Source organism: Phragmites australis, chromosome 4 (assembly GCF_958298935.1).
Source record: "Phragmites australis chromosome 4, lpPhrAust1.1, whole genome shotgun sequence".
NCBI classification, from domain to species: Eukaryota; Viridiplantae; Streptophyta; class Magnoliopsida; order Poales; family Poaceae; genus Phragmites; species Phragmites australis.
Genome location: NC_084924.1, coordinates 8,332,376 through 8,403,616, shown reverse-complemented (window position 1 = coordinate 8,403,616; position 71,241 = coordinate 8,332,376). Strand labels below are relative to the sequence as shown.

At 43.5% G+C, this 71,241-nt stretch overlaps 5 protein-coding genes and 1 non-coding gene across 12 annotated transcripts in view; 1 reads left to right on the top strand and 5 right to left on the bottom strand.

Annotated features, from left to right (window-relative positions):
- Positions 1–24,222: 24,222 nt before the first annotated feature.
- LOC133914569 (probable UDP-glucosyl transferase 73B6) lies at positions 24,223–25,635 on the bottom strand. The gene has a single exon (XM_062357654.1). It carries the CDS (start codon positions 25,633–25,635, stop codon positions 24,223–24,225), a length of 1,413 nt encoding a protein of 470 aa, XP_062213638.1.
- Positions 25,636–26,997: 1,362 nt separating this feature from the next.
- LOC133915552 (phosphatidylinositol transfer protein PDR17-like) lies at positions 26,998–31,356 on the top strand. 5 transcript variants are annotated; one of them, XM_062358757.1, is made up of 6 exons: positions 26,998–27,215; positions 28,627–28,719; positions 29,839–30,015; positions 30,123–30,221; positions 30,336–30,581; positions 30,729–31,356. In XM_062358757.1, exons 2-6 carry the CDS (start codon positions 28,657–28,659, stop codon positions 31,035–31,037), a joined length of 894 nt encoding a protein of 297 aa, XP_062214741.1. In that variant the 5' UTR covers positions 26,998–27,215; positions 28,627–28,656; the 3' UTR covers positions 31,038–31,356. The 5 variants fall into 5 exon arrangements, with proteins under 5 accessions (XP_062214741.1, XP_062214742.1, XP_062214743.1 ...); XM_062358758.1 differs by having other exon boundaries at positions 26,998–27,383; XM_062358759.1 differs by lacking the exon at positions 26,998–27,215 and adding an exon at positions 29,662–29,766.
- A 1,132-nt stretch (positions 31,357–32,488) lies between these two features.
- On the bottom strand, positions 32,489–32,561 carry TRNAR-CCU (transfer RNA arginine (anticodon CCU)). The gene has a single exon. It is a non-coding gene; the product is annotated as a tRNA-Arg (tRNA).
- A 318-nt stretch (positions 32,562–32,879) lies between these two features.
- On the bottom strand, positions 32,880–37,911 carry LOC133915551 (probable LRR receptor-like serine/threonine-protein kinase At2g16250). The gene is made up of 4 exons (XM_062358756.1): positions 35,564–37,911; positions 34,652–34,780; positions 34,050–34,072; positions 32,880–33,859 (listed from the first exon to the last, which is right to left on the bottom strand). Exons 1-4 carry the CDS (start codon positions 37,186–37,188, stop codon positions 33,285–33,287), a joined length of 2,352 nt encoding a protein of 783 aa, XP_062214740.1. The 5' UTR covers positions 37,189–37,911; the 3' UTR covers positions 32,880–33,284.
- Positions 37,912–68,751: 30,840 nt separating this feature from the next.
- Positions 68,752–70,525, bottom strand: LOC133915550 (uncharacterized). Of its 2 annotated transcripts, XM_062358755.1 has the most exons (4): positions 70,306–70,525; positions 69,601–69,724; positions 69,154–69,342; positions 68,752–69,053 (listed from the first exon to the last, which is right to left on the bottom strand). In XM_062358755.1, the coding sequence occupies exons 3-4, from the start codon at positions 69,340–69,342 to the stop codon at positions 68,955–68,957; spliced, it is 288 nt and encodes a 95-aa protein (XP_062214739.1). In that variant the 5' UTR covers positions 69,601–69,724; positions 70,306–70,525; the 3' UTR covers positions 68,752–68,954. The 2 variants fall into 2 exon arrangements, with proteins under 2 accessions (XP_062214739.1, XP_062214738.1); XM_062358754.1 differs by lacking the exon at positions 69,601–69,724 and having other exon boundaries at positions 70,306–70,523.
- A 522-nt stretch (positions 70,526–71,047) lies between these two features.
- LOC133915549 (uncharacterized) overlaps positions 71,048–71,241 on the bottom strand; it is a 1,835-nt gene continuing 1,641 nt past the window's right edge. For both annotated transcript variants that reach the window (XM_062358752.1, XM_062358753.1), the window contains exon 2: positions 71,048–71,241. This exon is cut by the window's right edge. In XM_062358752.1, the coding sequence (XP_062214736.1) occupies positions 71,219–71,241 (23 nt within the window). In that variant the 3' untranslated portion in view covers positions 71,048–71,218.

Sequence of the window (71,241 nt, the reverse complement as noted above, 5' to 3'; positions counted from 1 at the left end):
CGCCGCCCCGTCCGTGGATTTTGACGGCACTCGAACCGAAGGCGCAAATTGCAAATTTGTATTCTTGCTACAACTCCTAAATCCTCATTGCAAAGATAAAATCTCCTAGACCTTCACGTTCAGCAATGATCTTGGTAGGAGCATCAATCATCACGGTCATTTGCGTCGGTAGGATTAGCATTGTCGGTATTATAAGCTCTAAATTCAGTCAAATCCTGATACAACTATCTAGAGTAGGTGACCAATGTACCGAGTAGAGATCTGGAACTACAGCTATAGTTTCCTTCAAGATATTATATGCAGCGATGATATTTTGACGAAAATTGCTAATCCGCGTTCGTTTGTAGGAAATTTATCCTGTGGATGTTCCCATCCACCGTTCATCTAAGTATTGTTTGCTCACCACATCACTGTACATATATTTTGTGTGCTCACGACAATCACTATATATGGTGCCAATAAATAGTGTGGCCTATACATACATACATATATGTATATATATAGACATATATACATATATATATATATAAAAAAAAAACAATGGCTGGTGTATATATATCGTGGCCCACACTATTTATTGGCACTATATATAGTGTTTGTTCACGCCGCTGCCTTTCTTTAAAAAGTAGTTGAAAGTCGGATTCTAGTGGAGAGATTTTGATGTGCCATTGTTATTTAAAAAGTTGGTCTTGTGCCACTGTTCTATTCCATAAAGTTGTCCAGAAAATGTTACTAGTTTGAGAAAGTTATCTTAGCAATGCCACTAAAATCCACTATGTGAGCGCAAAAACAATTGTGCGAGACAAATTTGCTACTCCCTCCCTTCAAAAATACAAGACATATTTTAGTTTGCAAAAAAATCAAACTTTATATATTTTTAGCAAGAATCAGTTAAATTATAAGTATGTTTGTTAGAGTATTGAGTAAGGGGACTGTTGGAGTATTAAATAGGGGGTGTCCTAATTAACGGATCCTACGAGGGATACACCAACCAATGGAGGATATTTTCTAAACTCTAGCTTATCGTGCGATTAGATCCAAATTCGCACGACCAGCGTAAGGCTTACGCGACCAACCTCATTACGATATTATGAGATCTCGTGACAAGTCCTTACTGATCGCGGGGTCGGTCCTTACCTAACCCATCTAATCATATTTATTGCTATCTACTCAAGTGTTTTCCTTTCCAGACACCCTATCTAGTGAACAAAGTCATGGCCAGCGTGGTTGGGCACTGCCCCGTCCCGTAGCATTAAATGCTACGGATGGGGCCTTATAGGCCAACGCAGCATCGCATAGCTGACGAAATAGGGTCTGTAGAACGACCAGGCAAGTGGATGGTTTTGCAGGTAGACTCACATAGGCATAGTGATAGGATGGCTTGGCAGACGATCTTACGGCGTACGGTGATGGAACAGACCGGGTGGCCAGGGGAGGCAGGTGTGGAGGCGTTTCACAGTTGGGACAGACACTCAAATCTCTTAGGGAAAGTTGAGCTCACCCGATTCTCCAAGATACGATCCAAGAGTAGAATATCTAGTTAGGCATGGGTCTGCTAATCGGGACTCACTTGTAAGTTCTCCCTCTCTCTGGTATATAAAGAGAGGATGACCCAGTTTGTAAAAAGAGGATAGGTAACCGATTCATAAACACTCATAATAAAATACACAAGACGTAGGGTTATTATCCTTCTGGAGGTCTGAACCTGAATAACCCCGATGTTCTTGAGTTCGACACACACCAACGAACGCACACCTTAAGCGTTGTTCACGCGCCCTTCGACTGGTACACCCCAAAATCATTGTCAAGGATTAATCCTCGACAGTTGGTGCACCATGTAAGGGGCATGTTTCCACATTTTGGTAGGTGTTAGAGATCAGATTGGGCGACCCATGGCCGGATCTATGGCAACCACTGAGTCCCGTTTCGAGGACTCCGGTCACCATGATGTATTCATCATGGGGTATGACCCAGATGAGCCCGGTGTGCTCTAGGAATAGGACACCGAACCGGAGTCCGAAGGCTCCGAGGCTCAACGAGAGGTTTGCAAGACAGTTCATGCAACGAGGGGCAGCAGAGGCTCCCATGTTCCGGGTGCTGGCGAAGATCCCCAGGCCACGCGCCTAGAGGGGAACCAGATCGGAGCCGGACATAAGGACGCTTTGGCACAGCCCAAACCACAACGTCGCCGAGAGGAGCTACCACAGAGGACGTGGTCTTTGGCGGCATCATCACAAGGCCGTCACGCCACACAAATGTCAGGGACTCCCCCTTGAGATATGTTGCCACTCTGCGCTCGGTAGCTCATCTATGAGGCCATGACACCTGCACAGAATATGCAGACTGTGCGAATGCTTCTTAGCCAGATGCCTCGTGTAGTGATGGCAATGGGCACATTTTACCCACATGCCCACAGGTAAAAACCCTAACGGGTGCGAGTTTGGGTTTTAATTTTTACCCATGGGTATGGGTGCTGGCTTAAAGTTAAACCCAACAGGTATAGAGAGACGGGTATGCAATAAGTCTACTTATGCCCACTTTGCCCGTACACCCGATCCACACATGTGACATGTGGGCCAATTTTATTTTTAATATATAAAGTCCACACTTCCTTAGGATTTATATTTATTTCTTCTCCTCTCCTTCACTTGTTATGAAGAATACCTACATTATGTGTGGTTTCATAAACATGTATAGAATATGAATAATATGTTTAATATGTTGTAAGTTCATGATATGTTTGCATGTTTGATCTTACAATGTGTGTTTACTATATTCACGGGTATACATGCGTGCCCGCAGGTGGTGGGTACGGGTTTCAAATTTTACCCGTGGCGGGTAATGGGTGCGAATACGGGTTTGAAAATTAGCTCATGGGTACAGATTTATATAAATTCTACTCACGGGTATTATACCCGTTGCCATCCCTAGCCTCGCGCTGCTAAACCACTCAAAATTTTGATGAGGCTTATTGGTCTACAAGCGTCCCTGCAGCATTTAAGCCCCTAATTTATGTTTTGATAATTAATTACATTTTGTATTTATGGACTAACATGTTTAATTAAGGAATGTGAGAGGTTAGTCCCAGAAATGATGAAAGAACTAGAAGATGCATGTGTGGACGACATGTGACGATGGCTAGCCCAAGGCAAAGATATAAAATAGGATATTTTCTTTCGACCGGTCAAATGGTGTTTAAAGAAGAGAATGGCTGGATTATTAATAATAGATGTTGTGCTATTAAGAGAGGCCGATGTTCATCTACTTGAGGTATCTATAGTTCCCCTTTGCTCAAACTTGCATTGCATACTAGACAAAATATTAGTTTGAGAGAGTGCGTAAAACTTTGCCCTAGAAATGTTTTAAGTGCTGAGTGATTTCGGTCTAACCGCTATGGGTGGTGGTCTAACTATCATCTACATAGGAAGGGTAAAGTCTCTGGGAGAGCTCGCGGAGTGACCACTAGTGTGACAGTCTGACTCCTGATAGTTGAAAAGGTCTTGTGGTATAACCATCAGAGGAGTGATCTAATCGCTAGAGCAGATCGAGAGCAAAACCTCTCTGGAACGGCTTGTGGTCTAACCGAGGGGTCTCACAGTTTGACCGTCAACAAGTGTGAAAGTCAAAATTAGCCATTGGATTGGCAGCAGTTTGACCACCATGTGAATTTCGGTCTAACCGTCAAGGACTCAGAAGTCGTGAATTCCTGTATAATGGCTACAATTTGAAGTGTAGCCTAAAGATAGACCTCAACTAGGTGCAAGGACTATCTCTTGGATATCTAGATTGAACACTTGAACACTTTGTGTCCTTTTCTCTTTCACATTGCTTAGTTGTGCATTTTTTTTTTTTGTAAGAGTGGGAGCATTATAGTGCATAGTTTCGATTGATTGAGCTTTGTGGCACTAGTGATCTTTCAAGCAAGCGTCATCAACTTGTTACTCTTGGAGCTTGTCGATCCTAGATGGCTTGGAGGTGGTGAAATCGGTGAGCCCTTCAAGAAGGTTGTGAAGGAGCCCCAGTGGTGATTGTGAGAGGTCTTGTGCACACCTCCTCGGAATGGTAAAGTGCAACTCTAGTGAAATCGAGGTTGTAAGTGGTTTCATTGGACTAATCCAGCTCAAGATCAAGTCCTTCTCTTTGTGAAAATAGGTGACTTGATAGAGGAGCGGTTAGAGGCTTGAACCAACCTCAACATGGATTAGAGGTGATCGACAAGTCATCGATACCATAGGATAAAATTCGTGTCTTCTTGTGCGGTATCTCTTAATGCTCAATTTATATTTGTGTAAATTTATATTCTTGGAGATTGAATTGTTGTATATCACCCTAGGATTGTAAAACTCCTATTGTGCCAACTTAGGTTGAATCATATTTATCTTGCTTAGTGATCAATTTAATGAAATTCCACAACTAGATTTGATTGGTAGGTAATTAGTTTTAAAACCGTCTATTCACCCCCTCTAGTCGGTATCTTAGATCCTACAGTGCAGACCTAGGGCTTGCGAATGGGAGGGAGCTTTTTCCATCCTCTTGCGAGGCTTTTGTTTCCAAGTTGTTGTTCTCATTGGAAAAAAGGTGTTTCCAGGTTACCATCTTTAGTGGATCCAAAGATGGTTGCGTTGGATTGTTTTTTCCTCAACCACATCCAATAGTTGTCACATCCCAATTTTTGTTTTACATGTCATTGAGCACTCATAAGCATCATGGGCATCATGTTTAAATTTGTTAGCATTGTTGATTGAATTCAAAATCAAAATCAAATTGTTGAATTAAACGATAAATGATGCATTATGAAGCAACTCAAAAATTTGCTATACAACTTAGGTTGAAAATATTTTTTAGAAATTATTCCATTAATTAATAATAATATAAATAAATTTTCCAGATTTTAAGAAATTAAATTTGATCCTTAAAAATTCATGCAAATTTCAAAATCTATTAAATTTGAAGAATTTTAATTAAAACTTGGATCAAGATTTTTTGTTAGTCAAACTAATTAAAATGGATTCATTATAAATTGTATAATCGATATACAAATTGGTAGAATTTTTGGAGATCTCTAGGTGCCTCAAACAAGCAGAGAAAGAGAGGGAGGGAATTCAATTTTGGATATCACTATTTTGGTGGGCCACGTGTGTCATCATGTCTCTCCTCTCGCCCGACCAAGCTCAGGCATCAGTCTCCATGTGGTTCCAGCTACCTGCCTATGCTTGAAGTCATTCGTACGCCGTCAACCGGCCGTCAAGAACCGCGACCTTATCCCTCCACCCGAAGCAAATTCTATAGGACCTTTCTACGGAAGACCTCTGTGAGATCCTGATCCAGCCATACATTCTCTGATCCAACGGCTAGGCTAAAGAGGAGAAAGAGGGAGGAGACACATGTCATCACAGGAATGAGGTCTTTTGTAGGACCCGATCCTATAGAATTTACTTCCCCCCTTCCATTTCCTTCTCCCCAACCAAGCACACAAACAGTGCACCAATCCCCCGTCGTGATGCCCGGCCTCCTCCCCACATCTCCAACCGTAGCTCGCTCAGAGCTCCTCCACACTATTGATGAGCTACTCTCTTCTCATCCCAAGCCGTGGAGCTCGAGCTTCGGGGCTTGTCTTCACTAGCTCCAGTGGCCAACCCTGAGCAGCTTCACCGATGACCCCATGTAGACCGAGGCGCTCCATGACGGTTCCTCGCATCTACAGCAACAACACGAGCCCGTGAAGCCAATGACAACCTCGACCTCTTCTTCCTCAATGACCCTAACCGGAATCCAAGGTTTTCCCTACGCTAAGATCCGTCGCATGCCGCTCCTTCGACCTCACTAACAAAACCCTAACTCTAGCCCTCCTTCCAAAAGACAAACACTATCAGCGTCTTCCCTACACCGAGGAGATGCTTCACCATTTCCTAGTCCTTCCCAAGCTCTGCTTCGCTGTTCTTGTAGTAGTCGTGGCATCACCGTTGTCTGAGCTCATCGCCAGCATAGCTCTGGTTGTCTCAAGCGAGTGCATATTACCTGGGATGACTCTCCATCGCACAGTGTGTCCTCTGGTGCTGCCCGTTGGCCAAGCCACCACGCCATTTGCCACCAACGAGCTCACTGAATGCCATCGGCCATGGTGCCCAGCCAATATGACCTTGGTCAAGGTCTTGGCCTGGGTCAATGAGGGGCCAAGCCCACCTCCATCTCAGTGGCTGGATCCATCTGGGTGTAAAAAGTATTTAGAGTTTTTAGGAATTTCAGAAAATCCAGGGAAAAGGAGAAATAGATTAATGTTGTATTGATGGTTTGGCAAATATTGTATAAATCATAAAAAATTATTTTTGCTCCAAAAATTATGAACCCAATTTATAAAATTTTCTATACCATGCTCTACATGTTAAAAATACTAAGACTAGCTACTGAAATGCTTGTACTTGATCAAATGTGTTTAAACTTCAATGAATCATAATTAACTCATGCCATGTCTAAAATTGATGAAACCATTTTTGTTAGTATTGTTCTAATTCATGATATCTAGGAAAGATACTTGTTCACATGTTATAACTGTTTAATATACCTTTAATTGTTATGATTAATTAGGCTTGTTTAACTTGTGACATTCATACATAAATAAATAAAAAATCCAATCAAGTTGAAACCACCTCTAAAAAATTTCTTTATTCATGCTATACATAGGAAAAATACTGGTTAGGATGAAAAGGTTGTCCCTAATATCACTAAAATTTGAATTTACAATTTTTAAAGCACTAAAGGAAGCAAGCTGTCCTTTTTGGACAGAGCTGTACTAAAATGTTTATACCATGAGCATTCTCCAAATCGAGTCATTCTTATTGCATTGTATTAATAATATTATTCATTACATCTGCACCAAAATTCATGCCACTTGGAAAATTTCTTGTAGCACTTCATTCATGTACATTGCGATGCACCCTTTTATTCCTTAGAGAATGAAGAACCGAATAGCGATGTGGGTGTGTCCGAGGTTGAACCTGAGGTTGTGATTGGGAGTGAAGCACCTAAGACTCAAATCAAGCATCCATGCATGTTGCTCCTTTATTTTGTGAATGATCTTATGGATAAAAATGCTATTATTTATGTATATCTTAGTTGCATGTCTATATTGAAGTTAGCGAGTTGTCGATGGGTAGAACCTACTTGAGTTCATGATCAATCATTGGTTAATTGCTTACTTATTTCTTGTAACCTAAGAATTATGAGTAGAAGCCATGGAATTGTTCTATCAACATATGTTTAGCCATGCTTTAGGTTATCGGTATAAGTCAAGCGGTGGAATGTTACCATCGTTTGGGAGATGTAGGACTTATACTACATCATGTATGTGTTCAATTATTGAGCATGGATGGCTGTCGAATTACGAGACTTGGACGAAGGATAGGAGAGTTCGAGAAAGGAGTATTTGAATACTATATGTCGGTGTAATAGGTAAGAGGGTGCCCCACGAGATGGGTCCTGCACTGCCAAATGTTAGCCGGTAGTAGGTATTGTCAAGACCACGACCTCATCGTATGGCCAGGGTGAGGCTCGTGCAACCTGCCCCCTAATCGCAAAGCAAAATTCTGCGATCAATTCTTGCTTGTCATAGAGTAGGTACTCACATAACTGGTCAAGTCTCATTTAATGTTGTCCACTCAAGTATTCTCCTTCCCCAGGTGCTCGCTTTTAGTGAGGCATGGTCGTGGGGCGGTGTGGTGTTGCAGTGACCCGTCCCATAGCATTTAATATAACGGGATGGTCTAACGAGTGAGCGTGACAGTGTTCAATGAGGATACATGGCGTGCAGGATGACCAGAGTGGGGTGGGCGTGCTTACCCAGCATCATGATGAGTTAGGAATAGCTAGGCTTTGTCAGATGTAGGTCTGTCACTAGTTTTGACATGGTCCGTTTGTATGAACATCTTTCTTAGTATATAAAGGGGTGAAGATCCTGCTTGTACGGACAAGAGAACACACTTTATAACAAGTTCACCCAACTCATAAGATAATATGCAGGATGTAGGGATATTATCTCACGGGAGGCCTTAACTTGGATAAATCCGTGTGTTCTTGGGCCCAGTTCAATATACATCCACTAGAAATGTAGATCAAAACGCGTCCATCGTTCGGTATACCCCACGAGCGCTTGGGCACCTCTGCAGAAGAGATGTGAGAGGTCGCACATCGATACAAAAAAAGTGACACCAGTGAAGCAGTGGCGGGGTTACCTGTGCCACTCTCCTAGGTGGCATCGCTCAACCAGGAGTATAGAAATGTTAGATGTACTCGCCTCCAAAGGGGACACAATCAGTGCTTAATGAAGTTGCGGAAGATGTATGACTCCGTCAGCCCAGCTTCTCAAAGATGGCCAACCCACTAGTCTAGGGTCAGTAGCTTTGGGGTAGTCACAGGCGAATTATCCTAGTTGTATGTAACCTACACTGACATGCTTGGCATAGGGAGGTTGTCCAAGGAACTGGCGGTCGCGAGGTATAACCAATCCTCCCTCCAACCCGATCGCAATGACTTGAGGCCAATCTTAATGTAGGAGTCAACAGCGTCGTTGCGAAGGCAGAACCCGCAGCTTCTGGTGGGTGGCTGTCACGCCCGGTTTTTCAAAAGAATAATCAGGTGCATTCCACATGTATGTCAAGATCAATTTCATCATACATACGGTGACATAATAAGTGATATGCAGTTCTATATCAAATAAAACAACTTTATTGAAATAGATACCATAGTTTTTAAACAGCAACGAAAGAACAAGAGGGAATTCAAATGAAAGCTTCAGGGCATACCACAGGCAATCAACTGGGGGCAACACGACTTAGGACGCTCTGTCTTCATTATAGCCTTCAGCTTCCTTGAACTTCTTGTAGTCTTCTCCAACTGAGCAACATTTATTATTAAAAATAGCAAGTGTGAGTACATAATATACTCCGCAAGTGTGGAAAAGTATGACACGGGGCTTAAGTCAAGAAAAGATTAGACACTGTTTTACTGCACTAAGCAACCTTAACCTATAACTCTAAGAATCAGGCATCCTATTTACTAAGTATGAAGACACAACTTAAACAAGAGGAACAGCTTATCAGATTTCATCCGACTACCAAACTCACCAGATATTCCATATCTGGCTACCATAACTCACTAGGTAATCTCATTACCTGGCTACCTGGACATCCATACTAGAACCCTGATCCCAACTAATCAAGAAGAAGTCCAAGCCTATCTTGACCGTGAGCACGGCTGATCGATCAGTTTTATACTCTATAGAGTTTGCACACTTTACCCACGAGTCGTGATTTCATCACCTGCATTACCAGGTGACAGTCTTCATATTGCCATGAAGCCAAGCACTTACACACTTCCAAGTTGTGCGCCAGGAGATCACTACAAGGCATTTACAAAGCTCTCACCGACCTGCAAGCACCCACTGAGGTTTCATCGCTAACAGTGATTCCATCACTGCAGAAGCCCCCTCTTTTGCCACTCAACCATCTAATGGTGCTCACAGAACCGGAGGGTTGGCTAATTAATTGGCCAGGCCGTACCCATATAGACCTTGTGGTTGCGTTGTTTAGCCGGGTTACATACTTCAAGAACCGGTCCTTATGACCACACACAGGAACAAACACATTCCCACCATACGGCACAACACATGCACCATCCACATACCAATCATCCTGTTAGGATCCCTATTCCATGTTGCTACGAAAGATTACCATACCCGATTTATGTTGCATAAACATTAGTCAAGTTTAACATCTACCCCAACCAAGACAGCGATTAGCATATCTGCCCTTTATTTCCCATGACTCAATCAACGGCGACAAGGATATTCAGACAACTGCTAGTAAACCCTAATCATGGGATTCTAATTTAGACAAGCATGCATGAATGATAAACAACAAGCATATAAATCCTAAAATAGGTGCAAGATATTCAAGGACACTTGCCTAGCTTCTGCTCAGTTATCTTTGTAAACTAGATTCTGGCATATCTCGAAGTCTTGACCTTGTAGCTCATCGAATCTCTAGAAACACCATATCCGGCTCACAAGATCTACCGACAAAAGAGAAAGCACAAAAAAACTAAGAAACGGTACACTAAACAGAGACAACATATCATAAAAACACTATGGTCGGATAGGATATGATTTCAGAAGAATTTGGGCACAATAACCGCTCAAATCAGAGTTCATACGGAGGAGAACATGTTCTCAGAAGATTAAATTAGGGTTGAAGAAAAAGGAGCCAGAATATTCCGTAAAAATATTCTCGACCAATTATTTGTCAAAGGAAAACTCTAACTATGGCGGTGGCATGATATTGGCAGGGAAAAGAATGAAGGGCTCGGTGCATGCGGTGATGATATGGTGATGGCGTGTCGAAATTTTAGGGTATTGTTGGATAGGACACAAAAAGGATGTCCGATCAAGATGGTATGTGAGATCTTATTAAACCCTAACTGACAATTGGAACAAAGTGGAACAAGGCGATGGCCGGCGGTGGGTTCTCGGTGTCGCCGGCGATGGAGGACACAGGCGACGACGGTGGCGGTCGTTGACGTCGACGTCGTGCAGCAGTGAGTTTCAACAAATTGAGGAGCGCATGGTGTAGAACGCGAGAAGGCAAGATCATTTTTATGGTTGATCTTGATAGAGGATTTCCAAGGTAGCGGCAAAATAGCAACGAACGCCCGCAGGTTAGGTGGTGGCCGCGCACAAACATAGCGAAGAAGATGCTCACGTTCCTAAGTACTTGAACATAGAGCTTCATATTTATAAAGAACACAATGCTAGGGTGGATGTTTGGATAGAAATTCACCTAAAAAGGAGATCGATTGACTGCAACTTTTGGCAAGATTGTGCAACGACATTGGAAGTTGGGATTGCATTCTTGGTGACGTCACTGCAGATCCAGGGGAACCTCATGAGTCCACATAGAAGATATGATGTAACACACCGTGATGCGGCCGGTGCATCAAAACCACTGCTGGATTGACCAGAATGCGAATGAATTCCGGGTGCACGCGTCGAACACACCTATACATAGGGGCAGCGGCATAGCGACCACAACATTGTTGGCTTTGATGCTCTTCTGGCTGAACTACTTCTAGGGGTTGTTGATGATGACCAGGGGCACATATCAGTGAAAGGGATTGGTGATTGGAGCACCGGTCCACCGGGGAACGCGGCTGACGTTCTAGGTACGTAGGACGTGTGCAAGCACCGAGCAACAGGGATTGCGACATCGAGAACGGGGGCTCTGTTGCATCTATGGACAAACCAATTTGGAAGGATGTACAGAGCTAGCAGAGGCACATCTCGCCCAAAGGACTTATGGATTAGAGTGCTAGTTTGCCGGGGAACGCAATCTGAACCTGCGCTGCATGCGTAGAACTCCAGACTGGGGCAGTGGCATGGCGATCGTGATCCTGGTGGCTTTAGGGATCTAATGGCCAATAGATTTAGTGAGAGTGTGTGGAATATCCAGGGGCACGTGCTGGTCAAAGGGCATGGCGATCCAACCTCTGATTGGCCGGGGAACGCCAATGCCAATCAGCGGCCACATAGATGTCCACGACGGTGATGGCCATGACGGCGTAGCGAGGGTTTGGTAGGGCTGGGGGTTCGGTTAGGTCTCATAAATGGCATCCTTGTAGGAGAAAAGAAGAGGGAAAGGGGCTAGTTCGAGTCCTTACCTTGCTGCGATGATCGGTGATGAAGAATTCGTAGAGACGACGATGGCACCGACGGCGGTGCCACCGGCAGCATGGCAGTGCAGTCTAGTGAGAAGGGGTATGAAGAGGATCCTCGGTGGTGTTGATGACACGCTATAGCGCAGAGACATCATCGACGGTGGTGGGGCGACGGGAGCAGCTCCTCCATGGGCGACAACTCATCAGCACGATGGCGACGGTGGCGCACAGGCAAGTCTGCAGTTGTGTCTATGATTTGGGAGGAATGGGAAGGGGCAAGGGAGGGTGTGGAGCTCCTATTGATAGCTTGGGTACGGCTGGCCACGAAATGGGAAGGGGAAACGGCCGAAGGTGGAAGACAAAACGGATTGGGTGGAAGATGAAACAGATGGCTCAGATTTGAGGATGATATCTCTACCATAAGAACACCAAATTGGATGTTTTCGAACTCTATCTTGTAGTACTCGAAAAGATCTACAACTTTGGTATTCATTGGAACTCCTGAAAACACCATCTGATTTCCAAAAATGTGTCACAAGATAAACTATTTGAATTCAGCCTTGTCTGGGCAACACTGATCTCACGGGCAATAACTCTTAGATCCATTATCCAAATGGGGACTTCCATAGGTAAAAATCGAAGCTCTCGACGAGACCAATCACTTTGGTATTGTCAAGATTTGTATTTGAGGCTATATTGAACTCTGAAACTGTGTGAGAAAATAAGGATGGTGACGAGGAGTAACGGCGGTCGGCTTCAATTGCCATTATTGCCATTAAAGTGGCGGTTTCCACTCTAAATTATTGGGAATTGAAGGAGGATAGAGTGGCCACTGGTTTTGCTTACTTGATGAATGTCAATGTGTTTTGATTAAGCACTTACTTGAGCTTAGTCGACCGGCCATGGCTGCCATGCGAAGGGATGACATCGTTTGGAAGTGGATGGAAATGATCAGACACAGGCACATGCAAGCGAGCTGGTTTTGCTAGCTTTAGCACACATGTGGACAGTCATGCTAGTAGTCCAATGTGATGCAAGGTTGATGGCATGTTGCTGCTTTGGAGTCACGGACTAGAGAGAAAAACATTGAGGAAAGGCAATGCACGTTGGGTTGGATCAAAAGGACGTGAGATGAGATTATCCACGAAGGATTTTTAGATGATATGGGAAAAATTCAACAAGGATTTATCCAACCTTGAAATTCCTTAACCTATTCTAATATTTTATAAATATATTTTTCATCACACAAAACAAATTCTTTTTAAACTTTATTTTTTGGAAAAGCTTTCAAATTTTAAGAAAATGTTATTTTATCGTTTTAAAATGCTCACAACCCAAAATCAAAATTTTGGGGTGTGATAGTGGCCCAGTTACCGACCGGCAAGTGTAGAAGAACCGAAAGAGGTCGAGGCATAGCTCGACCCTGACGAAGTTCTCACATTGGTGAGCAAAGATGCTTAGCATGAGAATATAGTTAGGGTTGAGATGGAGGTGGCATATGTCATAGAAGAAGATGACAGTGGTGAAGAACTCGGATAAGGGCGACATGATGCCCACCAAATAGAATGAGACGAACAACATGATCTCCCCCTTGCGGGGAGCGGGCGCGCTCTCCCTAGAGCAGTACCCCAAGAAAGGCAGCGAGTGAGTAGACCAACGTCATATATCGTCTTCAGCCTTGCCCCATCGTACTTGGATATGGGGAAGGCGGGCTCACTACTGGTGCACACCATCGGACAAAATGGAAGATGCGGCGATGACAAGAGCGGAGATGGAGATGAAGGGCTCTAAGTGTGAATGCTTGGAGGCTAAGGGAGATGACAAAAGGATTCATGGGGAACTGTAGGTACTCTAATTTAAATGGCCACCATGGTATCTCAATCGTCGCGGTGTCTCATTAGCGTGAAATTCAAAAGGCCACACGTGGGAAATCGAAATTCCCTTGGCCCTGGCGGTAATTAATGTTTCTCTCTCCTGCGTTTTCCCCTCTCTCTTTCTATGTGGATGTTTAACCTCCCCTTGGGATACGGTTTCCTAAGTCGACCACTATTGTGGGCTGCGTCGATGACCACTCCCTAAGCAAACTTATGATCACCTAGGATTCAAGTGGTGCGACCAAACCTGATCACCACCACGTGGCATGCAGTGACCACTCCTTAGGCAAACTAATGATCACCTGGGGCCCAAGTGGTGCAACCATACTCTACCATAACCATGTGGCATGCAACGACCATGGACCCATGCGATAATCCACATAATCTACCATATTCACGAGGGAGCTTGGGGGTTACTGTTGGTGTAATAGGTAAGGGGGTGCTCCACGAGGTGGATCCTGCACCGCCAAATGTTAGCTGGTAGTAGTTATTGTCAAGACCACGACCTCATCTCATGACCAAGGCAAGGCTCGTGCGACCAGCCCCTACTCACAAAGCGAAATCCTACGATCATCCCTTACTGGTCGCAGAGCAGGTACTCACTTAACTAGTTAAGTCTCATTTAATGATGCCCACTCGAGTATTTTCCTTTCTTGGGCATTCGCTTTCGGCGATGCATGGTCGTGGGGCGGTGTGGTGTTGCAGCGATCCATCTCGTAGAATTTAATGTCGCGGGATGGCCTGACGGGTGAGCGTGGCGTCGTTCGGTGATGGTACGGGCTGTGTAGGACAACCAGAGCGAGGTGGGCATGCTTACCCACCATCACGACGAGATAGAAATAGCTAGGCTTTGTCAGGCGTAGGTCTGTCACTTATTTTAGTGTATGAACATATTTCCCCTGGTATATACAGGGTGAAAACTCTGCTTGTAGAGATAAGAGAACACACTTTGTAATAAGTTCACCCAACTCATAAGATAATACACAGGATGTAGGGATATTATCCCACGGGAGGCCTAAACTTAGATAAATATATGTGTTCTTGGGTCCAGTTCGATATACATCAACTAGAAACATAGATCAACACGTCCATCATCTGGTATACTCTGGATTCATTGTCAAGGATCATCCCCCAACACTATAGCTTCTCTTGAGTCAATTAAGCATCAATCATTGATGTTGGTGTCTTAATAACTTTCCATACTTTCACATATTCAATCATGGTAAAAATAAGCCAACTTACATCATTACACCGATTTGGTTCATAGCCCTATGGTGTGCATAAAAAAGAAATGGAGAAGTTTGGGGTGGCAAGGAGTCCACGGATGTTCGAGAGTGGACATAGGTATCATCGGCACCATAGGCACATGTCTAAGTCATGTGGTAATGGATTTGAGAAAGGTTATCATGAGGGACAAGAAGATGGACTCATGTCATGTGGGTAAAGATATGCCCCATGTAGTGAAAATGGTCCTATTAGGCTATGATTATGATTTTTGTGATTAATAATAATATAGTTATTGGTACTAACATATTTGTCAAGACTATATGTTAGTATGTCTCATGGATGCAATAAATCAAGAAGTCACCATAGCCGGGACAAAATTTGATTGAATTAGAGAAGTCCCAAGAGAATTGACCTCATCGGATGGACCGGTGTTCATGGGTTGAACTCACCGGAGTATTTTGTCCAGAGGCAAAGTGAGGGCTTATGACTTTACCGGAGGGTCCGGTGCTCTGTGTGTTGAACTTACCGGTGTATTTCTGACAAAGGGGAGAAGGCTGAGGACCTCACCGGATAGTTTGGTGATCTGTATTGGGTAACACCGAAGTATTTCTTGCAGAGAAAAACGCAAGTGCAGAATACTGAAGATCAACCCATCGGAAGTTCCGGTGCTTAGTTTGTGCACACCAGAGTATAGCACTGGAGCATTTCTTGCAGAGGAGACTGCAAGTGTTGAAGAATGAAGATCAACTCACCGAATAGTCTGGTGATCACAGAGATAGTTACACCAGAGCATTTCCAGGGAAAAGAAGAGAATGTTTAACTCACCGGATGGTCCGGTGTGAATGGAATGAACACCGATGAATGCATCAGAGTATTTTACACAGAGACACAGAGAGGCTACAAAGGCTCGGATGGCTCAAGATTACTCACCGGAAGGTCCGGTAATGGATTTGAATACACACCAGAGTGTACGGTATTCATAGAGGTATTAAGTGGAGTTTCAACGGCTAGTTTCTTAGTTTGTACTCATCAGATGATCCGGTGTTAGTACTAATATTCTCATCAGATCATCTGGTGTTAACAGCTTTTCTGAGCCATTAGGAAAACGGCTAGTTGGTGGGTTTGAGACTATAAATACCCCTCCACTCAATCATTCGAATGAGTGGCACGCTGCTGGAGTCTAGAGGAAGCTCATACACATTTGAGAAGACATCCAAGCCACCAAAGTTCTTAAATTGATTATCCAAGATGATTAAGCACAAGATTAGATAGTGTTTAGTGCTTATAGTCCTAGAGTGAGTTGTACCTAGATGCTGTAGCTTGAAGAAGGGATCAAGGAGTGATCCTAGCTTGTACCGAGTGGTACGTCGACGTCTTGGAGTCTTGGTGACTTACCGGCATCTTGGGCCTTAGTGGCTCAAGCTTGTTGACCCTCTAACTTGGTCTGGAGCAGCGGAAATATACGTGTACATGGGTGTGAAGACCCTTTGCTTGGTGGCTCAAGCTCCAAAGTGATCACGGTGGCAAGTGACAGGAATAAAGGCTAGTGGTAAGACCTTGCCTTGGTGGCTTGGTGACTCATCGTGCTTAAGATCTTGTCTTGGTGACTAGGTAGCTCAAGAGCCGTGATCGAAAGAGACTTGGTGACCGGGAGCATATCCTTTGTGGAGCTCCAATATGAATAGGGGTGGTATTCATGCCATCAATACCACATGATAAAAATCTCTTGTGTTGAGTTTGTCTCTCTACCTTATTTATGTTTCCACATTTACATACTTGTAATTTACATTGTTTGAGTAGATTACAACCCTCTTAAGCGGTAGAGTTAACACACTAGATAAACCTAGAGTATATTTAGATATAAATTGAGATAAATTTATCTGGTGAAGTTTTTGGAGCCAATTTGGTTTAGGTTTCTAAGTGTCCTAATTCATCCTCTCTTAGGGCGTTACCGTTCCTCACAATTGGTATCAGAGTCTCGTGCTCTTGATAGGCTTAACATCCTAGAATTGTGACGTCCGGAGTTGGGATGGATACTCATAGTGCTCCACTTTTCGATGGCACAAATATTCCCTATTGGAGAATTCTAATGTCTTATTATTTGCAAGCTAAGGGTCTAGATGTTTGGAGAGTCACCGAGGAAGGGATGAGACCTCGCATTACCAACAAGGAGATGCAATTAGATGTATTGGCGAAGAGTATCCTTTTATCATCTTTAAATATTAATATATTTAATCGTGTTTATTCTCTTACCAATGCACATAATATTTGGAACAATCTCATTCAAATATATGAAGGTACAAAGGATGTGCGTGATAAGAAATATCAAGTGCTTGTTACTAAGCTCAATAGCATCAAATAATTTACCCATAAAAGTGCTAATGACATGTACTCACGTTTGAATATTCTTATCAATGAGATCAATAGGCTAGGTTTGACGTAAATTGACGATGATCAAGTGGTGAGAAGAATACTTCAAGCTCTTCTTCCAAAATATAACTTGATAGTCTCCATCATCTATGACAACAACGACATCAAGAAGATGAATCCAAGTCAAGTGCTCAGTAAGATCACCGTACATGAGATGAACATGAACATAGGGGTGGAAACCTCTTCCTCATTCGACACCAAGAACCTTTCTCTCACAAGCAAGCAAAAACTGTGTCCTCACATAAAGGCGAAGATGAGGAGGCAAAAGCAAGAGTCAAGCTCAAGCGAAGATGATGGAGATGAAGATGAAGAGAGCAATGAAGATGATGAGCAAAGTACATCAAGTGATAAAAAAAATGGATCCTGAAGTTGTCAAGCTCATCTCTCAAGGGGAGAAGAACATCAAAAAGATCAATATCAAGATTGATCAACGAATCTCCATGAAAGACTTGGTCAAATCTATTGATCGCATCAAGAAGGAGAAGAAGACCAATAGCAAGAGGGAGATAAGAGGAAGATACAAATCATTTGCAAGTATGGGAAGATGGGTGGGTGAAGATGAAGATTCAAGCTCAAGTGGTGAGAGCTTCGCCACCCACTCCTTCAACAGAAGCTCTTTCTCAAGTTCGTCATCACGCAACCATCATCACGTAAGTGCCTTATAGCCAAAGATATAAAAAGCGATGTAAGTAATGATGAATCCGATGAGGATTCTCTCTCCTATGATGAACTCCTTCATTTGATCAATGAGTAATAAATGGTCCTTAATAAAAAATCTAAAGAACTTAAGAAATTCAATGCCCTCAATGACATTCATGCTACATTTGTTTCCAATTATGAGTAATTATTGAGCAAATTCAATTTGCTAAACAAGAGCATGAAGAGCTTAAGGTAAAATTTGAGTGCATTGAATCTCAATCTAAGGTCCTTTTGGAGCAATTTACCTCTCTATTTAAATTTAATTTTAAGGTAGATGATTGCACTCTTGTGATGTGTGAATTTGTTTATCTAGCTCACCCTTTGCAAAGAGATATGTGTTGAGAATATTCTTGTAAAACTATCTAATAAACTCATTGCACAAGAAAATGATGAGCTCAAGCAAGAAGTCAAAAAGCTCAAGAAGGATTTGGCAAGATTAAAGGATAAGAACCATATTCAACCTCCTTAAGATAACCATGCTACCATGGTGAAAAAGCTTGCAGAGGGGTTCAACGTGACATGCTTCAAATGCCATCAAGAAGGCCACAAGTCCTTCCAATGCAAGCAAGTCAAGAACGAGATTAAGGAGAAGAAAAAAATAGTGAATCTCTCCAACAAGACCTCCAACATCTACATCAAGCTCAACTATAAGATCAAGGCCAAGAGCAACCACTACAAGCTAAAAAAAAGGAAAATAGAAAGATAGTTGCACATATGGTTGGGGGTGGAACCAACCCATTTGGATACCAAGTAAGTCATCACCAACATGAAGGGACCTCAATCAATTTGGGTACCAAAGAAGACTTGAAGCCTGAAATGGCTATGAGGATTTAGAGACTTAGCTCATAAGATAAAGTGAAGGTTAAATCGAAGAAGCTTAGTACACAAGATTGGGCGTATTGACAAATATTATAATAATCATATACCCAAATCCCTATCTAAAGGTAAATAAAGCAAAGGTAATAGAGCTAGATGCAAAATCTTTCAATTGTTGTAGCTCATTTGCCTTGTCTAGGATTACATATGCTTATTTTAATTTATTGTAATGCCTAGCGTAGGTTTTCATATGGTAGGTTGCTTGTGCTTGTCTCTAACTTATGAACAACCTACATGATTTATTAGTTGTAGGTTCTTTTCATGGCATTAGTTTCACAATTGGTATCTTTTATGTGTAATGAACTAATCTATAGGGTACTCTCCCCATTGTTAGTAATAATAAGTGCATATGTCTCGCAAGTATTCAAAATTGTATACACACATTTAGAGGGAGTATATCCTATGGGTTGTGATTTTGAAACAAACATGTGTTTCTAAATATATCTTTTGTAGTCTCATGGACAAATCAACACGTCCCCAGAGGTATGCAATGCTTAAATACTTTAATTGGTATCATTGTCAATTCATTTCTACATTTAAGCTATCTCCATGCATGATATAACTTAAACTTCATACCTCTATTTATTATCTAAATGTGCATATATTACTACATTCCTACAAGTAGTATTCACAAGTGGGTCTTATTATATGTATGCACACTTTAAGGGGGAATTTAGATTATATCATATGAGTTTCATGAATTATGATCTTTGTTTGTCTTTTTCAATTGATATCAATGTCTCATATCCTTTCAATTGTTATATCTTTTCAATTTGTATCATTTTATTGGATCATGATTTATGAGGCTCTCTCCCATGTGTTCTAACGTTCTTCCTCGAGTTCAACATATGTTTATAGCCCTTTTTGAGATTTTTGACAAAGGAAGAGAATCTTGATGACCAAAGCAAGAAGTAATATACAAGATGTCTAAGAATGTCAAAATTGATAAAGGAGGAGAAAAAAAGATATAAGAAACAACATGAGGCACCTAGGTTGACAAAGAGGGATAAACTCTTGCATGGGTCGATCAAGGTACATAGTGGTAATGGAGAAAGGATGAGCCACAACAAAGGGGGACTAAATGGTAAGAATATGCATCCAAGCAATGTGGTAAAGTTTTATGCTCTTTATGATTTGTATCATTTATTATTTACCACTTGCTTTGATTGTGTTGTCATCAATCACTAAAAAGTGGGAGATTGTAGCAAAAATAGTCCTATTATGCCATGATTGTGATTTTGGTGATTAATGATAATATAGTTATTGGGACTAACATGTTTATCAAGAATATATATTAGTAGGTCTCATGGATGCAATAAATCAAGAAGCCACCGTAGTCGGGACAAAGTTTTATTGAATTGGAGAAGTTTCAGGAGAATTGACCTCACCAGATGGTCCGGTGTTCATGGGTTGAACTCACCGGAGTACTTTGTCCAGAGGCAAAGTGAATGCTGATGATTTCACCGGAATGTCTGGTGCTCTATGTGTTGAACTCACCGGAGTATTTCTGACAAAGGGGAGAAGGCTGAGGACCTCACCGAATAGTCCGGTGATTTGCACTGGGTAACATTGGAGCATTTCTTGTAGAGAAGAATGCAAGTGTAGAAGATTAAAAATCAACCCACTGAAAGATCTGGTGCTTGGTTTGTGCACACTGGAGTATAGCACCGGAGCATTTCTTGCAGAGGCAACTGCAACTGTTGAAGAATGAAGATCAACTCACCGGATAATTCAATGATCACAGAGATAGTTGCACCGGAGCATTTTCAGGGAAAAGAAGAGAATGTGTAACCCATTGGATGGTCCGATGTGAATTGAATGAACACCGATGAATGCACTGGAGTATTTTACACAGAGAGGCTACAAAGGCTCGGATGGCTCAAGATAACTCACTGGAAGGTCCAGTAATGGATTTGAAGACACACCGGAGTGTACGGTGTTCACAAAGGTATTGACTGGAGTTCCAACTGCTAGTTTCTTAGTTTCTACTCATCAGATGATCCGATGTTAGTACTAATATTCTAATCGGATCATCCGGTGTTAACAGCTTTTCTGAGCTATTGGAAAAACGGCTAGTTAGCAGGTTTGAGGCTATAAATACCCCTCCAATCAATCATTCAAATGAGTGGCATGCTGCTGGAGTCTAGAGGAAGCTCATACACATTTGAGAAAACATCCAAGCCACCAAAGTGCTTAAATTGATTATCCAAGGTGATTAAGCACAAGATTAGAGAGTGTTTAGTGCTTATAGGTCTAGAATGAGTTGTAGCTAGGTGCTACAGCTTGAAGAAGGGATCAAGGAGTTATCCTAGCTTGTACCGAGTGGTACTTCAACGTCTTGAAGTCTTGGTGACTCGCCCGCATCTTGAGCCTTGGTGGCTCAAGCTTATTGACCCTTCGACTTGGTGTGGAACGGCAACAAGACACGTGTATGGAGACGCGGAGACCCTTGGCTTGGTGGCTCAAACTCCAAAGTGATCATGACGGTAAGTGACCGGAAGAGATGCTAGTGGTGAGACCTTGCCTTGGTGGCTTGGTGGCTCATCGCGCTTATGACCTTGTCTTGGTGATTAGATAGCTTAAGAGCCGTGACCAAAAGAGACTTGGTGACCGTTATCATATCCTTTGTGGAGCTCCAACGTGGATTAGGGGTGACATTCATGTCATCGATACCACGGGATAAAACTCTCTCGTGTCGAGTTTATCTCTCTACCTTATTTACATTTTCGCATTTACATACTTGTAATTTACCATGCTAAAGTAGGTTACAATCCTTTTAAGCGGTAGAGTAGACATACTAAATAAAACTAGAGCACATTTAGATAGAAATTGAGATAGGTTTATCTTGTGAAGTTTTTAGAGCTAATTTGGGTTAGGTTTCTAACTGTCCTAATTCATCCCCACCCTCTCTGAGGACGTCACCGTTCCTTACACCCCCATGCAGGGTGTAAGAACTATTCCAATAGATGCGCTCTCGGTCATGAGCATGATTTTGTACATTAGATATCAATAGTCACTTGTTGATCTTATGTTATTTGTCATGTTTTACCGAGTTAATTAATTCATGACCAGGCATGTCGAGGTTGGGAATATGGTCGCATATGAGTTGATTATGATTACTTTTCATAATAGGTTGAGGATTTGGGATGATATAGGTGTTGTCCATAAGGTGTTTAGTTGCTTAGATCTCCGTACATAGTTGCTCATGCATGATTAAGATTAATTACCCTTATACAAATGTTAACCTTATGGCGTATCCCTTGCTACTCATCCAAATGCATCCCCTTGAAGTCATAAATATATATCTATATGTGTAAGTCTTGCAAGTACCTTTGTACTCACAATGCTATTTTGAGCTTTTGCATGTGAAGAAGAAAGAAGCCGTATTCAGCTATTTTTACCCGCCAATGCTGACAAATGGCAAGAGTAATAGCTGTCTATGAGATGCTAACCCCAGTGGTGCTTGTGGGCTAAACACCATTGGCCTCATGTTTACTTTTGCAATGACTTACAAGGCGTATTAGAAGATCAAGTCTTATTTAAGTCAAATTGAGAGCTTGAATTTGTTGTATGCGATGTGATGCTCTCACGTTAAATTCAAAATTCACATTTGAACTCATTAACTTGTATTATGGATCAAGATTTGTAATTTTGTCCAAAAAAATTGCACTCTGATTATGTCATGCGATGAAATTCATGTGATAAACAATATGCATGTTGATCTTGGTCTTGTCTTGAGACGCATATCGGGGAATACTAAAATTGCTCTCATTTTATTTGAATTGATGCCACGTGATGTTACCATTTAGATGTTTGTTAGCTCGTCGCATGTCAAATGGCAAGTGTGAACTGGGTGTCATCTTTATGGATAGCTAGTATGTTCAATTAAACCAAGTGCAATTTGGACAGCTCCTCCACAACGTTGCAGCTACCGATACCCCCTTTACAGTTTCATATGTGTCTCGACTTTGGTTCCGAGACACTAGATCATGCGATGATTCCAACATTTAGTGTTGTTCGATGGATTTGATTGTAAGATTGGATTTTAGCTTCAATGTTCTATCTTGCTTCGACCTAGAGGAGCCATGCAAGATGAGCGAAGGATTTCTATGTAATTTGCTTATCTTCCATGGTTTTTATGCAAGGTATTTATACTACTCAATTTTTTAATTTAATCCCCTTCCACTCGAAGAAAATAAAACAACTCAAACTAGTAATCGGATTGCTTCGATTATATCGAGAACAGATTTACGCGGCGAGTCGGCGTCGATGCATGCACGCAGCGTGTGCACGTTTACCAAGACTTCACTGCTTTTACACGCCACGATTCGCTGAGAAAGAAAATTAGTCTTGTCAATACATGCGACTGAAGCAGGGAGGAATTTCAAACTTACTGATCAACTCCACGCTGTGTGCTATGATGTACTCCCTCTAACAGTAAGAGGTATTCGATCATAAATACTTAATGTTTTAATTAAAATCTAGTTAAATTTTTAAAACTTGAATTATCAATCATTTTTAAAATATTTAGTTTAGAAATATAAAAATTATACATATAGATTTTTCTTAAAAATATTTTCATAATATTATTTTTATTAGATATTACTATATTCTAATATAAAATAGTAGTCAATGTTGCATATAGAAGATCATGAAAAATAAAAAACGTCATGTATTTTTGATCGGATAGAGTACTAGCTATGAAATGGTTGATAATCCATTTTTAAAAAACAAAAAGAAACTATTTTTTAAGTCTGTCTACATATGACTTGAGGGTTCCTCCCAGAAGAAATACTCAAATTTTTTTACATGCTCCCAATCCCAACTCCTCCCTTTCGCCTCACCAGCCCACTATTCATGAGCGTCATCTCTAATGCGATGAGCCATCTCCCACGCCCCCAACGAGCTTCTTACCGCACCCTTGCCCCTGCTCTATCCTCTTTTCTCGTCTCTAGCAGTAGGAGCAACCACCGACCTCTGTCATGCTAACTTATTGCGACACCCCCTCCCTGCCTCAACCTTGCCACTATCGGTCCTCCACCACTACAGCCGACGACGCTCTTGCCTCCTCGCTGTCTTGCTCACCACCACCATAGGGTCGGCTTGCCACCACAAGCTTCCCTCTAAGCCTGTCAGACTCTACTGAATCTCCACCCCAAACCCCAGCCTCGTTGGAGATGAGGAAGAATCACAGCACACATAGGAGGAACACAAAATCAAGTGCTTGAGCGCCCTACGCTCTAGGGTATTTTAGCTTTTCTATTTTTTATGCAAGTTTAGATTGGAAAAATGTTTTCCTTTGGTCAGTAAAATGCATAAATGCAAATCTGGAATTTTCTGTCGTGACTTTTTGGGCTTCTCTCTTTATTTCCTGGTGTTCTAATGCTCCCGGCATGCATATACGTGACAAACACTAATCACTTTTGTGATCGTATAACGCCTTGAGCTCATCTACCAGCCGTGCCCAGTCACTGCAAGACGACCCGCCCACGTCCACGGCCGCGCGCGCCGCGGCGCCGAGCTCCCTGGCCCTGGCCCTCCACCCAAGGGCCGCCTCGTCCTCGCCGTCATCCATGAGCCTCCCCACGGCGCGCGCCACCGCGTCGGCCGGCACCACCTCCTCCAGGTTCGCCTCCCGCGCCACCTCCCGCACCCGCACGCCCACGCGGAGCAACTCCACGAGGAACGCCTCGTTCAGAAACTGCTCGGCGCGGAGTGGCCACGTCGCGAGGGGCACGTCGGCCCACACGGCCTCAAGGACCGAGTTCCAGCCGCAGTGGGTCACGAACCCGCCCACCGCGCGGTGCGCGAGGATCTCCGCCTGCGGCGCCCACCGCCCGGCCACCACCATGCCGTGGCTGGAAGCGCGCTCCTCCGTGCTGCCCTCCGCCGGCTTCGGGATCACCCACAGGAACGGCCGGCCGGACGCGCGCAGGCCGGTGGCCAGCTCGCGGAGCTGGCTCGAGCCCAACCCGCACGTGCTCCCGAAGCACACGTACACCACCGACCCCGCCGGGCGGCCGTCGAGCCACTGCAGGATGGGGTCCCGCTCCACGCCGCCCCCGACGGCGCGTGGAGAGACGGCAGCGCGCGTGGGGCCGACGAGGAACACCTTCTTGGGACGCCCGCAGAGCTGGCTTTGGTAGTACTCCGCGAAGTCGGCCTCGAGAGCCGAGAAACTGTTGAAGACGACGGCGCAGCTCTCGGCCTCGGCGGCGCGGAAGAGAGGGAGGTGCGCCAGAGCCTCCTCGTTGACCTGCACCCTGTGGAGCCTCACGGGGTGCGGGAAGCCGCCGGGCACGCCGAACGGTTCCTGGAACACCTGGGGGCGGTGGAGGTGGACCGCGAGCATGGTGGCCGCGGCGAAGGCGCCGATGGTGTGGAACGTAACGTGCGGCACGCCGCACTCGCGGGCGACGCGCGGGACCCAGTAGAGCACGGCGTCCGAGACGACTGCCACGGCACCATCGTGGGAGCGGAGGACCGCGGAGACCGCTGGTGCTAGGGCGGCCTCCGCGGCGGCGAAAAAGGCTTGCGCGGAGGAGGCCTCGTCCGGGAGGAGGGAGAAATCCTCGTGCCCGTCCGGGGAGCGGAACGGCGCCACGTGCACTGGCACGGCGGGCGGCGCGAGGGCCGCAAAGTGGGGCGTGGTTAGGATCGCGGCCGTGGTGGTCATGGTGGTGGTGCCGTATCCTCCACAGGCGGCGGCGGCGGCCTTGGCCGCGAGGGGGGCGAAGTGGCTCCGCGCGAGGAATGGCACGAAGAGGAGGTGGAGCGGCGTGTTCGCGCGCGCGGCGGCCGCGCTTGTTCGCTCGGTTTGCAACATGTCGCGGTTCGGCTTCGTGGCTCGCGCGGCTGGGCGGGGAGGTGTGGTTTGCGGAGGTTTGGGCTGGGCTTCTTGTTTGGGGTGGGTTGGGTATGGCGGCAGATACGTGTGGATTGGGCCCGCGGAATCCCCGGTCACAAGAAACGTGCCGCAGATCGGACCGTTGATGCGGTGCGTGAAGTGCGTGTGTTTCGGACAGGTATCTTATGGTTGTATGGTATAAATGTTTGAGTTGTGTATTTGTCTACATAGATTGTGTTAAGTTTTTATTTGATTGATTAGATCTGGGATATTATAAATGTATGTGAGAGTGAGACTGTAAATTGGTTACTCATATGAATGATTTTATAATACTAACACGTAAGCTTGTATATATGAGTGGATGCAGATCCTGTATCTGTCAAGTTAGGTTGCGAAGTGAAGCTGATGAGATCGTATATTTGTATCCGTTAGCTCAACTTAAAACTGTAAATATGGTTAACCAAATACGTTGTTCTCTAAAAATATAGATACCTATATGATCATATTGAGAGAGATTCGGATAACTAAATATACCTTAATGAATTTTCATCTACCGGCTTCTGATTTGGTTTGGTGCTTGATGTTAGACTTCGCCTATGTGAGCGGCGACGTCGAGTTTGCACACCCCCTGCTGCCGCAACCCTCGCCGCTCCGCCACCATCGCGGCCGCACACCCTGCCAACTTCCCGCCGTGTGCCCCCACCGCAAAAAGAACCGAAATGAAAATTTCAAAGTCAATAGAAGGAAAGACCTTGCTGCATCATGCCTCTGCTCATGTTACATGCTACTAAAAACTGCATTGCTCACGTTGGGGGACTTAGGGGGCGTTCGGTTCCACGCTAGCTTGCCTTGCCTCGCCTTGCCAGGCCAGCCAAGCGAATTCTTTCTGAGTAAAACATTGCCAACACAGGTTCCAAGGCAAGCTTACCACCTATTCAAAGGCGTATCCTTCGCCGTATCCTCGATCGGCAAGGCGAGGCAAGCTTTGTTAGAGGATCCAAACACAAATACGCCCTTAATTAGGACATCGCATCCATCGGTTTCACTCCAGGTGATCTGATCTGGTATCGCACCTATCAATTTCGTTAAAAGTCAGCGACCTTCAGAGTCAAGTGCAAGGATTAAACTACTCTCATGAAGGGTGTACTAAGGGTACGATTAGTTACTTATATAAATCTTATTGCATGAGCTATATACAGATTAAGAGATGCGGGATAAGTGAAATCATATTTATTTAAAAAAATATTTAATTAATTATATCTGTTTGAAAAAGCTAAACAAATATTTAATAGTCGACCAAATGTGAGACGGCATGATCGATCGGTACAAATCTAGAAGGCCTTCTTTCCCATCGCAAGCGCGTGTGATTCCATCGCGAAGGCCGGTGCGTTGATTCCTGCGCCCCGAGAGGACAGCGAGCCAGCGAGGCCGCGAGGGGGAGGAAAAGTCCAGTCCGGTTCCTTTTTCTCTTCCCCGCGTCGCCGGCTCTGGTCAGTCTTGCCGCCATTGCGCGACTCGCAGCATCCTGGTCTCAGTTGCTGGGCGCCTCGCGTACCCTGGTATGGAGCCTTTCTTGATCTGCTTTTCCTTTCGTGTTCTTGCCCGCCACTCGCGTACCAGTCCGGTTCCTTTTTCTCTTCCCCGCGTCGCCGACTCTGGTCAGTCTTGCCGCCATTGCGCGACTCGCAGCATCCTGGTCTCAGCTGCTGGGCTCCTCGCGTACCCTGGTATGGAGCCTTTCTTGATCTGCTTTTCCTTTCGTGTTCTTGCCGGTTGGGTGGATTGCTAAAAGGTGCGGTGGATTTGTAGCCGGCTTGTGTTCTGATGATACACAGCTGCTTCTCTTGTCTCCCGTAGTGGTTGGTTTTCGGGAAATCTTGGGTTCGTTTCTTTGTAATCATCATCCACCTAAAGCGCGTGTTCCGTTTGAATCTTGCATTTTTCTGTTCCTTGTTTATACTTATACCGTAACTAGTATGGAAAAGATAATCTTTTGTTGGAAAAGATGTGCAGCTTCACCGTGGAGCTTTTAGGAAAATCCGAGATCCTGATGCCTACCTGTGGAATGGATTTTCTTATTTGTAGCATGTTGTCTTGTAAGATCTATTATTTCTTCTCCGATATGAATTTATTGGCATATGCAGGCTGATGTCCTGATGTGACGACAAAAGTCAATAAAGCTTCCTTTATCGGGGAAAAAAAAGCAGGCTGATGTTAAGAGCAAGAGCAACATCCTTTTCTCTAACCTAATTACTAATAGGAGTAATTATAATTGAGTTTGACATTTTGCTGTCCATGTACGTTACTGACAGCAAACTGAAAATTGCAACGTGAGAGTTAAGGCCTTAAGGGACATACAGATTTCAGTAGGTGCTGCATGTACTTGCTCATCTCCATATTCAAATTGGAAGCCAAGTCAATTGCTTGTCTTTTGCATGTTTTTGTCTGGTATAGTGGGTTAGAGAAGTTAGAACGTTACCTTGTAAAGGCATGTCAAGGAGCTGGCCTACATAATAATAGAATAAATACTTGATAGAGAATCAGCTAAAGAGGAAGAGGTCATTGCTGTTCTTCATAGATAAAAACAATCGGACATGTCAGTGTATTTATTTGCGTATCTAGAAATGCGGCTCAAATCTTGGATGTAATATATAATTCACTCTATATTTTTCCCCAAAAAAGTCTATTAATCGTTCTGTCTCTGCACTATGAAAATATTCTCAAAACAAAGTATTACTCTATGTATGAATCAATAATATGTAATTATTCTGTTATTGCTGACATTTACATATGGGCAAGTAAATTTCATTCAAGTATCTTGCTTTGCAATTGGCAATATATATATTTTTTTTTTGGCGAACCTGCAGTTGGCATCATTACTGTTTTATACTTGTATGTTCTTGTCTTTGAGAATGAATTGTTGTGGTTACTTACTGTTTTTTTTTTCACGATATGCATCATTCATTTTAGGGCTGAGCATCACAGGGAGTGGAAGAAACCATGTTTAGGAGAAAACATACCTCTCATTTCAATTCTAATGATGCTGATCAGCGAGAAGCAAAGGTACATTTGATAGTTGTCATTTCATCATAAGTTTGTGGAACTATTAGAAATACAAAATACACGGCTTCTAATGCAACATTGATGCATTTGCTAGTTTTATTCCTTCTACAGTATTGATTTCCAAACAGAGAAAAGATGGCAATCACCCCTTCGTATTTTTTTCATCACATTTTTGTTATTTTGATTCCTCACCCCCCCCCCCCCCTAAGGAAACAAAAAAGCTAAAGTCGCATTCGAGAAGAAAAAAGAAGCTTACACCTTGTATGCACTGTAAGACAAATGAACGTTGGCACATAATGTAAACCTTAATCTAGCAGTGGTTGTTACCATCCTGAAAGGTTGTTTCTTAGTAAACCAATAAAAAAGTTTGATATAGGCTAATTTCTCTTCAAAATATCGTATGCCTATGCCGTGACTCCATTAGCCAAATGGTTATCACCACTCCATGTGTTATGAAGAAATTTAGTTGCATTTCGACCTTCGCCAGTTACTAAAGTACTGTTTTACCATTATGTAGGCTCCCAGTTTCATGCACATAAAAAGAAACGGTTCAGTTATGTAGATATTCACTTTCTAACACTGGTGTTGTGCTCAGAGGAATTGAAATTGTATCAATCCTTCTGAAAACTGTGCTTCACATGCTTCCTTGCGACAAATAGTCAGCATATTACCTTCTGAGTGGAATCAAAATTGGTAATATGTTGTGGATACAGAATGCATATTATTTTGTTGACATTTTGAGGTTCTACATGAGCCTTCTAGTTGAAATACGTAATGGGGCATTTTAAGAGTATGAAATGTCTGATCGGTAAACAAGTGTTCTCTTCATCTACTTGTTGGTATATTCACCTCTTTGCTGCAATGAAATGCTACAGAAGCCTTGCGTATCAGAACCTGCAGGGGCTCACTTATGGATACCTTTTGATGTTACTCTCTTACCAGTTCACACGAAACCTCCACTCAACTATCAATAACTACTGTCATGTCCGTGTCAGAAAGAATTGCCTTGGGTCTTTATCTGTCTAAGGCATACAGGGTTGACAAATGGTTTGTCTCTTTTTTTATGTATGGCTACTATGATCCTAGTCCATTTCTCACACAATTATCTCCTATGAGCAGATCAATGAACTGAAAGATGCACTTGGGCCTTTGTCTGCCCACGTTGAGAAGTACTGCAGTGAAGCATGCTTGAAAAGATATCTAGAAGCCCGTAACTGGAATGTTGCTAAGTCGAGAAAAATGTTGGAAGAAAGTCTCAAGTGGAGGGCAGCTTACAGGCCAGAGGATATTCGCTGGGTAAATCTGCTCTTTCTTTTTGTCTTTGCATGTATTGCTCAGTTATTTTGGTCTCTGAATCCTGATCAAGTGATTAACATCATTTTAACTGCCTTTTGCCCTTTTAGCCCGATGTTTCTGTTGAAGCGGAAACAGGTAAAATGTACAGGGCTAGTTTTCGAGATAGAGAAGGGAGAACTGTTGTCATTATGAAACCTGCAAAGGAGGCAAGAAGTCCACTTTCAAAGTGTTATCCTTGTTTTTTTTTCTTCCTGAAAACCTTCAGTCGCTCTAAGCTTCTTTAGCTCAGAATTCACCTGTATACTGTTTTCAAATTTCAGAATACATCATCCCATGAAGGGCAGATACGGTTTCTTGTATATATTTTGGAGAATGCGATCCTCAGCCTGCCTGAAGGTCAAGAGAAAATGGTATGGCTGATAGACTTCACAGGATGGACAATGGCAAATGCCACGCCCATAAAGACTGCCAGAGAAACTACAAATATTCTGCAAAATCATTACCCTGAGCGGCTGGCTATTGCATTTGTATTTAATCCCCCAAAAGTATTTGAGGCTTTTTATAAGGTAAAGGCTCTCAAACTTCTCCTTTCATATAGATGATCTGTATTTATCTGATTTTATCCACAAAAGTTCAAAACCAAATTGTAGTGTTGAAATCGAAAAAAAATGTCCCTTTTTTATTTTTAACTTAAATGTTGCAAATTCTTTCAGGTTGTCAAAATTTTCCTTGACCCGAAATCAATCGAGAAGGTGAACTTCGTGTACCTGAAGGATGAGGAAAGCATGAAGATGATGCACAAGTACATTGATCCGGAAGTCCTTGATATAGAGTTTGGGGGGAAGAACAATGTGGTGTACAACCATGAGGAGTACTCTGAGTTGATGGTGAAAGATGACGTCAAAACAGCGAGCTTTTGGGCAGCGGATGCAAAAACTGACCATGTTAACCATGTCATCAATGGGACCTTGGTTCCTGAGGTTACACCGCAGTCGTCGCTGATTGCTGCTAAGGCCAGTTGAGGAGTTTCAACCTACTATGATGGGAATTATTCGTATAGTTTTACCGGAGGAAATAGATAAGTTGAGGACTAATGAGATGTCCACACTAAACAGTAATAAATGAAATAACAAATAAGATGTTACTCGTTCATGCTCAAAATTGTTCCAGGAATCAGTCAGTCTATCCAGTATACACTGAGCTACCAGAGTATATTATATCATCATGGATGATTGGATGGCAAAGGCCCAAAAGAAATGGTGTACAATGTATGTGTTAATGAATAATGAGTGTCACATGGATAAGGAAATAACACAAGCTTAATAGTTTACCTTGTATTGAGTCTCTTCTCTCTGATTATTCCGTCTTTAATATGTCTTTTCACTATTTGAATGTGGTTCTCAATGATTTGAAAGAGCTCCGTATAAAAAATAACATGTTCCGCCATTCTTAAGGCTCGGTGACAGGGGCGGATCTAGTCCGGGCACACCCAGAAATTGTAAAGTTCACCAGGAGTAGGTATGTAGTCTTAGCTACAAAATGTGAAACCTGTTGGTATCCCATGGCCCCTAGCGGCCTGCCAGGCGGTGACGGCAACGAACAGACAGCCAAGACAAGAAGATATCAGTGGGGTGGTTAGTGCGGAAGCCTGGTGCCCATGCATGTCTGTTGGAGTCCACGCTCCAACATGCTGCAGCACAGCTGATATCTTGCTCTTCAATGAGATAAGACTTTAATGTTCTGTTAATCTAGTACTCCCTTCGTTCTTAAATTGAAGTCATTTACATACGTACAGTCAATATTAATAAATTTGACCACTAATATACACAATAAGATTGAGATTTTTCACATGAAAATGATATTTGCAGATTTATCATAAAAACACTTTCAAATGCTTATATTTATATAATTTGGTAAGAAATGCTTAGAAAAAACAAAGGTCAAAGATATGCATTGGAAGCCGTATTTATGTCTAAAAGACAAGTAAAAATGAACGGATGTGGTATTTTGTTGTTGTTGTTGTTTAGGTACCTTTCAATGCTTCCTTTTTCATTCATTTGTGTTAAGGTTTTAATGCTTGACCATAATTTGGTGATTTTATGATGGTAGATTACGGTTGGATCTCATCAGGTGGTTGTCTTAGTTTTGGACAAAATATTTACAAGTGAAAATTTTTCCCATTTTGAACTATGCTTTTGGTATCAAACTTCCAAGTTACGAATTGTTACCAAGAAAAAGCAATTACATTTGTGCATGTACGGCTATACTTATGCCCAAAGTTATGAGTGCAATTATTGAATTCTTAATTTTGCCTTGCTACCGTGGTCAGTGTGAAAATTTTCTAGATCCGACACCGCTTGGTGACATGACCAAATGCCAAAAGATCGAACGGTTTGTGGGGCTAGAGCATGCTGACCAAACTGGAGTTAAACAGGTGACTTTTTGAATAAAAAAGGCAAAAAAAATTCTACTTTGCGCCAGGAAGGGATCGAACCTTCGACTTTTTGTTTAGGAAACAAACGCTCTATCCACTGAGCTACAGGCGCTCTCTATTATAGTACTCCCACTAGTCTCTGTTGGGCTGGGCCGGCATAGCACAACAGCTCGTCACAAACCGACATTTGCAATTTTGGCCTTTTCTGAAGGGCCCCCCGTCACGTTTCGGCCTTTTCTGTAGACTCCTGACTTTCCTTCAAAATAAAAACCTAGAAAGGAGTATTATCGTTTGCACCTCCCACGTGGTGACATCACAAAGCCTACGTTGCACTGACAATTAACAAGCCTTCAAACATACACAGGAAACAAAGGTAATCAATGAGGGTTCTGCATGGAGCAGCACAAAAAAAACCAGAGGCTGCCAGGGATGAACATGAACGAAACGAAAATTTTTGCTATGATCAACAATGAAGCAATCAATTACAGTAGGGAGAAGAAAAAGAATCAGCTCGCCATTCTTTCTTTAATCGAGAGGAGGGAAAAAGAAAAGGGACAGAAGAGAGAAACCAGAGACTCCAACAGTGAAAGAATTGTTTCTTACTGCCACCGACTGCACGCCATTGTCGTACACCAACGTACACACCACCATCTGCTCCTTCCCTAAAAAATGATACCATGGCGCCAGTGTGCTGCTGTGGAGTCATTGACAAGGAGAGAATTCACATTCCGATTTTTCAGACGAATGAATTCTATGACTGTCAGAAGCTGGCAGCAGAGCTTCAACAGAGGCCGTCTTTCTTTACCAGAATGATCACTTAGTAATGAAAAGCTCCTTAATCCTCCGTGTCACGAGAGCCAGATGGCTCGGGGAAGATCTCCTTAGATTGCCTCCTGCGAGATGATGAATGATCTCCATTGCTCCCCCCGGATGATTTTATTGTCTCCGAGCGTTTCAGAATGTTGTCATCCCTTGAAGGACCTATATCAGACGAGCTATGCCGCCAACTCCCAAAGAATGCGGCATTCCATGAACCTCTTGATGACGTTGCTCTCAACCTGGCCGAGCTAGAGCCGTTATCTTCCCTCACCACCTTCAAGGGATTCTCTAGTGCTTTTAGGATGTACTTCATTGGAGGACGTTTAGAAGACCTAGGATTCAAGCATGACTTGGCAACAATGGCCATTGCCCAGACTTCCTCCAGATGGTCCTCATCAATGATAAGGGTTGGATCAATGATCTTGCTCATGAGCTCCTTCTCATAAATATTGATGTAGCGCAGGGTGTTATCAAGCCATTCACTTGTGGTAGCATCGTTTGATGCGCTGATGCCAATCCTTCCTGTCACCAGCTCCAGTAAAACTTTGCCAAAGCAATAGACATCATATGAGCACGTTGCAGATGAAGAACCTGTTTTACATCAGATAGAATTGATCAATAACTTGCATCAACTAACAAGTAGAACTGACAAATGATGTTCAAAGCATTAGTGGAACACTGGAGCCTTTTTCAGTTTCACCGGGAAACTGAGGGCTGATGCCCAATTCTCTAGACCGAAAATGCTTGAAAGCAACAAAGGTTGTTATATGCATGAACTCACCCGAAGAACCTTGATTTGCCGTCCTGCATTCCCACAAAAATACGGCATCAGAAGATGAAAAGGGATTAATTTAATATAAAAAATGTGTCTATCAATAAAACAAGGATAGTACTAGTTGATGGACACTAAAGATATGATAAGTGCAACGGAAGGAAAGAAAATGAAACAGTTTACGATCACTTTTGCTTCCAAGGTCCTACTAGCTCTAGTTTTATCGCACTTATTGTTATCATTCAGATTTTTGTGTAGCTACATCAGACCACAGCGTCAACGTGACAAAGAACAGGTCAATTTTAACAATAGGGTCATCTAGTAATTGACTGAAATAATGTTGACACCATGTTATTTAAGTTCACCAAATATTCACTTGTTCATCTATAAAAAATTACTTGTCCAAAGTCATGCAAGACTGGTAGAGTAATACTGTAACAGTAAGACACATGGTTCACTTGCCAAATGCAGTAGAACATTTAACAAAATTGTCATTACAATGAACAGAATGATACACTAGTGAATGCTATATGGATTTCCAGACTCAGTACAATAAATGTTGAGCATGGATAAGAGAGATGAGTCATGCAGAGATGGAATTTGAAACTTACGAAGAAAATCTCAACAGCTTTGTGATAACGTTTTGGTGACCTTCCCCTTCTTGAGGACACACCTCACTCAAGCTACCAAGGCGTATGTCAAATTTATCATCAAGAAGGATACTGCTGGCTTGCACATCCCTGTGGCAGAGAACAGATAAAATTAGCTCAACAGGAAATATTTGCTTTATTGATCTTGAAAAGAAGCATCTGTGCAGTCAGAATCCTTTGCGTTACCATATAAAACTGACAAAACGACAACAAAAATCAGTATTTGTCGTGATCTACTGCATGGCTCACATTGATAGCAAAACAAAATATCCCTACTGAGATCAGGGCAACAAAGAACTTCCTATCCTTTTGCATGACGAAATTGGTCGGTGTTTAAATGCACAATCAGTAGATCCCAAAAATCCCATTGTAAAGTGATCTCAAACTTGAAAAATGATTTTAGTAAGGAAAAATAATATAGACTAGCAGAAACATCTCTCAACATGAAACTTAAGTAAATAACATCATTCCCACATTGAATTTTTGGTATTCGGATAAGGTACGGAATATGTACCATATAGCACGAAAGACAGAATTGCTGATTCAGCAATAACCAAACCAAAGTATGTTGAGTGTATTTCTACCTGACACCAATTTATATTAGGACATCTGAAGGCGGCAATTGATGAAACTCCCAGTACCAAAAGGAAGAAAATCAATTATCAGAGCACTCAGTGAAACACAAAAGGTGGAGACTGTTGGTCAACCACTAAACCACATGTAATGATGAACAGAAAGAAGTATGGAGCTAAGATAAAAGATCAAAATTGCACAGTAAATCTATGGATTTACCATTTTGCACTAGATTAATTTGCTAACAAATATATAACTGAAACAAATATAACATCCACAAAACTGTACATAAGTTTATACCTGTGAACCATTGGTGGAGTACACTCATGGTGCAGATAGCAAAGAGCCTCAGCCACCCCTGTGGCAATTTTCAACCTCTTTATCCAATCCAAAGATTGCATGCCCTCCTCTTCCTCCCTTGACTTTCTGTGCAGTGCACTTGATAAGTCACCGTTTCGAGCAAACCTATACACAAGAACCTTTTCTTCTTCTTTATCAAGACAATGCCCCATGAACGGAACCAGCCTTTCATGCAATCCCTTCGCAAACAAATCTAACTCCGACAGATATGCATCCTTCCTAGCCACACGGGCAGTGATCCTCTTCACCACCACGGCAGTCCCATCTTGGAGCACACCATGGTAGATATCACCTGAGTGACCATGCTTGATAAGCCTCTCCTCCCCAAATCCTGAGGTGACACTGGCAAGTTGGTCGTAAGCAAATGAATCACCAACCTTCGCCATGTTCGTGGACAATGCAGAAAGCTGTGCGCCACCAGTAGCAGTAGCCACACCTGTATCTGACACCTCCGGCGGTGCAGTTGGAGCCCCACTTTCCCTCTGATCACTCATCCTCCTCCCAGAACACACAAAGCAAAACACAATGGCTGCAACCACAGCTATCAGCAGGAGGCCTCCGCCAATGGCCCCAATCAGTATGTACTTCAAATTCTTGTGCTTCTTCTTCCTTGCAGGTGCGGAGGGTGCAGGCTGTGGCGCGGGTGGCATAACTGGCCCATCATACGGCAACCCACGCCTGGCATAGAACTGCTGGCAATCGGCCTGGCTACGCTGTCCCGGAACGTCAAGGAAGCAATTCAACTCAAACGACACATTCACACCTAGCTTGCCGTAAAAGTAATTCCCAGAGATATTGGCCAGCACCACCCGGCCGAACAGCCGGCGGAAGGAGTCCGGCACGCCGCCATAGAAGAGGTTCCCGGACAGATCCACCACCTGCACATTTGCTGGCAGCGCAAGCCCTGCCGCGGGCAATGCGCCGGTGAGGTTTGTCCGAGACACGTCGAGAACGCTCATCCCCGGGAGCGACCAAACTGCGTCGGGCAGCGCGCCCGAGAACGCATTGCCCGAGAGGTTGAGGGTCCTGAGCCGCGTGAGCCCCGCGAGCGCGGTGGCCGGGAGCTGCCCCGACAGTTGGTTCCCCGCGAGGTTGAGGGTAGTGAGGTTGCCGAGGCCAGCGAGCGCCGAGGCGGGGATCTCCCCCGAGACGGCGCAGGCGGAGATGTCGAGGGACTGGAAGGTGGGTGCGAGCCTTGCGCCGAGCCAAGCTGGGATGGAACCGGGGAGCCCGAACCCCGCCGCGTTGAAGGCCTCGAGCCGCGTGAGGTTGCGCAGCCCGTCGACGGCGAAGCGCGGGGTCAGGCTCCCCAGACGTGTGCGTCGCAGCCCGACGAGGGTGAGGGACACGACGCGCCCGCCGCGGCAGCCCACGCCCGCCCACGCCGTGCACGGGTCCGCTCGGCGCGGCCAGTCCCGCGCCCGCAGCCCGAGAGAGCCCCGCAGCGCGTACAGACCCAGGAGATCCGCCCGCGACGTCAGGTTCCACTGCGCCACCACCACCCCGGGCGCCGCCGCCACCAGCGCAACGAGCAGCAGCGCCCAGATTCCTCGCGCGCGCGTCATCTCCTCGACCGCCTCCTCCTCCCGCCGCCGCCTTCCATGCCCGCTCCACGTTACAGGTGTCGATGGAGTTGGAGAGGAGGCGGAAGCGCTGGAATTCGGAGGGAAATTAAACGCAATAAAGGCGAGGGGGCAGAGGCAGAGCTACGCAGGTAACTACAGAGCGCCACCACCTCAGCCCTCACTTTGGGGTCTCACCACCCCGCCATTAATGCCCAAAGTTACACTCCCCCAACTGCCTCCAAATTATTACTCCACTCCTCCCTCCTCCGATTCGAACCAGCGCAAGCAACACCCGAGTTCCGCACCACTCCCTTCCCCCGCCGCTCGAGCTCGCCGCGGCCACGACGGCGGAGGCGAGCGCGGAGCAAGCAGTAGCGGCTGCGCGGAGGCGGCGGCCGGAGCCGAGAGAGAGAGGACGCCGGTGCTTGTATTGCGGGGTTTTGTTTTACTTAAGGAAACTGTTAAATGCATTTGAAAATCTCGGGGCTTTGAATGGAAGGATTTGGTTTGGTTTTCTTCCTCTGCGCTGTGGCTCGATCTGCTGTCACGTTTGGTTTGTTTAGCAGCTAAGCCGCAGGCCGGAATTCGAAGGCTGAATCGTGTGGGGTTTGGGGGATCTGTCGGCGCTGACCCTTTGGTTTGGGGCCTGAATCGCGAGCCGGCGTGGTGTGTGCGGTGTGCTGTGTGCAGGAGTGGTGCACTGGGTGCGTGGTGGGTTGGTCGGGTGGGTGCGGGCGTTTAGTGACCAGCTCCGGGGGTTTGGTGGGGTTTTTGATGGGATGTGCTTGGGAGACGAGACGGGGCGGGTCAAACAAGGCGAGGGTAGGGTGGCGGCATGGCTTGTGTTTGGGTCGAGCGGCTGCGTGCGGCCGGCGCCTGGGGTTGGTTAGGGCTGACAATTAGCCGAGTTCAAGTGACCCCTTGTTTTAAATTTAAATGAGAAAATTTTAAACTGAGTCAAATACTACCTCCGTTTCGTAATATTTGTCCACACCCACCATTACGTACAAACCAAGAAATACTGAAATCAAGTAAAAAAAATACAATGAGATGACCATGCTACCCCTAATCAATACAAGAATGAGAGCAAATAACTCATCAGCGTTAGAGTAAATACATGCATGCACTCAAGAGCATAACAGGAAAATAGATCATAAAGCATCCTTGGTTACCGCAATGGACAAACAATTTAAAACAGATACTCCCGAGACTATGGACAAACATTGCGAAACGGAGGAAGTATCTTATTAAACTTATAATTAGATTTGAGCTCGATTTGTTCAAATATATTATTAAATTTACAACAGATTTGAGTTTGGTTTGGTAGAATCTAAAACTGAGTTTGAATAGAATCTAAGATGAGTCAAGTTTAAATAACTTAGGAGGCTCAAGTTTTTTTAATAGTTTTATCTATAAACTATATATGTATATAGTCATGTGATATTAAAGTTGGATGATTGAACTTTGAGTTAAATATATGGTGAGTTGGATGATTGAACTTTGAGTTAAATATAAAGTTAAAAAAATAAACTTAGCTAGTTGTGGTGAATCATTGATTGTCCGTCACGACAAACGTGACATTGTTATTAGCATATTGGTATATGGTTCTTTTTTCTGTTTCTACTGTTTTCCAAATTAGTAACACGTGACGTGAGTATAGAGTATTAGTTACGGTGATGTAGCGATCTTTTTTTTTTTACATGTGCTTCTCTAAAACTGGCACGTGGCCATAGCACATTAGCATTTTTCACAAGGAAGAGGCATTAATCATGTCCAGGATTAAGGATTTAACACGCTGGAATAGGTCTTGTGGCCGGCGGGCCAAACCTATGCAACTGCCTGAGCAAAGCCACTTGACCTCATCATCACCACAACTATGCGGGCACAGAGAATCCACCAGACGCTGCTATCGTGGAGCCATACTGCGTCTTAACGACCGGTAGAGCAGTTTACACGGTGGCGTCCGATACAGATCCTCTGTAGTAATATATATACGATACATATGGAATAATAATAATCACTTACATATGAGTCTAGTTTTATATGATCTCTTCGGCAGTGATGGTACAGTATTACAGATGATCTCTTCGGCAGCATCACCGCCACGTGGCTAGCTCCGAGAAAACTACACGCCCACACGCTCGCCAAACACAGGGCAACGAACAGCGTGACCCACCCTGTGAGGAATATTTAATTCTTTTTGCCTCTCCACCCTCGCCAAACACTAGAGTGGAAGGATGGAACCGTCTGTGCGTCTGCACGCCCCTGTTCGCTTCGCACGGCAGCTCCCCGGGCGCCGGCCCTGGCGTACGGGGGAATGTTTCGCTTCGCTCGCCCGGCGCTCTGCCTGCGGCCATTTGTGTTTTTGCCGCGTCCTTCCTTGACCTGACTGCTGCTCCCTGCGCTGAGCCGGGTCCGTCTTCTTCTTGCACGCATCTCGTCATCTCGTGGTTTGCGTTTGTATGCGTCAACCTTATATACATGTGCTCCAAAGTACAATCCTTAAATTTAGTTGAGATTTCTTTCGTTTCGGTATTGTGGCAGCAATCTGTCTGTCGCTACACTTGTCATAGGCAAAGAAAAAAATGGCATACTCCACCAAACTTTGTATCGGTTTTGAGCTGTTGTTTTTTCAGAAAACTTACGCGCTTTTCGCCTTTTAGGTAAATGCACCTTTACTCCTAAAGGACAGAAAGGGGACATACTACTCTCTCACCGAACCTTTTGTAAAACACCACAGGTACGTACGTATCAACAAGATTCGATTCCACTGTGCAACTGGGATCTGCATGCATGAACCCGTATATACACACGCACGCCACTAGCTACAAGAGGTCTCGTGTTAGTTGAAGTGTCCCGGTGTAAATGCATGTGCTTAAGGTGGGCACAGCATTATTCTAAATTTCTAACCTTAAACAAACATACATATGAATGATTGAAGAACTGAGCAGGTCCCGGTTGTAAAGTGATCGAGCTCCATTTTGTCAGGCCGGGAAGGGTTTAGGTGCACGCATTGCTCGCTGTCGAGCTGCCTGGTGCCCACATCGATCGATCCCTCTGCCTGTACCAACTATGGCTGCACGGATGCATCTACGCGTCTGTTAGGGCGTGTTTGGATGGTCAGCTCCCCTCGTACTTGCATCAGCGCGTGCATCAGCTTGTGCTCAGCGCCTGTTTGGTTGCCTGGATCAGTTCTGTCGTTGCACCCACGCGTACAAACGCACCGAGTGAGCCTGGCTCCGCGCGTACGTTGGAATCGGGCGTACGCGCCGGGACTGGCTGGCTGGGTGCAACAAATACTATGCGTATAATTTTTTTATTTAACTTTAGATTTTATTTAGTGGTACAAGAGTGATCCAAAAATTCTAAACGTTTTCGTGAGTAAACTAGAGCTCACTAGCAACCCATTTTAATTAATTTGATCCAAAAAATCTAAGTCAATATTTAATTAAAATTCTTCAAAAATTATAAAAAATTCACTAATATTCTTATCCTGTGATGTACTAATTCATAAAAATATTTTCAACCTAGGTTGTTTGGTAAAAAAGTGAGTTTCTTTGTAATGTAACGTATACTCATGCGGGCAACCAAACATAATCTTTTCTCAACCAGACTCAGCACATACAGCCAACCAAACAGACCCTCATGCATCAACTCAGCCTGACTCAACTCAGCCTGCCTGACTCGTACGCACCAGGCTGAGGACATTCGGGCAACCAAACAGACCCTTATCTTCTGTCAACGATCGATGATGCATGCACTCACATCAGACATGGGAACCAACTTGTTGGAATATTAAGTAAAGGGACATTTTAGTTAACGGATTTACGAGGAATGTGACGATCGGTAGATGATATTTTTTAAACTTTGAACCATCGAGCGATCAGTCCTTTACTCGCACGATTAGCGTGAAGCTTACGTGACCAGCCTCCTTATGACTATTTGTGATATAATATGATCCGCGATCAGTCTTTACTGGTCGCCGGACGTCTATATCTAACCTATCTAATCATATTTATTGATGTCTACTTAAGTATTTTCTTCCCAAAGCACATCTTTCAGCGAACAAAGTCGTGCCTGGCGCAGATGGGTAGTGCCACGTCTCGTAGCATTAATTGCTACGGAGTGGGGTGTTGCGAACCGATTTGCGCCACACAACGGATGGGATATGATCTGTAGAACGACCAGACAATTGGATAATTTTGCAGTAGACCCGTGAGACGTAGGGACAGGATAGCTTGGCATACGATCCTGTGGCGCACGGCGATGGGATAGGCTGGGCGACCGGGGGAGGTAGGTACGGTAGCATGCCACGGATGGGACAGGTGGGCAGAGCTCTCAGGGTAAGTTGGGTTCGTCAGGTTCTCTATGATGATAATTTAAGAGTAGAATATCTAGTCAGACATGGATCTGCTAAACAAGACTCACTTGTAAGTTCTTCTTTTCTCTAGTATATAAAGAGATGAGGACCCAATTTGTAGGGAGAGAGGGCAAGAGCCGGAAAAACTCATCTGTAACCAGTTCACAAACTCTGATAATAAAATACACATAACATAGGAATGTTATCCTTCGGGGGCCTGAACCTGGATACCCCATTTGTGTTCTTTAGTCCATCATAAGCACATGAACGCCGTCAGCGTTGTTCACGCGTCCACCGACCGGTACACCCCAGAATCATTATCAGAAATTAACCCTCGATGGTTGGCGCACTAGTTAGGGGGACGCGTTTCTGCATTTCGGTAGGTGTTAAAGATTAGATTTGGCAACCCATGGTCGGATCCACAGTAACCGTTAAGTCTTGTTTCAAGGACCCTGGTCACCACGGGGTGTTCATCATGGGATACGACACATATGAGCCAAATGTGTTCTAGGAATGGGACACCAAATCAGAGTCCAAGGGCTCCGAGTCTCAATGGAAAGTTTGCATAACAGTTCATGCAACAGGGGGCAGCGTAGGCTCCTGTATTTTGGGTGCAGACGATGATCCCCAGGCCACACGCCCAGATGGGAACCAAGGCCGTCATGCCGCACGAATGTCAGGGGCTCCCCCTTCTCGATATGTCACCACTTCATGCTCGACAACTCAACTACGAGGTCATGACGCCTGTACAGAATCTGTAGACCGTGCGAAAGCTTCTTAGCCACTCACCGGTAGCAATACCGGAGAGTTCGCCAGTTGCGTCATGGTTGGGTGACCTCGCCCTCCTGGTTGAGACTGCCCGACGCCAAACTACGACGGCAAACACCACGTTCGTTGCTAGGACTAATGAAGGTTACGATCGCCAAGAATTGCGGCAACACACACAGCAGGAAAGATCTCATCCTCCCTCGGTAACGGAGAGTGCTCGGAGACTCCTGCAGCGTCGGGACAGCCAACCCTCTAACCAGCGCGACTCTCTGCGGCAACGTGACCTCCACGGCGTGATCTAGAACCAGGTGGCCACGCGAAAGCGAGAGGACTACGTCCGGTGAGAGCAAGAAAAGGGCAAGCAACCCTACCACTCACCTCCCCCACACAGGGAGGCATCAGATTCCTCTATCCCATCCCCAGGACCACGTGACCGTCATCTCTCTCTCTCCGAACACGTGATGTCACCCATCAGTGGGTGACTCCCTGTTATGGAACAGGGTGCAACGTCCTATCAACCCGGCTGCGAGAGGTGCGCTGTCTGAACAAGTTCCGATCGGTCTTAACAGAAAAGTATGATGGCTCGACCAACCCCGAGGAGTTTTTGTAGATCTACGCCACCATGGCGCAAGCCGTAGGAGGCCATAGGAAAGTCATTGCCAACTACTTTCCCACCGCCTTGACTGGTTCGACATGGTCCTGGCTTATAAACCTCCCTCGTGAGTCGGTTCACTACTGGAAAGATCTGTGCAACTAGTTTATCGCCAACTACTAGGAGACCTATGCCCGACCCGGGGTCAAGGATGACATGTACCAAGTCAGGCAACGACAAGGTGAGTCATTGCGAGACTTTATCTGGTGCTTCATCGAGCGCCGAAACACCATTCTAAGGATCACGAGTGAATCAATGGTCATAGCATTTAAGAGAGGGACCAGACCAAAAGATGGTCGAGAAAGCTGGGCACCAAGAAAATCCGAAGCACTACCAAGCTCTTCGAGCTCGCAGACAAGTGCACACAGGCCATCAAGGCCCGAGAGCGTCAGATTGACGCCAGGTCGCGACCGACCTCTGACCACCCCGCCTCCTCTAAAGAGGTCGGCCGGAAGGAGAAAAAGAAGAACAAACGCAAGGAGTGACCATCCGATGTCATGGTGGTCAAGCAGACCGACCAACCGCGATGGCGCTTCGAGAAGAGGGAGGGGAATAAGGGTCATGGCTATTGCCCGATCCACCGCACAAATGTCCACGACCTGACCAAGTGTAAGGTTGTGTGGGGTATCATCAACAAGGAGCTTAGAGAGCGTAAATCCACGCACGACGAGGATGGTGAGGATGGGGCCGACCCCGACTAATTAGCACTGGGGTATCAGCAGGCTGATCACATGGTCCACCACATCTTCGGGGGCTCCACGACATATTCCTCGAATAGGGAATACAAGTCGGTGGTTCGGGAAGTGTAGGCGACCACGCTGGGCCCAAGCCCGCGTCTGAAGTGGTCGGAGGTGCCCCTTACCTTTAGTCAGGCTGACCACCCTATGAGTGTTAAGCGACATGGTTGCTAAAATATTGTGGTTGAACCCACCATTTAGAACATCCGACTGGGTCACGTGCTGATCGATGGAGGGAGTTCCATCAACCTCCTCTTCGTCGATACAATGAACACCCTGCAAAATCCATGGAACGCATTAAAACCGTCTCCCCTCTTCTTTGGGATTACCATGGGCTCTTCAGCTAAGCCCTTGGGTCGGGTCGGGTTGCCTGTCACTTTCGACTCTCCAAATAATATCAGGACCGAAAAGGTCCTATTTGATGTGGTGGACTTCAGGACTACTTATAAAGTGATCCTAAGGTGACCAATGATGCCCCAGTTCATAGTCATCACCCACTACACCTATCAGACGATCAAGATCCTTGGTCTAACTGGGGCCATCACCATCTTTGGCAACGCAAAGATGGCCTTGCACTACAATAAGAGGAGTCTCAACATGGTCGAGCTAACTCTCGGGTCGTAGCTGTAGAATGCCACACCTAGTCACCGCCTAGTGAAGGTTCACGTTGCCGCTAGCCAGGACGAGTGACTCAAGGTAGTATGCCTTGACAACTCCAACCTGAATAGGATGGTCCAGATAGGGGCCAGTCTAGACCTCAAATAGGAACTCCCTCTCATCACTTTCCTCCAGATGAACGCGAACGTCTTTTCATGGAGTTCGTCTGATATGCCTGGAGTCCCCAGGGACATGATTGAGCACAAGTTGTCCATGCAACCTGACACGTAACTAGTAAAACAAAAAGCGAGTCGGTTCGTAGCCAAGTGAAGCACTTCGTAAGGAGATCGACAAGCTCCTAGAAGCAGGCTTTATTCAAGAAATACATTATCTAGAGTGGCTGGCTAACCCAGTCTTGGTCAAAAAACACAATGGTAAGTGGAGGATGTGCGTTGACTTCACTGACCTCAACATGGCATGTTCGAAAAATCTCTTCCCTCTACCTTGGATCGCCCAGCTTATTGACTCAACCACTGGCAGCGATAGTAAGCTTCTTAGATGCTCGTTCGGGGTACTACCAAATTAGCATATATAGGGAAGATGAGGAGAAGGCTACTTTTGTGACGCCCTTCGGGGTCTTTTGTTATATAAAAATATCTTTTGGTTTGAAAAGCGACGGTGCCACTTACCAGTGTTGTATTTAGCTTATTCTTCGACCACAACTCGGTAGAACCATTGAGGCGTATGTTGATGGTGTGGTCGTAAAGAGTAGAGCCAAGGACGACCTGGTCACAGACCTCCAGAAATTTTTTGACAACCTTCAAAAGTACCACATGAAATTGAACCCTGAGAAGTGCATATTTGGAGTCCTATCAGGAAACTTGCTCGGGTTCCTCATTTCTAGTCAAGGGATAGAGGCAAAACCTGACAAGATCAGAGCCATCGACCGAATGAAATCTCTGACTAGGCTAAAGGAAGTCCAAATACTAACAGGATATGTGGCAGCTTTGAGCAGGTTCATCTCAAAGCTGGGAGAGAAGGGGCTACTGCTCTTCAAGCTCATGAAGAAGAGCGATCACTTTCGGTGGACGACAGAAGTAGAAAAAGCCATCCAAGATCTAAAAAGGTACTTCTCCTCAACTCTTGTACTGACTGCATCTTGACCAAACGAGAAGCTCTTGCTCTATGTTGTAGCTACCCCATAGATCGTGAGCACGGTACTGGTTCGAGAAGGTCTTCAGCGACCAATATACTACGTCAGTGAGATCCTGCACAATGCGAAGGCTTGGTACCCATAGGCTTAGAAGCTGCTATACACCATTCTAATGGTCCCTCACAAGCTTAGACACTACTTCTAGACCCATAAAATCAGGGTAATTTCCTCGCTCCCGATTAGAGAAATTCTTCACAATAGAGATGCGGTAGAAAGAACAAAAAAGTGGGCAGTAGAACTTAGGGAGTTCGATCTCCAATTCATCCCCCGAACGGCTATCAAGTCCTAGGTGTTGGATGATTTTATGGCCGAGTGGTCATCCTTTGAGCCCGAGTAGGTACAACGGCCAGAGGCGGACGAGCACTGGACCATGTACTTCGATAGATCGTTCACACTGAAGTGAGCGGGGGTTAGAGTGGTCATGACCTCACCAAACAATGACCTCCTCGGGTATGTAGTTCAAGAGGGCCTCTTGTCTGAAATACGAGCAGCCTCCGCACTTGAGATTAAACACCTGGTAGCGATAGAGGACTCTATTGGTTGTTAACCAAGTGCAAAAGGAGTTTTAGTGCTTTGATTCGACAATGGCAGCATAACTCACCGAAGTGAGAAGACTGGAGCAATGTTTTTTCAATTTTGAAGTCAAGCACGTCCCTCGCAAGGACAGCTTCCTAGCCGATAAGCCGGCCTGTCTAACTTCTTCTCGTGAACCTGTCCTGGTCATAATATTTAAAGAAAGACTCAAATGATCATCCACCATGGTCTCGGACCAAGGTGAAGGGATGCTCCGCTTGAAAATGGAGCACCAGAGGCAACACCTTTGGAGGCAACGCCTCCTTCAGTGCCGTCGACCTCGGGTGGCTATCATGTGGTCACCCTGCTTGATTCGGGTATGACCTGGATGGATCAGATCTCGTACTACATTCAGAATAGAGCAAACACTGATGATGATGCGTCAGCAGAAAAGGTCTCACGGCAAACCTGCAGATACTCCGTGGTAAAGGGATGCCTTTACCATTAGGGGAGCAACGACCTTTTACTGAAATGCACCACTTAGGAATAGGGAAGCACAATACGCTTTGATATCCACGGAGGCATATGTGATAGTCACGCTTTGTACTGCACTCTAGTCGGAAAAGCGTTCCGATAAGGATTTTATTACCCCACTACCCTCCAGGATGCTTGCGAGATATGAAAACAGTACGAGTTATGTTAGTACCATGGCCGACATACTAACCTACCAACCTAAATACTGTAAATTATACCACTCTCTTGGCCTATCACTATCTGGGGCTCAATATCGTAGGACCGTTTCCTAAGGCCCCGTGTGGCTTTGAATTCCTATTCGTGGCAATTCACATATTCACCGAGCGGATAGAGGTCGAGCCTATCAGGAAGATTACCGCCGCAGCAGCGATTAAGTTCACACGGGGCTAGTAGTACGGTTTAGCAGTCCAAATCGCATAATTATGAACAATAGGACTCAGTTCGCAAATAGTGCTTTCCAGGACTACTACGAAGAGGTCGGAACCAATATTTGCTATGCGTCGGTGGCACACCCACAAAGCAACGAACGGGTCAAAGGGGCTAATGGGACAATACTACAAGGGTTTAAAACCTAGGTCTTTGATCGGCTTAAAAGTTATTCAAGATGCGGGTGGACAAACTACCCACAATACTCTGTTCGCTGCGAACAACTCCCAGTAGGGCTACGGCTGAAACCCCTTACTTCCTTGTTTTTGTCGCAGAGTTCCACGAACATACTCTAATTCGAGCTACCCGGTATTAACAAAGCTCAGATGCTATCACAACCACAAGGTGCGGAAGCAGAGATTGGCTGTAGGTGACCTTGTTCTTAGGCAAATTCAGAATAAGACCGGTCGGAATAAACTCTCCCCCAAGTGGGAAGGGGCCTACAGAGTGGTCAATATCACCCGACCTGGTGCAGTCAAGCTAGCTATGGAGGACGGCCGTGAATTATACAACTCCTAGAATATCGTCCTATTGCGGAAGTTCTATGTGTAGGGTTACTTGGAGACGAGCATGTTTTCTATTTTGTAGAACCTTCTGGACAGGCGTGGAATATCACTTGTAAAATTTTTAAAGTTCAAAAGACCAGACTCTGTTTTGCAGGATTTCAGAACTAACAATGGACCCCCGTTAGATTGGCTCTCCGACCACAGCATGCGACAACACTCGACGGCCACTATGAGACCTGGCGACCAAGAAGTTAAAAAGGCCAGATAGCCAAAGGCTCATGAACGGTGTGAGATCGCTACTCGTGCAATGTCAAAGGTACAAATAGCTCAGGACAACGATCACAAGGCCACAAGTCCCCACTCGGGCTGGGCACTGGTTGCCGCTAAGGGACTTGTCGTACTAAGGGCCGTTCCGTTCTTCAAAAGCCTAACTAGCAATCAGAGTGGACCAGTCAGAGCTTACTCACCGCGATAGCACAGGGAAAACTCTCTGAACACTCCAAACAGAAATTAAGACTAAATAGTATAAAATCTGCAGGACTCCCGAGTGGTCTTCCAGCCATCGGTGAGGCCAGCAGAAAGGGTCAGAACATTTTTCATCCATGGAAAAGATTGGTTGCAGGCTGTCGATTACATTCAACCAGGCTAACTATCCTATTATATGCTTGTTCTTTCCCTCTCGACTCGAGTGGCTAAAGCCAGGTAGATGGAAAGGTTCCACCTAACTCTTGCATATCGTGAAGATCCACCACCTCCAAGAATTCCTAAGTATGCAGACTCTTGCATACCTTGAACGAAGCTCTTAACGAAGCTCTTATACTCTTCCTTAGGGCGGCATCTAGTCACCCTGACAATCGGACGATGGCCTGCGTACATGCCAGAGAGGGTGGTCGATGTGAAGACCCTGCTGGAGCTGTTGACTGACACCAACGGACCCGGATGACCCTCCTTATGCACCTCCTCTGCCTTCTCCTCTCCGTCGGTCTCCTCCTCTAGAAGGTCCCAGTCGATCTCCCCCTCATCATCGGAGATGTCGATAATCTCAACAGGGGCAACCGCACGGGCCGAAGCTCAAGTGAGAGCGATAGGGGGAGACCTTCTCTGTAACAAGGGAAGTATGATGACCATTGACTCTAACCCCGTAGGAAGGACTTGGAGATTGTTTGCCCCCAGGGGCACCATAGTGAGTGAAGCCGGTGCCAAAGGTGACTCGGCCCTTGCCAAATCCTCCAAGATCATCGACCTTCCCAGCGAGGAATGGAGGAGGACGCCATGATGCACAAGAAGAATTGCCTTATCGCCTTGCAAAACTTCGGTTGGTGGCCGGCTGGGTGAACTCCTACTTTTATAGCCCAGCCAACCATTGATTCACGCTTGGGGTGAAGGATGGAACTACCACAGGGGATGTCCTCGATCCCATCATTTACTACCCTGGGGGCTTGCGGCTGCTTCCCGGTCAAAACCGAGCATGTGTGGCTGAGTCTGGACACTAACACCTTAGCCTGTCATACATATCTTGTCTTAAACACCTCACTCTCGAAAGTAATGAGGCACCTCAACCTGCGTGCATCCAAAACACTCAAAATTCAAGGGGGGGGGGGGCGCATGAGGAACCAAAAAGTCCCTCGAGCCCAGCAACAATCAATGATTCTCTCTTTCTTTTTTTAGGACGCTTAACCTCCTCACGTGGCGTGAAGTTTATAGTCCAAATTTGAAAGCTAAATGACGTCAACGACCACTCTGTGGGTGGACTATGTTCCCATGGGACCCAAGTGGTGCGACCAGACCTGATCACGTCCACGGGGAAGCTTTAGGGCTATTATCGGAGTATTGAGTAAGGGGGCATTCTGGCTAACGGGTCTCATGAGAGATGTGACGACCGGTGGGGGATATTTTCTAGACCCTTGCCCTTCGAGTGACCAACCCATGTTTTGCACGACCAGCGTGAGACTTGCGTGACCAGCCTCCTTTTGATATAATATGATATATCTAATCAAATTTATTGATGTCTATTCAAGTGAACAAAGTCGTGGCCAGCGTAGATGGATAGTGAACAAAGTTGTGGCCGACGTAGATGGGTAGTGCCCCGTCCCGTAGCATTAATTGCTATAGAGTGAGGTGTTGCGGACCGACTTGCGCCATACAACAGATGGGACATGATCTGCAGAACAACCAGGAAAGTGGATGATTTTGTAGGTAGACTCGTGAGGCACAGGGACATGACGACTTGGCAGACGATCCTGCGGCGCACGGCAATGGGACATGCCGGGCGATCGGGAGAGGCAGGTACGACGACGTGCCACGGATGGGACAAGCGTGCAGAACTCTCAGAGCAAGTTAGGTTCACCAGGTTCTCCATAATAGTGATCAAAGAGTAGAATATCTGGCCAGACATAGGTCTGCTAAAACAGGACACACTTGTAAGTTCTTATTTTCTATAGTATATAAAGAGAGGAGGACCCGGTTTGTAGGGAGAGGAGGGCAAGAGCTGGAAAAAAAATCATATGTATCCAGTTCAGGAACTCTGATAATAAAATACATATGACATAGAGTTATTATCCTTCGGTAGGCATGAACCTGAATACCCCATTCGTGTTCTTTAGTCCATCATAAGCACACAAACGCCGCAAGCATTATTCATACATCCATTGACCGGTACACCCCGGAATCATTATTAGAGATTAGTCCTCGACACAACTTGTGTTTTATATATCTCTACTATATAAAACACAAGTCGGTTTACATGTCACCTCTTCTCCTTAATCTTCTCTCGTATAATAAAATCTTTAAAATTTGAATAATCTATTCACTTTTATCATTCACCATCGTCTTCAGTTTTTCTTTCTCGTTATCGGCTACGGATATAAGATATGTTTTACTATTAAAAAGAAATTAAGAAATCAGGAGGGAAATTAACAGATGATCTCCTCCTCCTTTTTTAGATCTATCTAAAATCATACTACAATATTGCTCCCGACGTGTTCGTTCGTTAGTACTTATGACAACATCCAAATCTTCATACATTGAGTTTATGTTTGATGTTATTGTGTTCAATATTTGTATTTTCGTTGTAATTATCTCTACTATATAAAACATAAATTGGTTTCCGTGTCATCTTTTCTACCTGCTCTCCTCCCATCTAATAAAAGCTCTTAAAATTTAAATAATGTATCTACTTTTGTTATCCACCCTCATCCTCCAGTATCCTCGCCTTATTAACAGCTACAGATATGAGACATATTTTATTATTGAAAATAGATGAAGAAATTAATAGATAATCTCATCTTATTTTTTCGGATCTCATCTGATATCAAACTACAAAATCGGTTATGTTGTATTCGTTCGGTAATACTTCCATAACATATTCATATCTTCATACTTTAAATTTATACTTAATATTACCATATCTAATATTTATATTTTTATTATAACATATGAATACTTAGCTTAGTATACGAGAAAAGGGGAGTAGGACGTGATATTTTTTCTCGGACTCCTTCTGAAATTGAACCATCTGGTGTGAAGTTACTATGTTCAAACACAATATTTTTTTTCTTGAAAAGAGTGTTTACCACATGGCCTGACACACGTAAATTCTCTGTCTCGGGACGTGGTATGATTTTTCATCATGCCTGAAATTCGTCCTGGTCTCAACAATATTGTTGAATTTTGATTACGTTCTTAAAATTTGAATCGTGAAAGAACATATGCAACCGGAGAACAAGTAGCAAAACGAATGTGAGCTTTGATCTGAATAGCTGATGGTGTCAACGGAGACCAACAATTATTCGCCCTGCCACTGCCACCATCCTGTTTGTCGTCCTGCACAGCCAGCCGTTGAGCCGTTCCGACAATCAAAGAAGAGCGGAGAATTTAGAGAGCAAATGATGGCAGAAAGTACTTTTGGGGAGGAAGCAATATAATTGCTATAGATAGTCAAAATGGCTGTGAAGTCTACTTCACATTTTTAATTCACCCATAGGCCGCCATTACGCTTCGAGTACCTCTGCAGGGAGACTTTGCTTGAAATAAATGCTAAGCAAAATGATAATACCACTAGTGTAAATTTTGTACTGAAAAAAATATGATTATAAATCGCAAGAAGATAAAAATTAAGGTGATGACCGGCCGTCCAATACTGCCATACCATCCCCTCCCCCCCTCCCCCCACACCACCATAAAGTACTTTTTGGATGAAAATTATATATGTAAATAAAAATCCAAGATGAATATATAAACTCCATTTAATGTGAGCAATTTTTTTAGCTCGATACTGGTGCACTTTTAATTTACTCTTTCCAAGAAGAACATATAGTAGTCAACAGTACTGTTTGGCCCGTCATTTCAGAAGATAGAATTGAAAAGAACGAGCATTACAAGTTTGACCTGATCATTTGTTCAGCTGTCACTAACAAGGGTTGGCATGGTACTTTCACGCGTTGATATTTAACCACTTGAGGACGGCTCACGAATATCCTTTGGTAAGAGTGGACTAGAGAGAGAGAAACCAAATGATAAATGGCTTATTCTGAGATAACAAAGCAACTCGTTGGCCGGGACATCCTCTCATCTTCCCGGCCATTCGATGTGTTCATGAAACTCGGCTCGTTGAAAACTTGAGATCCGTACGTGCACGTGAAGCAACTCCACAGTTCCACTTGCCCCCACTTGCCCGGATCTCGAAGCAACGTGAACGGTAGATGGAGCAGAGGAACGTAGTTCTAGTAGTGTAGTTAGCACGCGCACGGCACACGCGATCTAAACAAGTCCCGATCCGCACCGTCGTTATATAAGCACTACTGGTACTAGTATCAACCATGGTGCTGATACATGGCTGGTCAGGTCAGGCGTTCTTGATCGAACTCGCTCCCTCGCCTCCACAGCGCGCGGCAGCCAAAACACGGGCACACGAAGTCGATCACGGGACGAGGAAGGGGAAACGCAAGTCCACCTGCATTTGCGGATGTATAGCTTATCTAATATGATCTACTCACTTAATATCTATTTACTTTATAATAAGTTTTACCTATTCTTTTAGTATAAATTTTAACGTAAATCAACGATTTAAATAAAACAGATGTATAAAAAACAAGTGGAAATTTCCTTTTAGCTAGGAAGAGCAGTGGATCGCTGGCTGGCTTTCAGCACGCGATGGAACCGGGTTTCTCCATATGGGAGCTGCGGCTAAAAGCTAGCCAACCCAGGAGGGGAGGAGGCAAATGGATTTTTGGGAGGTTTAATGCGTTCTCGCGCCATAAATGTTGCTGTTCTGGTGCTAGCGCTGGTGATGGCGGTGGGTGCGTACTCGTTACGGTTTAAAGTTTACTGCTGCTGCTACTACAGGATGGCTGTAGTTCAAGCCTACCACGGCCCAGGAAACATAGATTTTTTTTGGGTACACCACGGATTTAGAACTTTGGTTAACTGATGAAGCGGTTATATTTGTTAAAATTTATTTGTTGATTTTTATAGTAATTTTTTAACTTCCTAACATAACAAAAATTAGAAAAACTCATATTAGCTTGTTTCTCAGTTTTTAATTTATTTTAACTATAATCGCTACTTCAACCATTAAAAAAACTAAAAAAACAACAAGATCAAAAGTTAACGTTTAGATAGTTTCTAACTTTTTTCAAAGAAAAGTCGCTTTTAAGCGTACGTATCTCAATGGGGACAGTGCTGCTGCATGTTCCGATCGGCTCCTTCAAACCGGAGAAGCGCAGCAGCAAGTCCAGCCCCTCGCACATGCATGCAGTTACAGTTTTCACCGGGGCTCGTTTGACCCGGGTGGCCGGGACTAGCTGCCCAACGAGTAAATGGCGTTGTCGATCGATCTTGTTGTCCCGTGGACGATATGCTCTCTCTGGACACGGATCCTCTGAGGATCTCCGTGCCCCCGCGCGCGCGCTCTCTCTCTCTCTCTATATAAAAAATATAGGCTTCAATGCTCGAACGTGCCAAAGGCGAACAAGCAACACCAAAGCCTGGAGGCGAGCCGGCCGCGAGCAGACGTACGCTTTCTGTAGGCAGCGCACCCACCGATCCGAATTCCAAACGCCTTTCTGACAGTCTTTCCTTGAATGGCTGCCGAGCGCGGCGATCATTTCGTCGTCGTCCTCGGCCGGTGACGCGAGGCAGATGGCGAGATTGATGGCACGCAACCTGTTGCTAGCTGAGCTTGCATTTGCGTAAGAGCGTCCACAATGTGCTAAAAAACAGGTAGAAAAATAGTCGACGGAAGTAAAAAGATTTTTTAAATCAACAACAACTTTACTACATAGCCATAAACATTTAAAAAAATATCTCTCTTTTCTCTCTATGGCACACACCGGGCTTATTGAAAGGTAAAAGATTCTTCAATTTTTTTATTGAATGTTTGGACCCGGCTTACTACTTCCTCTAATCTACAAGTATTGTGAAAATTATAATAACTAAAATTCATTTTATGTAGAGTTCACCTTACTACCTACTTAGATACTCTATCCATTCAAAAATAATAGGTATATTTCTTTTGACTTTATTCTTCGAATTTAGATTTTAACTAAGATTTTCTCGCAAAATATGTCATTTATAACTAGGATTTTTCCCCATTAAATAAGGAAAAATGTAAAAAAAAACCTCAAAAGTCACTTGGATTTTAACTTTTACCCTAAAAGTTGTTTTGTTACAACCCCCAAAGTTTGACTTTGTTGAAAAAAAAACCAAAAATTCAAAAAAATAAAAAAACAAATCACAAAAAAATTCTAAAAAAACTAGAGACAATTCTAAGACCTTCTGTGAAATTTGTTTTCAAAAATAATATCCTTTGCATCATATTTCATGGAAAGGAAGTTTGGAAAAAAAAAGAAAAATGTGCAGCTCATTTATTAACTCATGTTATTTTAACTTTTTCATGTCTACCATTATTTTTCCTACACAAATAATTGTTTAAGTAAACCAATCAAAGTAGTTTCACTAATTTTGGAGGTGTTATGGATTAGTTATGAATTAATCTATCTGCAACATATTTACTCAATTCTGTATGTTACAATAACTATTCAAGATTTCATGTATTTTTAAAAGATAGAGGATAATGTAAGAAGACTAAAAAATTGATTTCGTGATTTTTGGATTAGTAAATAATTAATTATGCATTTAACTCGAATTAATAAATGAGCTGCACGTTTTTCTTTTTTTTTCAAACTTCCTCTCCATGAAATATGATGCAAAGGATATTAGTTTTGAAAAAAAAAATTCACAAAAGATCTTAGAATTGTCTCTAGTTTTTTTATAGTTTTTTTTGTGATTTTTTTTAAAAAATTTTGAATTTTTGAGGTGTTTTTCAACAAAACCAAACTAGGGTTTTTTCAAAAAAACAACTTTTGGGAGGAAAGTTAAAACCCAAATGACTTTTGGGGATTTTGTATTTTTCCCATTAAATAATCTGAGATACCCATCGTAGGAACGCACGAATGTAAGTACAGTAACCACGACACGATCGAAAAGGTCTCTGTCGCCCACGAAACCTTGAATTCTGCGATCAAGTTACACATGCATGCACATCGAGCTGGTGGACAAGAGGCCAAGAGCGCGCTCACACACCACACCACCGCGCTAGTGGACAGGCCACCGGGGATGCCGGCAATAATACGACTGTTTCCAAGGTAAGATAGCTCCGATCCACGCCCGTGGCTTCACTCCAAAGCGTGCGCGCGCGCGAGCGGGTGCCGCCGGCCATGGCATCGTCGACGCATCGTCGCTGCCAATGGTGCGTGCAGCACACACTGCCGTGTGCCGAGCCAACTGGCAGGGTTGGGGAAAGCTACTTTCTCAAGTAGAGTAGTTTCACTGGTAAAACCTGAAAAATTCTCGTGTTCCGAACTGGGATCTGCAAGGCTGTTCGATTACTCGGAGAAAAGTAGGCCGTGTTGATGAGCACAACCATCTTCTGCCACCCGCTTCGTTCGCTCTAAATAGGGCATTGTATCGGCAGGTGCGAACCAGATGGGAACAATTGAGCCGGTACGGTACGGATCAGCAGTATTAGCAGCTTCATGTGTCATGTCGAGAGGGGACTTAATTAGTAAACGAGCGCTATAGCTAGCGGCCTCTCTACCTGGACAGACTGGACCAAACACTTCAAGTTCCTGCCAGTGCTACCTCAACTTTATTCCAGGTCCATCTCCATTTCCTGGACCAGTTCAGCCGCTCAGCCGAGACCAGGTGACATAAACTCGATATTTATATTTGTGGTCTTGTGGATCAACACGAAGGACCATTTTCCGATTTGGTAGGTTTTAACCAAAAGCCTTGTCGAAGGCATAACCAGTTTCATGATTCAGTCTGCAATTCTGTTAGGATTATTATAGTCGATATATGTAATAATTCTTAATAATTCTTAAAGTCTTATATTATAGAGAGATGACTTATTTTGAGGTTCGTTCTTAAAGTCTTATATCATATTGCTCGGACGTTTGGACGCCACTCATTGTCATTGTTAACAAATCTGGCGTGTTATCAGTAGCCAGTAGGATCAATCGTATTGTCAACATGGTGCAACCAGCATCTTCAGCAACCCCTAAAATGCAAAACTAGCATGTAAAAACTATGTTACTCGTACTTTATTTTATACGATTTCTAATTTTAAATATAGTAGATCCAGTCATATGTAGTACTTTCATACACATGTATAGATTATACTCTGATAATATGATCATATCAGTTTATCAGTTTCCGCTCATGAATTATTTATGGATTAAATTAAATCTAAAAGTACCAAATTTTCTAACAATCTAAAAACCTTATTGTAGGCATTTAGGTTTATTAGTGGCTGGATTTTCGATGCACTAAGAACAGACAAGTTTTCTAGTGTGCACTTTAAGAGATGGCAAGTCAAGGTCACTCTGTGGCTGACGACTATGAATGTCTATTGGGTGACTAATGGCAACCAGAAAAGAATCCTTACTGCTGGGCAGGAAAAGGCATTCACGGATGCCAATATACTTTTTGTACGATGCATTTTTAGTGTTCTTGGTGACCGTCTGTGTGATGTGTACATGCACATACAAAATACGAAGGAGTTATGGGATACACTGAATGCTAAATTCGGTGCATCAGATGCAATAAGTGAATTGTGTATCATGGAGCAGTATCATGACTACAAGATGGTTGAAAATCACTATGTAGTTGAGTAGGCTCATGAGGTTCGGTGTAATGTGAAGGAACTAGAACTCCTCATGATCAATGTACCCAACAAGGTTATGGCTGGAGGCATCGTTGCCAAGTTACCTCCTTCGTGAAGAAACTTTGCCACTGTTCTAAAGCACAAGAAACAAGATATTACTATTGATAGTTTGATTGCGTCCCTTAATGTTGAGGAGAAAGCTCGGGCTAAGGATGTGACTCTAAAATGAGGCGAGGGACAAACTAGCGTCAATATGGTGCAAAAGCCCTTTCACAATAAGAACAAAGAGAAAGATAATAAGCCAAATAAAACTACCACCTTCAAGAAGAAGATGATGAACACAACAAAACTGTCTTGCTTTGTGTGCGATGAGATTGGACATTTCAACAAGGATTGTCCAGGCTGAAGGGGAAGAACGGCTCCAAAAAAGCAGAATTCAAGACTGTTAATGTGGTGACTATTGGAGAAGCTAGAAATAGAGCTACAAGGTATGAAAATTTACCTTCAATGCTTTTAGTATTTCAGTCTACTAATTGATGGATTGATACATGGGCCAATATTCATGTGTGTGATGATATCTCAATGTCCTCTTCTTATCAGGTTGCCTATTATTCTTCCGTTCTAATGGGGAATGTGTCACATACTTCTGTTCGTGGTATTGGCACGATAAATCTAAAGTTTACTTCAAGAAAGATCGTGTAGCTGAGGACTATGCAGCATGTCTTTATAATGAACAAGAATCTAATTAGTGGCTCTCTTCTACGTAGAGACATGTTTAAATGGTGGTCGAGTCCAATAAAGTAGTAGAGGCTTATTCCGTTTTTCCTTTCTGATTTCAGCAATAAGTCTATGAATCATATTTGTGACAAAATTAATGATGATGCTAGTGTTTGGTATTCACGGTTATGTCATTTGAATTTTGGTTCTATGACTCGACTTTCCAGTATGAGTTTAATTCCAAATTTTTCTATGGTCAAATGTTATAAGTGGCATAGTTGTGTGCAATCAAAACAAACTCGTAAGCCCCACAAGGCAGCCGAGGAGAGAAATTTGGCACCTTTAGAACTTATATATTCATATCTGTATGAAATGAATGGTGTGTTGACGAAGGATGGAAAAAAGAGATTTTATGACTTTGATTGATGATGTGATTGGATACTACTATGTTTATTCGTTGAAAATGAAATATGAGACTCTAGATCACTTTAAAATTTATAAGGTAGAAATTGAGAATCAAATAGAAGAAAGATCATAAGAATTATGTCAGATCATAGCGGATAGTATTTCTCTAGTGATTTCTATTTATTTTGTGAAAAAAAATATAGGATTATTCATGAGAGGATACCTCCCTATTCACCCTAATCAAATAGGATTGCCGAAAGGAATAACCGTACATTGACTGACTTAGTTAATACCATGTTAGACACTGTAGAATTATCTAAGGCATAATAAGGGAGGCCTTGCTAACTTCATGTTATGTTCTGAATAGAGTTTCTTTTAAGGATAAGAAGGAAACCCCATATGAAGAATGAAAAGTGAGAAAGCCATCACTTTCTTATTTGTGCACTTGAGGATACTTGGCGAAAGTCAATATACTAATAACTAAAAAGCGTAAGCTCAGACCTAAAACAGTGGATTGTGTCTTTCTGTGATATGCTCATTGAAGTATTGCTTATAGATTTTTAGTGGTTAAATCTGAGAAACCTGATGTGCATGTCAATACAATGATGGAGTCTCGTGATGCAATATTTTTTTAGCACATGTTTCCTATGAAAAATATATATAGCATGTTTAGACTATCTTCTAAAATAATTTTTGAAACTACTCCACCTCTTGAATTTATTGAACAAACATACGAGCGAGATCCTGAGGATGATGACAGTGATGCTCCTAGAAGGAGTAAGAGACAAAAAACTGCAAAGTCTTTTGATGATAATTTCACTGTGTACCTTATGGATGACACTCACAAGTCTATTTCAGAAGTATTTGCATCTCCAGATGCAGACTACTGGAAGGAGCCTGTTCGGAGCGAAATGGATTTCATCATTACAAATGTGACTTGAGAGGTCACAGAATGACCATATGGTTGTAAATCTGTGGGTTGCAAGTGGGTGTTTAAGAAGAAGCTTAGGCTCGACGGTACTATTAAAAAGTACAAGACTCGGCTTGTGACCAAGAGTTATACCTAAAAGGAAGGTGAAGACTTATTTGACACTTATTCACCTGTTGTGAGATTGACTACTTTCGAGTACTACTTTCCTTAGATGCGTCACATGGTCTTATCGTTCATCAAATGGATGTTAAGATAGCTTTTCTTAATAGAGAGTTGGACGAGAAAATTTATATGGAACAATCTGATTGGTTTGTAGTAAAAAGTCAAGAAGGTATAGTGTGTAAGTTGTTGGAGTCCTTGTATGGTCTTAAATAAGCTCCTAAGCAATATCATGAGAAGTTCGATATAATTTTAACATATGCAGGATTTTCAATCAATGAGACAGATAAATATGTATACTATCGCCATGGTGGAGGTGAGGGAGTTATATTGTGCTTTAATGTTGATGACATACTAATATTTGGGACAAACCTTGACGTGATTAATGAGGTCAAGTATTTCTTATCTCGAAGCTTTGATATGAAAAATCTGGGTGAAGCTGATGTAATCTTAAACATCAAATTAATCAAAGGAGAGAACTAGATTACTCTTACACAATTTCATTATGTTGAGAAGGTCTTGAGCCACTTTGTCTACCAGGACAATAAGACTTCTCCAATATATTATGATCCCAGTGTGATACTTCGAAAGAATAAGAAAAGTGGCAGGGACCAACTGAGATACTGTCAAATTATTGGATCACTCATGTACTTAGCTATGGTACAAGGCCTGACATCTCATTTGCTGTGAGTTAATTGAGCCAGTTTACTTAAAACCCAGGCGATGAACATTGGCGTACGCTTGAGCGAGTCATGCGCCATTTGCTTGGTACTATGAGTTATGGTCTTCACTATTCTAGGTACTCATCAGTACTGAAAGGTTACAGTGATTCAAACTGGATTTTTGATGCTGATGAGATTTACGTAACAAATGGATATATATTCACTCTAGATGGTGCTACTATCTTATAGAGGTCTTATAAGCAGACCATCTTGACAGGTCAACTATAAAAGCAGAACTCACTACATTAGACACAACAACTGTTGAGGTAAAATGGCTGCACGAGTTGTTGATGGACTTAATTGTGGTTGAGAAACTAGTACTAGCTATCCTTATTTCAACTTAACAATCTCCACTGAAACACTGTTATATCAAACAACAGTGGAAAATTGATAATTCTTTGTGAGACTTTAAGATTTGTTCAGAGATTGTTAGAATTATTGGAGCCAAACCATATAATAATTTTTAATAAACCTAAAAGACCCATATTATGGATATGTGGGCCACATTGAGACCCACACTCTATTAGTATCATATTGACCATATTGCTAATAGAGGTAGATGTTAGAGGTTTTATGTTAGAGGTTTTATCTCTCTCTCTATGTATGCAAAGACCCCACCTCATTAGATACACAAATAATATAGACTACCAATTGAGAGTATCCATAAAATTAGGAATGCTTTCATTACATGGGTCTATATACGAGTTAGAGTTTTTATCTCTTTCTCTTTCTGTTGCGTTGCCACTATAGTCTACTCCATCATGGCGTTAGCGTGCACCAGCAACCGGAAGAGCAAGTCTCTAAAAACATCGCTCTTGAGATCTTGCACTGGGATAGGATGAATAAGGTTTTTAGGAAGCGCTCTGCGCTTGCTCAAGTTCTTTACCACGGCTCGTCTTCCTGGTTGCTTGGGCGCCGTCCGCTGTCATCGTCAACAAATCCGGTGCGTCGTCAGCATGATTAATTGTGCCGTCAACACGGTGTAACCAGCACATTCAGCACCTCCACAATACAGAACCAATACGTAAAAACCATATTACTCGTACTTTATTTCCCGCGGTTCCTAATTTTAATTATAGTAGATATAGTCGTATGTAGTGTTTTTTGTACATGTCTAGATTATGCTAGGATGATACGATCATTAGCTTATCAGTTTCTGCTAATGAATTATTTATGGATTAAATTAAACTTAAAAGTGCCAAATTTTTCAATAAATTCTAGTATATGCCTCGTTTAAGGTTAGTGACTTTGGTGTATGTTTATAAGTATGTACGTAGGTACGTATGTGTTGGCAAAATCAAAGAAGATATATATTAAAAAGAAGTTCGAAAAGTTTTGAGCTCATGAAATTGGAATACAACTATAGCTCGTTCGTTAGTGGGCGACGCATCTATTACGAACTGGGACCGTGTGCTTTAATGCGATCCAGCAAATGCAGCCCAATAATTAAAGCAGCTCTTCACCACAAACTTTTACGCAACCAAACCCCCAAATTTGGCCTATAATCAATGCTGAAATATCATCCGAATTCCTAATTAGGTCTTGCAAGAGATGCTTGTTTGACTCATGTTTTGGATCTATTTATATTAGGATCCAACTTTATTTATCTACTTTATAAATATATCTTATAAGCTGAATGAGATGAGAAGATGGTTATTGTAATTTTTTATATTTGTATATAATTTTTTATATAGCGAAGATTGTCGATTAATGCTTGTGATTTTTGCTGTAAGATTTTTTAAAGTAAAAATCGTGTCTCATATTTAATTTGCCGTGCAATATTTATCACCATCAATCCAGAAATGGGCATCCTAATCCTAACCCCAAAAAATGAAGTTACAAGTACACTAATTGCCTGGTACTTGCAGCTAAGCGTTGTCAGTTTTCTTTCGCTGTATCTATCGACCTGACAGTACAAGAGCCGGGTTGGTGCGGTGGTGAGGTTATTGCATATGCCAGGCACGTGCCGGGCACCATGCAGTGATGCAGATTTGCAGGGTACAGAACGGATCCAGCTGCGAACCATCCAAGGAGACGTGCAGATGGGAGAAAAAGGATTGCACAGCGCGAGTGGAGAACTGCTGCTGCTAATTAAAATTTCGAGTTTTTTAAGGAAATAAAATATCTAATTTTAATTTTTTTTACTAACATGTAAGGCTCACAGAACAGGGGATGAAAAATAATCAAAATTTTATGAATTTTGATACTTTCACCGATAAACGAAAAAAATTGTAAAACAAACCTGAAATCCCTGCTGCTACAAATACAATGAATGGAGTAGCGATTTCTTTGGGCCTTTAGGACTACACCGTCAGTTGCTGCGAAAACTGTACACGCTCAAATGGTGCATGGATCCCACGACACATCTGCACGTATAACTACAGTGGTACTGCCGTGTACAGCAGGAGCGTACTCGTGCCGTACAGTACAGGCGATGTACAGTTATTATACGCATTGAAGAAGGCGATGGGTACTTCGAGCTGTGTAGCTAGCAGATGCCTGGACGAACGGAGCAGATCGTGCACTACTTACCTGTGCTCCGGTTAAACAGAGATGTAAAGACAATTGATCTCAGTCCATGTAATCATCGTCTTGCAGGACTAGATAAAACGGCGATTAAATGGTCGGAACATGAAACTAATTTGGTATCTGGTAGACGGCGAGTGTACGTGGATTGTGGTCAAAACGCAAAAGTTTGGATCAAGGAACCCCAAATGGTGAGGCGACTGCAGTGCAGGCTGCAGCCGATGCTGCCTGTTCAAAGCGTCTAATATATGAAATGATTTGTGGATAGAGCTTCAGGTATTTGCAAAAGGTCTTGGCATCCGACAGGTATGTGGAAGACAAACTTGCCGACCTTGTGGTCAGTTTCATGGTTACCGAAACGGTGTGGAATCCGTTTGTCAAAATCGGCTGTTTTCAAACAGGAAGATGGCCAGATGGGGACGTGATCGATGTATATGTTAGTGGCATCCTTCTCCGTGATTCCTGTCTCACGTTTTAAAGAAAAAGAATTGTGTTGGTTTGAGCGTTATTGAGTTGACTGGAAACTTGGTTCCAATTTGTGCTTTACAGATTAGTTATCCTATTCAGGAATCAGGACAAAGAAGTAATCGTTGAAATCTAACCTCTGACACCTTTGCCTGTTCAAATTGAGAGAGGAAAGCATACGAGTATCTGTATTAAGACAAACTCGAACATCTGATAAGTTTGTCTTATTATCAGACGTTCGAACGTCAAAGTCCAATCTGCAACCTGCATTCCCCCCCCCCCCCCCCCTTTTTCTAACAGTTTTATTGGTACGAAGAATTGTATATCACTTCTGGTACTTATCTATCGACACATCACGCGCATCTCGAAGACCCATCAAGTTCGTTACCCACTCACTACTCCTATCCAACTAATACAGTGTTGACTCCATGTGTTTTGTGGTCCGTATTTCTGACAATATCGTCTATTCTTTAGATTCGAGTAGCATAGTAAAGCACCGCCTCCCTGAGAAATAAGTGAAAACTATAAAAATCCACTTACAAGTTAGGGGATTTCAAATATACGGCTACAAGGCTACAAGCTTTATGTGTTTTCAAATTTTACTTGTGTTCATCGATTGACCAATGTGGTTGTCATGTGGCCTTGAAGCGTGATTTAGCTCATCTAGCGTAGCATCAGGATATGTTAGGGATGTTTTGGGCGCAAAAAATTATAATAAAGCTCACCCAAATGGAAAAATGATAAAAGACGATAATGACAGTCGGATTTAGGAAAGATGGACGAATCTCGAAAGTAGTCGCACAAAACTGTGAAAACTCGTAGGCAATCTTGTCTTGGCAAGTCAAGCATTTAGCCAGAGCCTACCACGGTTGGTCAATAGATATACGGAGGTATTTCAAAACATATACAACTTAAATTGTTAGACCGTAAGGAATTTAGATAGTGGGTATTTGAAAAACCTCATGATGTGCAAGTGAGCTTTTACAATTTTTCGGACAAATAATCTGACATTGACTCTAAACAAAGCCTTGATGAGTTCTTTTTGAACAGATAAACCTTGACAGTGAGTAACAATTAAATCGAAGCATTCTTTAACCGATCCGTTACACGCATCGCCTTCAGCGTCCCTGGCCAATTCAATCGCCGCAATCAGATGCAAACTTCTCGTGCGCAACACACCCGGCGACAGAACTCTCGGCGGGGCAGCAAGCAACCCTCACATCACCGAGGCACTAACCCTGTTGACGCTGAAGGCTCTGGTGAAAACGCCGGTGACTACGAGGTGGGAAATTTTTGACGGCCGAAGCGAACGGCGGGGAAGGAAAGGCGAAAGGAACGCGCGCCGTCCGGTTCCGTCCCATTGCGAGGAACGGTGATATGAATTAGATATTTTAAAATTAATAATTTTTAAAAAATTATAAGATAAATCTATTTTAATATTTATCTAAATGTGTTCTAAATTTATATAGTGTGTCTACTCTAATGCTCAAGAGAATTGTAACCTATTTTAACAAGTTAAATTGCAAGTATCTAAATAAAAAACGTAAATAAGGTAGAGAGATAAACATGACACAAGAGATTTTTATCTTATAGTATTAGTGGCAAACAAGCCACTCCTAATCCACATTAGAGCTCCACAAAGGATATACGCATGACCTTTAAACCTTTTTCGATCACGGTTCTTCAGATACCAAATCGTCAAGATAAAGCCTCAAGCACGATAAGGCATCAAAACGAGGTCTCATCACTAATATCTCTTTCGGTCATTTGTGCGCCGTTTTCACTTCAAAGCTTTAGTCACAAAGATAAAGGCTTCCGTATCCCCACACAATCTTCTTGCCACCGCTCCACACCAAGTCGAAGGGTCAACAAGTTACCGACGAGTCACCAAGACTCCAAAACGCTGGCATACCTATCGGTACACGGTTGGATCACTCCTTGATCCACTTTCTAGGTTGCAGTACCTAGCAACACTTCTCTCTCATCATATAAGCAGTGATCACTCTCTAATAGTGCGCTTAATCGTCTTGGATGAACACCTTTAGCACTTAGATGTCTTGAATGTCTTCTTAGGTATGTATAAGGTTCTTTATACTTTAACTCTTTCAAAGTACAGAGTGAGTGGATATTTATAGTCTCAAACTCTCTAACTAGCCGTTGCTCTAACGACTCATAGAAACTGTGAACACCGAATGATCCAATGACAACAGTAGTAGAAGTACCGGACCATCCGGTGAGTACAACATCAGCAACTAGCCATTGAAACCCCATTCTAATACATTATGAACACCATATTGTCCGGTATATCCTTTACTTTTGTCACCGGACTATCCGGTATGTTGTCTTGCGCTAAGCCGAGCCACTACTTCTCTGTGCAATTAGTCCGGTGTGTAGATCTTCTGATCATCAGACCTTCTAGTGTGTTGATTTCCATCTCTTTGCAGACTCCCTAGAAAATACTTCGATGTGAACTGTCATCTAATCACCGGACCTTCCAGTGTATTAATCTTCAATCTTTAATAGGTGCAGTCTTCTATGGAACAAATACTTTACTGTGTAAAGCACAGATATCACCGGACTATCCGATGAAGTCATTTACTTCCCCCTCTAAGTGAAAACACTCCGGTGTGTGTAATCTTCTAAGCATCGGACCTTTCGGTGAGTACAATCTGATTTCAACTCAGTTTTCCATCTTTCTGTTAAATGCTCTGGTGTGTATAACACATTGCGCATCAGACCATCCGAAGAATATAACACACCCGGGAGGAATACTCCGGTGTGTATAAAATCCTGAGCACCGGACTATTCGGTGAGACAAATTTCCCTAGACTTTTCAAATTCAATCAAATTTTGTCCTGGCTTCGGTGGCTTCTTCATGTATTACATTCATGAGACCTACTAATATATATTCTTAACAAATATGTTAGTCCCAATAACTATATTGTTATTTATCACCAAAATCACAATCATTACCTAATAGAGTTATTTTCGCTACATTCTCCCCTTTTTGGTAATTGATGATAACACAACCAAAAGAAGAAGCAAATGATACTAATTAAGAAAATACATGATTTCAAAAGTTCACAACACTATACCTCTCTGCTTGGATGCTGTGAGGAACGATGATGTTCTAAATGGCTTCAAAAACTTCACAAGATAAACTTATCTCAATTTTTATCTAAATATGTTATAGTTTTATCTAGTGTGTCTACTCTACCATTCAAGAAGATTGCAACTTACGCTAGAAAGGTAAATTACAATTATGTAAATGATGAAACGTAAATAGGATAGAGAGACAAACTCGGCACAAGAGATTTTTATCCCGTGGTATCAGTGATATACAAGCAACCCTAAGTTCACATTGGAGCTTCACAAAGGATAGCCTCTCGATCGCTAAGTCCCTTCCGGTCATGGCTCTTGAGATACCAAGTCACCAAGACAAGGCACCAAGCACAATCAGCCACCAAGCCACCAAGGCGATGTCTCACCACTAATATCTCTTTCGGTCACTTATACATCGTCTTCACTTTGGAGCTTTAGTCACAAATATAAGGGCCTCAGCATCCCCACAAAATCTTCTTGCCACCGCTCTACACCAAGCTGGAGGGTCAACAAGTTACCGGTGAGTCATCAAGACTCCAAGGCGTTGACGTAACTCTCGGTACACGGTTGGATCACTTCTTGATCCACTTTCTAGGTTGTAGTACCTAGCAACACTTCTCTCTAGACCTATAAGCACTAATCACTCTCTAATGGTGTGCTTAATTGTCTTGGATGAACACTTTTTGCACTTGGATATCTTGGATGTCTTCTTAGGTGTGTATGAGGTTCTTTGGACTCCAACACCTTCAAATGGCAGAGTTGGTGGATATTTATAGCCTTAAACCCTCCAACTAGCCGTTGGCTCACAGAAACTGTGAATACCGGATGATCTAGTGACAACAGTAGTACAAGCACCGGACCATCCGGTGAGTATAGCATCAGCAACTAGCTATTGAAATCCCACTCTAATACATTCTGAACACCAGATTGTTGGTGTATCCTTCACTTCCATCACCGAACTATCCGGTGCATTGTCTTGTGCCAAGCCGAGCCACTCCTTCTCAGTGCAATTAGTCTGACGTGTAGATCTTCTGATCATCAGACCTTCCGGTGTGTTGATTTCCATCTCTTTGCAAACTCCCTGAAAAATACTCCGATGTGCACTGTCATCTAATAACTGGACCTTTCAGTGTATTAATCTTTAGTCTTTGATAGGTGTAGTCTTCTCTAGAATAAATACTCCGATGTGTAAAGCACACATATCACCGGACTATCGGGTGAAGTCATTTACTTCCTCCTCTGAGTGAAAACACTCTGGTGTATGCAATCTCCTGAGCACCGGATCTTTCAGTGAGTACAATCTGATTTCAACTCAGTTTTTCATCTTTCTGTTAAATGCTCCGGTGTGTATAATACATTGAGCACCGAACCATCCGAAGAATGTGACACACCTGGGAGGAATACTCCGGTGCGTACAAAGTCCTGAGCACCATCTGGTGAGACAAATCTTCCTATAACTTTTCAAATTCAATTAAACTTTGTCTCAATTTCGGTGACTTCTTCATGTATTGTATCCATGAGACCTATTAACATATATTCTTGACAAACATGTTAGTCCCAATGACTACATTATCATTTATCACCAAAATCACAATCATGATCTAATAAGATCATTTTCACTAGACCCATATAACCTAAAGCGGTGTAGGGTCAATACGAAAGATAGCCCGAGTCATCGCGGCATGGGCTCCTAAACAACCAAGTGTGGGCGATGCCAGGCCAGACAAGTGTGGGCGGTGCCAGGATAGGCAAGCCACTGGGGTGACGATGGGAAATGCAACTCTGTATCGCTTGTGCACACACAATTTGTCTTGATTGTATATTTCTCCTATCTGATACTCACAAGCTATCTCGGTTGTTTATTTCTCCTATCTGATACTAATCTATATGTTGATTCTCTCATCTACCTCATAATTTTTTATCTATCATCCAACACAAATCTCAACGCAAATAAACGATACTGATAAGGCGTGCATCTGAAAGGGCTGGTGGAATTTCCGTGTTCGGGTGACGATGGCTGAGGAGAGGTCGTTGTCTCATTGTTTGCGGATCTCAACATGTGGCATGCACGGTTAGCTTGAATCTCAGCATTCGGCAACGAGCTGCCACTCGCCAGTTCAAGCCAGCCTTGCATGCCGCCTGTTGAGGCCCACGAGTGGCGGCTCGTTGCCAATATCTTGATAGGGTTACAAATGATGACATAATTTGTGTAACAAGTTTATTTTTATGAAAGGGTGGGGATTATATTAAAATTGTGAAACCGTACATCCCCTTTTACATGTATGACCCTGAAAAAAGAACAAATTGCACAAATAAACTTTGTTGGTCCTAGCCTTCTTCTTCTTCAGCTCCGGCCATCTCTCCCGGTTGGCATGTCATTGCAGTAGCAGAGCCAAGCACTGGAAGACGTCGAAGCTCACTCCTCCCACCAAATCTGAAAAGGAGACCAAAATCTTGGATCGCCGCATGAGCCAATGCCTCGAAGCCAAAGTCAGGGCTCTTCTAAAGTAGATGGGGAGCATCGACAACCTCATAGATAGATTGAGTGGAGGTAACTAGACCTAGCACCTCCACAAGCGATCGTGCCAAAGATGGAGATCCAGAAAACCTCATCGTCGCCAGACTCAGATCTAGTGACCCAAACACATAGACACACCAGACAGGGGATGACGAACATCCCATCCAAATGCATCACACATACACGTACGTACCTCGCACAACCCTCACCAGAGCCTTCACCATAGATGGCAACTTCACCGGAGATAGCTTAGAGAAGCAAAAGGCCGCATGGCTTTGTTATCAACGAATCCACCGAGAACCTACCAAACCTACTTGCTACTATTAGCTACTAACTAATGAACAAGCTTTGTTGGACGTCGAACCACCAAATCCCCACTTCCCCCAATGCCGCCGCCGAAAGAGGAACTTGATGGGATCGACGCTAGTTTCAGGAAATCGGCAATTTGTGGAACAAGTTGACAAAGCAAATGTTAGGGAAGCATCAAACGCTATGCCACATAATTTGTTAAACAGAATTGGCCTTGAATTTAACTTGATGCGAACATCAGAAACCAGTATAAGCGTGGCGATATTTCAATCTCAAGCTTGCACTCTATCGTTCAAAATCTGTTTATGACACACGTAGTTGTACTCATACAGAAAACCGCGGAGAATAAAAACGTTAGAATCCTGGTAGGAAAAACATGCTACTGCCGACACTTAGGCTTTTCTGAAAACACAGAGCAACATAACTACCACCACAATTACATTCTACTGTGAGACACTGGTCTGAAGCGGCAACACACTTTCAACTTCAGCTTCCTTTGCTCCAGCAGATCGATCTGCGACAGCCTTTGACATCCCAAACATCTGCGCAGTACATGGAAAACAGAAGGCTTGAGCATCAAATGTATGACAACTGCAGAATGAGAAAAAGAAAAGCAAATTTAATTGTACTAGCGCAGCCAACCTTCTGGATGCTCTTCTTAAAGCAGGTCTTGTGCTCATCCATGGAGGCGTGAATGAACTCATCAATGTGGTCTTTAATATCTTCAAGGAAGGTAGCATCATCAGATTTCTTCTTCCGGCATGAAGCCATGGCGGGGTTTTTTGGAACAGATGGGGCCGAACCTTCAGATTGAGTATTGCTCGAATCCATCTTAACGCAAACAAAAACCAAAAGAAGTAAAATTTTCATATAAGAATTCCGGCAAAAGAGAGCCTTAGAAAGCTCATGCTTTGCAGGCAATCCACGCATTGCATTAGCTAAGGTATTTAAGTAAGGATCCTAAATAATCGTCATCAGATAAATAAATACCAGCACGTCATTGTTTTTTCCAACATAGCACAACCTCACATATTGAACTACCACGAGCATCTGACATAAGGGTAGCAAATGTAATCCTCTTGAACATACCCAGAAAGAAGAGGGGGATTTGCCTAGTTGCCACTATTTACATTGCTGTTTCGACAAAATGTCACCCCTCTCTCACTGGCACATAGGACCACCTCAGCTAATGACATGAGCCACACTGGCAAATCTTCAAAACACAGCTAAATTAGTGGCATACAAGCAATTTCCCCGAAAGAAGATGAATCTAGAAAGTCTCAAGATTGAGAGAGTGAAACAATAAAAATACAAGTAAGCTGTAATCTACTCAAAGGGGCTTCAGGAATTGGAAGGAATGGTAAGTACAGAAAAGCTGATAGACAAAAATGGATCAAGCTAGTACTATAGTACTACCGGGTAAAATGACAAACTAGATTTTTTTTTTTTTACCAATCCAATCCAGACACAAGATAGTACTATAGTTCGTTTGAACCAATCCAATCAAAGCGCAACGAAATGCCATAACCAAACTAGAGGGATTGAAGGAACCCTCCCTGGTGCTCCACCACTCCACAGGAATTTCAACGAACAGCTAGCGAGCACCAACAGAACAAAGGCAATCGCAACTCCAGCACACGTTATCCACGTCGGCACCGTCGCGTGCACCCGGCCCGCCTCGCATCTGCTGCCTCCACTCCGCCGGCGCACTCCTTAGCCGGCGTGATCGCTCACAGAAAAAAAAAGAGGCGTGGATGGCGTGCTCGATTGACAGGGCGGAGCGATTCCTCTTACCTTGAGGAGGCTGACGAGCTCGTGGGAAAGGGCGGCGCGCGCGTGACGGTGGCGGAGAGGGGAAGGGTTGCAGGCGGGGGACGCCGAATTGGCGATTGGAATGGGAGAGGAGTCCCCAAGCCCCTGGTTTTGCCTTCTCTTTCTTTCTTGCACGGCGGGAAACGAAACCGAGGGCCGGAACCGGAAGGGGCGCTTCTGGTCTTCTTTCTTGGGGCGTCGGAGAGAACACGACAAGCTGAGAAGGAAGGATCCCGAAGTTGGGCCAGAATTGTGTAATGGTGTTGGGTTTGGGCCGATGCGTTATGTATCGGTATATTACTGGGCCGCGCATTCATTCAAGCCTTGAGGCTGCTCGCAGCACGAGCCCACGATCACCGCGCCGGCCAGGTCCACCTCCTCCTCATCGAGCTGCAGCCACAACGGGTGCATAGTGTTACCCGATACGAATACGGGTATCAAAATTTGATTTGGATTTGGATGTTTGATTTAGAAAAAAATTTGGACTCACGAAATGCAACTTAGAATCTAACTCGAATTTGATTCAGCAAAAAAATTTGAACACAGCTGCGTACTGGCATTTTGGTGTTGGTGGAGAGGGACGGCGTGCAAGTGAGTCATGCACGTTTGCTGCTTAGTTTTCGGATGGTATGTAAGGGTGTGCTGCTGCTAATGTTTCTTGCAGTGCAGGCTTGCAGTAGCAGCGGCAACAACACTCGATTTCAGGTCAACCATAAAACTTGAGGGCAGAAACACGTAATCTTTCACGACGAATTATTGAACCAACCATGCCCAAACCACTAACAGAACAATAGCGACATACTACGAAACTATTTGCTGAAGTCTTAAAGTCTTCTCCACTGTAGAACACCCAAGGATCATTTACAATTGTTTCCCGAAGACAATCAGAACCCCTTCAGTGAGACTCAACTGCTGCCG

Excerpts from the sequence above, each read along its gene's own strand:
- LOC133915551 (XM_062358756.1), bottom strand. The coding sequence starts at position 37,188 with ATGACGCGCGCGCGAGGAATCTGGGCGCTGCTGCTCGTTGCGCTGGTG. Across the intron at positions 34,073-34,651 it reads AAGCTGTTGAGATTTTCTTC|GACGGCAAATCAAGGTTCTT; the intron begins GTAAGTTTCAAA and ends GTGGGAATGCAG. Across the intron at positions 33,860-34,049 it reads GGCAAATCAAGGTTCTTCGG|GTTCTTCATCTGCAACGTGC; the intron begins GTGAGTTCATGC and ends GATGTAAAACAG.
- LOC133915552 (XM_062358757.1), top strand. The coding sequence starts at position 28,657 with ATGTTTAGGAGAAAACATACCTCTCATTTCAATTCTAATGATGCTGAT. Across the intron at positions 30,016-30,122 it reads GGCCAGAGGATATTCGCTGG|CCCGATGTTTCTGTTGAAGC; the intron begins GTAAATCTGCTC and ends TTGCCCTTTTAG. Across the intron at positions 30,582-30,728 it reads TATTTGAGGCTTTTTATAAG|GTTGTCAAAATTTTCCTTGA; the intron begins GTAAAGGCTCTC and ends AAATTCTTTCAG.
- LOC133915550 (XM_062358755.1), bottom strand. The coding sequence starts at position 69,342 with ATGGATTCGAGCAATACTCAATCTGAAGGTTCGGCCCCATCTGTTCCA. Across the intron at positions 69,054-69,153 it reads TTAAGAAGAGCATCCAGAAG|ATGTTTGGGATGTCAAAGGC; the intron begins GTTGGCTGCGCT and ends TGTACTGCGCAG.
- LOC133914569 (XM_062357654.1), bottom strand. The coding sequence starts at position 25,635 with ATGTTGCAAACCGAGCGAACAAGCGCGGCCGCCGCGCGCGCGAACACG.